The sequence below is a fragment of the Hordeum vulgare genome, chromosome 5H (genome assembly GCF_904849725.1).
Source record: "Hordeum vulgare subsp. vulgare chromosome 5H, MorexV3_pseudomolecules_assembly, whole genome shotgun sequence".
Taxonomy (NCBI): Eukaryota; Viridiplantae; Streptophyta; class Magnoliopsida; order Poales; family Poaceae; genus Hordeum; species Hordeum vulgare.
The window spans coordinates 521,433,318-521,505,406 of NC_058522.1; the positions used below are offsets into that span (position 1 = coordinate 521,433,318).

Genomic DNA, 72,089 nt, shown 5'->3' on the forward strand with positions numbered 1-72,089 from the left:
AGAAACTCAAATAAGATTCATAGATAATCTGATCATAAATCCACAATTCATCAGATCTCAACAAAAACACCACAAAAGAAGATTACATCGGATAGATCTCCATGAAGATCATGGAGAACTTTGTATTGAAGATCCAAGATAGAGAAGAAGCCATCTAGTTACTAGCTATGGACTCGTAGGTCTATGGTGAACTACTCACGCATCATCGGAGAGGTCATGGTGTTGATGGAGAAGCCCTCCATGTCCGAATCCCCCTCCGGCAGGGCACCAGGACGTGCCCCAGATGGGATCTTACGGAGACAGAAGCTTGCGGCGGCGGAAAAGCGATTGCGACGATCTCCTGATTTTTTCTGGAATTTATGGGAATATATAGGCGAAAGACCTAGGTCAGGGGACGTCCAGGGGCCCACAACCCTGGATGGCACGGCCCCCTAGCCGCGGGGTGGGGGCTTGTGGGGTCAAAATCTTTTCGGGGATTTTCTTCCGTTTGGATTCCGTTTCAAAATCTCCTCTGAAAGGGGTCAAAAACATGGAAAAAACAGGAACTGGCACGTGGCACTGAGTTAATAAGTTTGTCCCAAAAAATATATAAAAGGCATACAAAACATCCAAATTTGACAAGATAATAGCATGAACCCATCAAAAATTATAGATACGTTGGAGACGTATCACATCCTTGAAGAGAGTAGGCCAATAAAAATTGGATTGCAATACCTTGTGTGCAGTTCTATCTCCCGCATGGTGTCCTCCGTAAGCCTCGAAGTGACACTTCTGTAGGATCCGTCCCTGTTCATGCTCAGGTACACAACGTCTAATAACACCATCTACTCCTTTATAAAGGTGAGGTTCATCCCAAAAGTAATGTCTCAAATCATAAAAGAACTTTTTCTTTTGTTGGTATGTGAAACTAGGTGGTATATATTTAGCAACAATATAATTAGCATAATCAACATACCATGGTGTACTGCGTGAAGCATTGATGACATTCAATTGTTCATCAGGAAAGCTATCATCAATAGTTTGTGGGTCATCAAGAACATTCTCTAACCTAGACAAGTTATCTGCTACGGGGTTCTCAGCACCCTTCATATCAACAATATGCAAATCAAATTCTTGTAGCAAGAGAACCCATCTAATAAGTCTAGGTTTAGCATCTTTCTTTTCCATGAGATATTTAATAGCAGCATGATCGGTGTGAATAGTAACTTTGGAATCAACAATATAAGATCTGAACTTATCACATGCAAACACAACTGCTAAAAATTCTTTTTCAGTAGTAGCATAGTTTCTTTGGGCACTGTCTAGAGTTTTACTAGCATAATGAATAACATTTAATTTCTTATCAACTCTTTGTCCTAGAACAGCACCAACAACATAATCACTAGCATCACACATAATTTCAAAAGGTAGGTTCCAATCAGGTGGTTGAACAATAGGTGCAGTTATCAAGGCCTTCTTAAGTATTTCAAATGCTTCTTCACAATCATCATAAAAAACAAATGGAATATCTTTTTGCAAGAGATTGATGAGAGGCCTAGAAATATTTAATAAACCTTCTATAGTAACCAGCATGACCAAGGAAACTTCTTATACCTTTAATGTCTGTAGGGCATGGCATTTTCTCGATCGCATCAACTTTAGCCTTATCGACTTCAATACCTCTTTCAGAAATTTTATGTCCCGAGACAATGCCTGCATTAACCATAAAGTGGCACTTCTCCCAATTCAAGACAAGGTTAGTATCTTTACATCTCTACAAAACTCGATCAAGGTTGCTCAAGCAATCATCAAAAGAAGATCCATAAATGGAGAAATCATCCATGAAAACCTCAACAATATTTTCACAAAAGTCAGAGAATATAGCCATCATACATCTTTGAAAGGTAGCAGGTGCATTACATAAACCAAAAGGTGTACGTCTATAAGCAAAGGTACCGAAAGGGCAAGTAAAAGTGGTTTTCTCCTGATCAGATTGTGCAACAGGTATTTGGGAGAAACCAGAATAACCATCTAGAAAGCAAAAGTGTGTATGTTTAGACAATCTTTCTAGCATTTGATCAATAAAAGGTAAAGGGTAATGATCTTTATTAGTAGCTTTATTTAATTTCCTAAAATCAATTACCATCCTATAGCCAGTAACAATTCTTTGTGGGATCAATTCATGTTTATCATTAGGGACAACGGTAATACCTCCCTTCTTAGGGACACAATGCACCGGAGTTACCCAATCACTATGAGCAACAAGATAAATAATACCTACTTCAAGGAGCTTTAGTATTTCTTTTCTTACCACCTCTTTCGTCTTAGGATTTAATCTTCGTTGGTGATCGGCAACTGGTTTGGAACCAGGATCAGTTTTAATTTTATGCTGGCATAGAGTGGGACTAATGCCCTTAAGATCATCAAGAGTATATCCAATAGCAGCACGGTGCTTCCTCAGGGTTTTCAATAATTTCTTTTCTTCATGCTTTGAAAGGTTAGCACTAATAATAACAGGATATATCTCTTTTTCATCAAGATGAGCATACTTAAGAGTATCAGGTAATTGCTTGAGCTCAAACACAGGATCACCCTTTGGTGGAGGTGGATCTCCAAGTAATTCAACAGGAAAATTATTCTTAAGGATAGGACGTTGTTCAAAGATAACTCTATCGATCTCATTCCTTTCATCCATATGCATATCATTTTCATGTTCAAGCAAGTATTGCTCTAAAGGATCAGTAGGCGGCACAACAATAGAAGCAAGAGAAATAATTTCATCCTTACTAGACAATTCTTTTTCATGAGGTTGTCTACCAAACTTAGAAAAATTAAATTCATGTGACACACCTCCAAAGCCAACATTAACACTTTGTTTCTCACAATCAATTTGAGCATTAACAGTATTGAGGAAAGGTCTACCAAATATGATGGGACAAAAGCTATCTTGTGTGGTAGCAAGAACGAGAAAATCAGTAGGATACTTAGTTTTACCACACACGACTTCAACATATCTAACAATTCCCACAAGGCAGATAGTATCTCTATTAGCAAGTTTAATAGTAACATCAATAAATTCCATCTCGACAGGTGCAATCGCATCTTTAGTTTCATTATATAAAGATTGAGGTATTGCACTAACACTAGCACCGATCTCACATAAACCATGACAACAATGATCTCCTATCTTAACAGAAACAACAGGCATGCCAACAACATGTTTATGTTTGTCTCTAGCATGAGGTTTAGCAATTCTAGCAGCAGATTCACATAATTGAATAACATGCCCATCAACATTATCGGCCAAGAGATCTTTAATAATAGCAATACTAGGTTCAACTCTAATTTGCTCAGGGGGTGTAGGTGTTCTAATGTAGCCCTTACGTATCACAGTTGAAGCTTTAGCATGATCCTTTATTCTAACAGGGAAAGGTGGTTTCTCAATGTAAGCACTAGGAACAATAGAATCATTATAAGCAATAACTTTCTCTTCAACTGGATTGGGTTTTACTACATTAACTTTTATGGGAGGATGATATTTAAACCACTTCTCCTTAGGGAGATTAATATGAGCAGCAAATGATTCACATAAAGAAGCTACTATCTCAGAGTCAAGTCCATGTTTAGCGCTAAAATCACGAAAAGTATTTGTTTCAGCGAAGGATTTAACACAATCGAACTTAAGATTCATACCTGACTCCTTACCTTCATCAAACTCCCAATCTTCAGAGTTGCATTTAATTCTTTCCAATAAATCCCATTTGAAATCAATATCTCTCTTCATAAAAGAACCGATACAAGAAGTGTCAAGCATGGTGCGATTGTCATGAGAAAGCCGAGCATAAAAGTTCATAATAATAATTTCTCTAGGGAGCTCATGGTTGGGGCATGAATATAACATTGACTTAAGCCTCCCCGAAGTTTGAGCGATACTTTCTCTATCATGAGGCCAAAAATTATAGATATAATTCTGATCACGATGTACCAAATGCATAGGATAAAACTTTTGATGAAATTCCAATTTCAATCGGTTGTAGTTCCATGATCCAGTATCATCACATAGCCTATACCATGTCAATGCTTTATCCCTAAAAGATAAGGGAAACACCTTCTTCTTGACCTCATCCTCGGGAAAACCTGCAAGCTTAAATAAACCAAAAACTTCATCTACATAGATTAGATGCAAGTCGGGATGTGATGTTCCATCTCCTGTAAAAGGATTAGCCAACAGATTCTCTAGCATACCCGAAGGAATTTCATAATAAATATTTTCAGTACGTGCAGTAGGTTGAGGAGCAACTCTCTGTGCTTCCAGTCAAGGTGAAGATACCCCGAACAAGCCCCTCAAAGGATTAGTTTCCATAGTGACAAGTGACAAAAAAACTCAGCACACTATATAAATGTTTCCTTACCAAATTCCACTCACCAAAGGCGCTTCATTCCCCGGCAGTGGCGCCAAAAAAGAGTCTTGATGACCCCCAAGTATAGGGGATCTATCGTAGTCCTTTTGATAAGTAAGAGTGTCGAACCCAATGAGGAGCAGAAGGAAATGACAAGTGGTTTTCAGCAAGGTATTCTCTGCAAGCACTAAAATTATTGGTAACAGATAGTTGCGAGATAAGATAATTCGTAACGGGTAACAAGTAACAATAGTAACAAGGGTGCAGCAAGATGGCCCAATCCCTTTTGTAGCAAGGGACAAGCCTGGACGAACTCTTATATAAGGTAAAGCGCTCCCGAGGACACATGGGAATTTCTGTCAAGCTAGTTTTCATCATGTTCATATGATTCGCGTTCGCTACCTTGATAGTTTGATATGTGGGTGGACGGTGCTTGGGTGTTGTCCTTACTTGGACAAACATATCACTTCTGATTAACCCCTCTCGCAAGCATCCGCAACTACGAAAGAAGAATTAAGACAAAGTCTAACCATATCATTAAACTGGTGGATCCAAATCAGCCCCTTGCGAGGCAACGCATAAACTAGTGTTTAAGCTTCTGTCACTCTAGCAACCCATCATCTACTTATTACTTCCCAATGCCTTCCTCTAGGACCAAATAATGGTGAAGTGTCATGTAGTCGACGTTCACATAACACCACTACAGGAAAGACAACATACAACGCATCAAAATATCGAACGAATACCAAATTCACATGACTACTTATAGCAAGACTTATCCCATGTCCTTAGGAACAAACGTAACTACTCACAAAGCATAATTATGTTCATGATCAGAGAGGTATTAAATAGCATTAAGGATATGAACATTTGATCTTCCACCAAGTAATCCAACTAGCATCAACTACAAGGAGTAATTAACACTACTGGCAACCTTACAAGTACCAATCGGAGTCGCGAGACGGAGATTGGGTACAAGAGATGAACTAGGGTTTGGAGATGAGATGGTTCTTATGAAGATGTTTACGGAGATGAGTCCCCTCCGATGGGAGGAGTGTTGGTGATGACGATGGCGATGATTTCCCCCTCCGGGAGGGAAGTTTCCCCGGCAGGACGGCCCTGCCGGAGCTCTAGATTGGTTCTGCTCAAGTTCCGCCTCGTGGCGGCGGCGTTTCTTCCCGAAAGCTCTCTCTTGATTTTTTCTGGGACGAAACCCTCCTTATAGCAGAAGATGGGAGCCGGAGGGGTAACAGGGGGCCCACGAGCCCCCCAGGCGCGCCCAGGGGGGTGGGGCGCACCTGGCAGGCTCGTGACCTCCTGGTGGCTCCCCTCCAGTATTACTTCCGCCGAGTATTTTTGATATATTCCAAAATAATTCCTCGCTGATTTTCACGGCTTTTGGAGTTGTGCAGAATAGGTATCTCAAACTCGCTCCTTTTCCAGCCCAGAATTCCAGCTGTCGGCATTCTCCCTCTTCATGTAAACCTTATAAAATAAGAGAGAAAAGGCATAACTATTGTACCATAATGTGTAATAACAGCCCATAATGCGATAAATATCAATATAAAAGCATGATGCAAAATGGACGTATCACTTGGGGAGGAATTTCATCACCTACATCACAAATACCACTTTGCTCCACTTGGGATCCATTATTATCATCAAACTCCATGTTACACGTCCCCTCAATGAGTCCAGAGGACTTGTTGAGGACATGGTAGGCACGAGAGTTTGAAGCATAACCAACAAAATATGCCCTCTTGAGCTCTAGGTTCAAATTTGGACAAACGAGCGCCTTTCTTAAGAATGAAACACTTACAGCCAAACACCCGGAAGTACTTGAGGTTGGGCTTGTTGCCGGTAAGGATTTCATATGGAGTCTTGTGCAAACCTTTGCGAAGGTAGAGTCGATTGGATGCATGACATGCGGTGTTGATGTCTTCAGTCCAAAAGTTATACGGAGATTTAAACTCCACCATCATGGTTCTTGCCGCATCCACCAACGTCCAGTTCTTCCTTTCCGCCACATCATTTTTTTGAGGAGTGTAAGGAGCAGAGTATTGATGCTTGATTCCTTCATCACTTAGAAATTCATTTAGGGTGTAGTTCTTGAACTCGGTGCCATTATCACTTCTGATCATCAATATCTTTGCATTGTGTTGGCGTTAATCTTCATTAGCAAAGTCGATGATGGTTTGTTGAGTCTCACTCTTTCTCTTGAAAAAGTATACCCAGGTATATCTTGAGAAATCATCCACTATCACCAGGCAATACTTTCTTCCCCCAAGGCTATCATAGGATGGAGGACCGAACAGATCCATGTGGAGGAGCTCCAAGGTCCTTTTTGATTAGATGATAGCCGTGGGGCGGTGAGCTATCTCATGAATCTTTCCTTCAATACATGCACTACAAGCCTGATCTCTGGCAAAGCTCACATTTGTTAGTCCGAGAACATGATTCCCTTTGAGGAGACTTTGCAAAGATCTCATATTGACATGGGCTAGTCAACGATGCCAAAGCCATCCCACATCAACTTTAGCCACTAGCCAAGTCGCAGTCCGTGTGGGTTGCTCCAAAAATTCAACCACATAGAGACCATTCTCGACATGCCCAACAAAGGCTACTTTAAGAGTCTTGCTCCACAAAAGGGCCACTGAGTCAATACCAAAGAAATTACTAAAGCCCATAGGTGCAAGTTGATGAACGGTAAGTAAACTGTATGCAAGGGTCTCAACAAGCATAACCTTTTTAATGGTAAGTTCTGGAGAAATTACCACCTTGCCGAGACCCAATACCTTTGAAATCGCGTCATCACCAAAGGAGACTTGGGTGGAAATGGATGGGTCGGGATGAACGTCCACCACCAAGTCCTTGCTCCCAGTCATAAGATTTATTGCTCCACTATCAAGCAACCATGACACCCCGCGGAAGCAAACTCCTGCATAAGATCAATGCTTGGATTTAGGTACCCATTCTTTAATGGGTCCTATGTTAGTGAAAAGTGTCTTAGGAACCCAAATAGACCATGCAATGCACTCATCATAAGAGCCAACAAATATGGCAAAAAACATGTCCATCATTCGCACGGCACAACACATGGGGGGGGGGGTTAAAGTCGTCGGCTGTGTTGGGTAGAGGGGTGTTGCCCTTCATGACATTACCACCCTTAGCTTTGTTCTTTTTCTTCTCATGAGCATCCTTCCCAGATTTAACAAAGGTTTCCATAAGCTAGGGAGGTTGCTTGGTCTTCTTCTTCTTGTTCTTCTTCTTGGACTTGGGTGCAAACCCGACTCCTTCCTTTGCAACCACTTCCTTTTGACTGCTCGGAAGGTCATTAAGATTCTTTTCACCCTGGATGCATGTCACAAGGCCTTTCTCAAGCTGCTCTCTTAATTTGGAGTTCTCCTCCACAAGATGTGCATGCTCACAACATGGATTAGTAGCATGGACATTATCAATTAAAACAAACGGAGAGCAAGTGGCTATTTCCTTAGTGATTTTTACTTGGAGTTGAGCATGGGACTCTTTTAAAGAGACACGAGCACTTTTCAAGGCCTTGTGAGCCTTGTCAAGAGTTGCAAGCTATTCCTTGAGTCTAACATGACCAATCCCAAGTGCACTCTTTTCATATTGAAGCACACTAATAAGAACAAGAGCATGATCAAGATATTTCTTTGACTTATCAAGGTCATCGTTAGATGACTCCTCAAGAATTAAATGAAGTCCTTGCTCCTTTTCAAGAGCAATGGAAATATCTGCAATCTCATCGACATAGTCACGACTATGACCTTGTAGGGTAGATATGGTATCTTCATGAGATTCAATAATGTCATTGTCCTCAACGAGTTGTTCCAAGAGAGCAACAACATGCTTCTTAGATTTACCCTTGAGATTTCTCATGAATTTATCGAAGGATTTTTCCTCCTCCTCTACTTCTTCCTTTTCATCTCTTCTATCCATGGTAGCGGAAATGGTAGCTTTAATGTTGGAAGTTTGAGCGTTAGGTGTTACCTTATCAGATGCCATGTCCATCAGACACTTGGCAACACGGTTCTTGTTGGGGGCCTTGAATAGAGACACCTTGCTTGGTGAAGAAGATGCAAAGGCCACCGTGGTCATTCCCATTGTTTCACCCCTTGTCTCATCGTCATCATCCTCATGAGAGAGGTACTCTTCTTGAGCCACCAACCCCTTAGGGGGCATCTTCTTGGGGAAGTTGTTCTTGTTTGGGAAAGACTTGGTCTTGTCTTTGCGAATGAGCTTGCCACCATTGTCTTCCCTCTGCTCATAGGGAAAATCTGCCACAAAGTGACTCACATTGCCACAATTGTAGCAAGTTCTCACGCGTTGCTTTCCCTTAGACCCGCTTGAGTTTTTCTTGGAGAAGTTGGGCCTTGAGTTATTCTTGCCCCCAAACTGCCTTGATGCAAGAGCCATATGCTCATGGTAAGCATACTTGGTGTCTTCAGGACAAGATTCTTCTTCGTCTTCCTCATCTTCCTCTAAAGCATCCTTGGCCTTCAAAGAAAGGTTGGGAGAGTCCTTTATTGATTGTTGAAATCGGTGAAAGTGCATGCTATGCCCCTAATCGTCTTTTGGTGTTAATGACAACACATACATAGGAAACTAATCCTATTTGTTGAGTGTATCTCAGGATGGCAAGTACTTTAGTAGATTGAGAATTATGTGCCAAAGGTTGTCTGAGAAGATTGAGGATTTATATTTCGAGAAGGCTCGGGATTAAGAAAAGATGATGTAGACTAGTCATTTGAGTTTACTGATATTGAGTATAGGGATCCCGCACTATTAAGAGGGGATCACAGGTTTTGCGATGAACTTGCTCATACCACATCTTTACTGTCATACCCAATCCCACATATTCTCCACTCTGTTCTTATATCAATACAGGTCTATTGCCTCGGACATCCGGCTCCCTCCGGACGTCCGAGGGCCGGACGTCCGGCTGGCTTCGGAAATCCGCAGCCCTTCACTAGAAGTTTGTGAGACATATAACTCGGAAATCCGGCTCCCTCCGGACATCTGAGGGCCGGACGTCCGACCAGCCCTGGAAATCCGGAGCCCTGCACCAGTAGAAGTTGAGTTCTATAACTCGGATTTCCGGCTCCCTCCGGACGTCCGAGGGCCGGACGTCCGAACCCTTAGGAAATCCGGAACCTACCACCAGAAGAAGTTGAGTTCTATAACTCGGATTTCCCGCTCCCTCCGGACGTCCGAGGGCCGGACGTCCGTTCCTCTTCGGAAATCCGGAACCACCCACCAGTAGCAGTTGAGTCAAATAACCCGGAATTCCGGTCCTCTCCGGACGTCCGGTCACTGTTCAATACACAGTATTTTCAGTCATATCTACAGGCCTCGGACGACCGACCCCTGTCGGACGTCCGACCCCTTTCGGACGCCCGGACGTCCGGCAACTGTCGGACGTCCGGACCCTGTGTGACTTAAAGTGCCCCCAACGGCTGGATTTCACTCCCCACTATATATACTCTTCTCCCACCTCGGGAAAGGGTCTTCAACACAGCTAGAATACACCCAAGAACACCTTTCCTCTCACTCACTCTTGTCTACACCAAATCCTAGATCCCAAGAGCATTTGTGAGTTCCTTTGAGTGTTGTTCCAATCAAAAGATAGATCGTCTCCCTCTCCTCCTTCCCACCAAAGTGATTTGTGATTTGAGCAAGTTTTGAGCAATCCCCGTGATCTTGTTACTCTTGGAGCTTGGAGACTCCTAGGCGGTAGGAGTCTTCGGAGAGGAATCAATCCATTGTGATATCCCCCAGAAAGTTTGTGAAGGTTTGGAAGCCACCTCAAGGCTTACCACTAGTGGTTGAGAAACACCTTCGTGGAGTTATCTCAAAGGGAGAATAGGGTGAGCCTTCGTGGCGTTGGTGTGCCTTCGTGGTAACATCCGCCCCTCTAACGGTGACGTAGCTTCCCTCCAAGGAAGTGAACATCGAGATACATCCTTGTCTCTCTTGGAGTTTCGGTTATTCCTAACCCTAACTCTCTACTTGTGTTAATCCTTATTACGTACTTGTATTTGATTATCGTTTACCGCTTGTCTTACTTCACTCTAAATAGCTTACTCCCTGTCATAGCAATTATTAGGCTTACACTCATATTCCGCACTTTTGCCTAAAATTGCTAAGTAATTATTAAAATTTGGATCTATACCTATTCCCCCCCTCTAGGTCCATCTCGATCCTTTTCAATTGGTATCAGAGCCTCGTGCTCTATTCGTGTGGCTTAACCGCCCTAGAGCGAGATGGACGGGGAACCAGCTACGGTAGCTCCAGTGCAGAGGGACGGGACTTCCTCGGAAGTCAAGTCTTTCACCTCTGAGGACCTGAAACGGGCCCTTGGCAAGCAAAAAGAGGAGCATGATGCTTCTCTTGAGGCCATGGTCCAAATGAGACTAGCATCACTAACCACGGGGACAACCACGTCTCCGAGGGCCTCAGGGCCACATGTGCACGATACTTCATTTGGCCAACAACCTCCAGAAAGGAACCAAACCAGTGTTCCATGGCTTTATGCTAGATCTCAAATTGAGAAACCTAAGTACAATCCTGGAGGAAAACCTCCCTTGCTTGATGACAATTACGATTTTGCTTTGTGGAGAGTTGGTATGCAGGATCATCTTAGGTACGCCAATGATGAGATGTTGGACATCCTCGAGCATGGGTACAATCCTGTAGATCCAAGGTGCCTCACTCCCAGAGAAACTTATGACAAGCATCTCAATGACACTGCGATCATGTGCATAAGAAAAGGAATGAATGACAAGCAACGAAGACCTTACATTCACATCACAAGTGCCAAGGAACTGTGGGATAGCATTATAAGGACCAAGACCGGTACCTCCACTCTTCGGCTTGCTCAATATGAAATTGCCAAGGGGCAATTACAGAATTTCTGTATGGAAAAGGGTGAATCTCCCAAGCAACTACTAGAACAGCTCATGACTCTCGCCGCAGACATTGAGTCATGTGACTGAGACAAGACGCAAGATGGTTTCAATCTGACCAAGAGATTTCTTGTGGACAAGTTACTTCATGCTCTTGCTCCATATCACCATCAAATGGTATGGGACATGAGGCAGCACCATGGGTTCAAAGAAATGACTCAGGATGACATCATATCCACTTTCCAATTATTTGAAGAGTCAAAGGCAAATGCAACAAAGCACCTTGCCATGCATGGCACTTCAACATCAAAGATCAATCTTGCTTTGAAAGCCAAGAATGAATATGACGAAGAAGAAAGTGAAGAAGAAGAGGGTGATGATGACTGCGAAGATGGTGATGATGTTGACTCTGATGAAAGCCCATCTTTTGAGGACATTGCTCTCTTTGTAAAGAAGTTCAGTGCAGGAAAGTTCAAGGGAAGATTCCCAAAGAAGAAGGTAAGGAAATGCTATAATTGTGAGGAAACCAACCACTTCTCAAATGACTACCCTTATGAGAAGAGAGAAGACAAACCAAAGTTTCCAAAGACCTTTGTAAAGAATAAGTTGCCAAACCCTATGAACTCCAAGTTCAAGAGGACAGATGGAAGAGCAATGGTTGCACAAGAAGAATCAGATCCAGAAGATGTTCGTGGAGTTGCCGGGGTAGCTCAGGATACACAAAACACCTTGAGGCTAGTCAAAAAAAGTGGTGATGTTGTTCACTACAACTATATGAAGGACTACAAGGGCAACGCCCACAAGTGTTTGATGGCAAAGACTGCCATGGGAGATGAGGAAGACCAAAACTCCCATGATAAGGTCAAGGTAACTCCACGATTAAACTCTGTCAGTCTAGCTTCTACTCCATCTGATGAGTATCTTGATGCGGAAGATCACTATGAGGATAATGACTTAGATCATCCCATGTTTGCTAAAATAAACAAATTTATGTGCTCTCTTAAAGGAAAGAAGCTCACTATGTTTCGCATACTTATGGAAATGGTGAGTAAGCACACCAATACCATCAAGGAACTCGAAACCCTCGTCACTGAGGAGAAGGAAAGAAATGAAATCCTTGAGCAGAAAGTCCTGTATGAGGAAGCACAAAATGATGCACTATATTCAAATGTAGGTGAAAACCTTTATAAACATGCTAATGATCTTGCCTCCTTGAAAAAGGTTGAATCTGTGTGCAAAGAATTACTAAATGATAAAGACCGACTTGTGAACTCTCATGCTTCCCTTTCTAAGGATTGTGAGCGTCTATCCTTGTCTCTCAAAGACAAGGAAGAGAAACTCACTGTTCTTACAAAGAGCTTTGAGGCACTTAAGGTCACTTATCTTGACACTCTAGCTAAGGCCTACTCCTCACCTATTATTAATGTTGATACCTGCACTACTAATTCTAGTAGTGAACTGACATCTATCCTTGAGGAAAACTGTTCGCTAAAGGCACAGCTAGACAGAGGTCTCATGACATGTGCACAAGGACAAAAGACTCTCAATGAGATCTTAAGTCGACACAATGGAGGCTTCGCCAAAGAAGGGCTTGGGTTCAACCCAAGCACTGCCAAGAAAAGTCCATCTCCTTTCAAGTGTACCACTCCGCTTAAAGAAATATTTGTACGAGAGGCACACACGGAGAAAGGTAAGGTTGTGAGTGGATTGGCCACTAGGGGTTCGTCTACTCACAACAAGACAACCGAATTCATGCCTCCATCCTATGTACTACGCAAATCAAAGGAAGGAGAGGTCTATGCTAAATTCGTCGGTCCTTGTAATGCATTCGGATTCTATGCTATTTGGGTCCCTAAGACTCTTGTAACTAATGTGAAAGGCCCCATGACAAAATGGGTACCTCAAACCAAGTCTTAATTCGTTACAGGTTGTTTTCTCCGGAGGAGCCAAATGGGTGATCGATAGTGGATGCACCAATCATATGACCGGAGATAGTAACTTGCTCTATGACTTCATGCAAGCCATTCGACCATACATGAGCATTGTATTTGGTGGAGGGTCGAAAGGGCAGGTAATTGGGTTGGGCAAGGTGGCAATCACAAATGACATGTCTATTGCAAATGTCATGCTTGTCCAATCTCTTCAATATCATTTACTTTCAGTTCGCCAATTGGCTTCCGTCGGTTATGACACATTATTTCGACTAACGGATGTGAAAGTCTTTAAGAGAGACACTCTTGAAGTGGCCTTTGTTGGAGAGTTGGATGGCAACCTTTACACGGTTGACTTCTCGAAAGAGAGCACCTTCCATACAACTTGTCTAATGGCCAAGGCCGACATGGGATGGCTGTGGCATCGCCGGCTCGCCCATGTTGGCATGAAAAATCTTCAAAATATCTTAAACGGCAATCACATCCCTGGACTAACAAATGTATCTTTTAAGAAAGATCGTGTGTGTAGTTCATGCATAGCTGGGAAACAACATCAATCAAGACATCCACCCAAGAACATTGTATCCACTTCGAGGCCGTTAGAGCTCCTTCATGTGGATCTGTTTGGGCCTCCTTCATGGGCAAGTCTTGGAGGGAAAAAGTATGGCCTAGTCATTGTTGATGATTACTCAAGATATACATGGGTGTTCTTTCTCAAGTTCAAGGACGAGACGAAGATCACCTTCATTGACTTTGCCAAACAAGCCCAGCGGAAGTTTGACAAGGACATCAAGGCAGTAAGAAGTGATAATGGCTCTGAGTTCAAGAACTACACCCTAGAAGAATTTCTTAGTGATGAGGGAATTGAACATCAATACTCCGCACCTTACACCCCTCAACAAAATGGTGTGGCAGAGAGGAAGAACCGGACACTTGTGGAGATGGCAAGGTCCATGTTAGACGAATACAAGTCACCACATAGTTTTTGGGCTGAGGCCGTCAACACAGCATGTCATGCATCAAACCGGCTGTTCCTTCGATCAATATTGGAGAAGACTCCATATGAGCTCCTAACTGGGAACAAGCCCAATGTTAAGTATTTTCATGTGTTTGGATGCAAGTGTTTCATCCTCAACAAACGGGAACGGTTAGGAAAATTTCAATCCAAAACAACTGAAGGGATTTTTGTTGGCTATGGGTCAAACTCTCATGCCTACAGAGTCTACAACAAATCCACTGGATGTGTTATAGAAACCTGTGACGTGACGTTTGATGAATTTAACCGCTCCCATGGGGAGCAAGTTGATCTAAATGATGCAGGAGAAGAAGACTCCCCACAAGATATCTTAAACATGGGTGTAGGTGCACTTCTTCCCATGGAACAAAGACCCCATGATGATGATGAAGATGATGAGAGTATTTCTCGTCCTCAAGACAGTTCACTGCCCGTACCTCCACAAGATACTAGCACACACATCATACCAGTTGTTGAGGATCAAGTGGGAGAACATGTCTCTCACCCTGATCACACTCAAGAACAAGCTGATCTTCAAGAGGTAGACCAAAGTATGGATATGTTTGATGATGAACCTCAACAAGTGCAGCGCGAAAAGGAATATCTTCCTCCACACATAAATGATCCATATGTTGAGGACGTTGATGATGGAAACGAAGTTGAACCTCGTGAAACCTTGACCTCCATCATGCCACGTGTGGCCGGTCGTGTTGATATTGATCAAATCCTCACTGGCGTGTCGGAAGGTAGAGTGACTCGTAAACAATTAACAAACTTTTGTGCTCACATTTCGTTTGTCTCTAGTACTGTCCCACACAGGGTTCAGGATGCATTGTGTGACAATGACTGGCTTCTTGCTATGCAAGAGGAGCTAAACAGTTTTACACGCAACGAAGTATGGTCATTGGTAGAACGACCAACTGAGGAACATAATGTCATTGGAACTAAATGGATTTTCAAGAACAAGGAAGATGAAAATGGGACCGTCCTACGCAACAAGGCAAGGTTAGTAGCACAGGGGTACTCCCAAGTTGAAGGTTTGGACTTTGGTGAAACCTTCGCTCCCGTTGCTCGTCTTGAGTCCATTCGCATTTTATTGGCCTATGCTGCTTTCAATGGTTTTACTTTGCATCAAATGGATGTGAAAAGTGCTTTTCTTAACGGTCCTCTACAAGAAGAGGTATATGTATCAGAACCACCTGGGTTTGTTGACCCTCACCACAAAGACCATGTATATAAACTTCACAAGGCTCTGTATGGCCTCAAACAAGCACCCTGTGCTTGGTACGATCATCTTAAGAAGTTCCTACTCGATGATGGCTTTGTGGTGGGGGTGATCGATCCCACTCTTTTTACTAAGAGGGAAAATGGTGATTTGATCTTATGCCAAATCTATGTAGATGACATCATTTTTGGTTCTCCTAACATCCATTTATGCAAGAAGTTTGCGGCTTCCATGACCAAGACCTTTGAGATGTCACTCAACACGGACTTGAAGTTCTTTCTTGGTTTTCAAATACAACAATTTCAAGAAGGGGTTTTCTTGTCTCAAACTAAGTACCTCAAGGACATTCTTGAAAATTTTGATATGACAAATGATAAAGCAATGAAGACTCCCATGGCCACCGATGTAGTTCTAAATGAAGACACAAACGGTATTCATTTTGACCCATCTACTTACCGCTCCATGATTGGTTCGCTACTTTATCTTTGCGCATCTAGACCGGACATCATGTTAAGTGTAGGCATATGTGCTAGATTTCAAGCTTCCCCTAGGGAAAGCCATCACACGGCAGTTAAGCATATTCTTAGATACCTTGTTCACACCCCAAAGTTAGGCTTATGGTACCCTAAGGATGCAAAGTTTGATCTTATTGGGTATTCCGATGCGGATTGGGCCGGTGATAAAGTGGGACGGAAATCCACTTCCGGTGCATGTCAGTTTCTTGGACGCTTCTTGGTAAGTTGGTCCTCGAAAAAGCAGAACTGTGTTTCTCTCTCCACGGCCGAGGCCGAATATATTGCAGCCGCAAGCTATGCAACTCAACTGCTATGGATGAGACAAACACTAAAGGATTATGGTATCACGTATCGACACGTTCCTCTTCTCTGTGATAATGGAAGTGCCATAAAGATCTCCGAGAACCCCCTTGATCACCCTCGCACAAAACATATTGATATTAGGTATCATTTCTTGAGAGATCATGTGCAAAAGGGTGACATTGATATTACCCATGTGGGTACCGACATGCAGTTAGCCGACATTTTCACCAAGCCACTTAGCGTTGCTAGGTTTTGTCAACTTAGGCGTGAACTTGGTATCTTGGAGCTTGACAACATATCTTGAAACCTTGCACACATACACACACTCACATCATGTTTGTGTCTTGATGTGGGCATGTATTTAGGGGGAGTGAGTCTTAATTTTCTGTTTTTGAGCTTACAACGTACGCATAAATCAATTTCTGTCTCCACGTAGTACATGTAATGCTTGTAGGAAACTCTGTTCGTATTTTTTTATGTGCGAAACCATGCAAGTCATCATCATCAAAACACAAAACCAGAACCAGCCTCTGCCTCCTCCTCCTTCTCGGACGTCCGACATGTCTCGGACGTCCGGCAGCAAAACCCCTTCCGGTCGTCCGACCAGTGTCGGTCGTCCGAGGCCTCAATCACATCCGGACGTCCGACGCTTGTCGGACGTCCGACGCCTCGGGCCTATAAATAGCTGGGCGCGGGGCTGGGCTCTTGCCCTAACCCTCAGCGCCCCTTTCCTCCCTAGCGCCACCGCCGCCAGCTCGAGGAGCCCCCGCCTGCGCCGCCAGACCTCAGATCCGGCCGATCCCCTCCGCGGATCCTCCTCCTATTCCTTCGCGGGATCCATCTGCAGGTTGCTCCTCCCCTCCCTTCGTGTTTGTCTTGGCTCTCCCTCTCTCCCATGTATCTCCATGATTCTTTCCTCATTTGGGGATTTTTCATCCGCGTAGGTTTTTGTGCTCCATGAGCAAGACCAAGCACAGCGCTCGGAAGACCGTGGGTGGCTCCTCATCTCGCGCCCCTACCACGGGGTCGGACTCGGATGAGCCACGTCGTCCCTTCAAACGGACTACCCGGCGTTCTCCGGCCCGGCGTTCTCCGGCTCCACAACTCCCCTCGTCGTCTGATGGTGATGACCCCGACTTCGAGGAGGAGCTTGCCGCCGAGGACTTTGCTGACCAGCCCGCCGAGCGGAGGTCCAAGCCAAAGCCCGGGACTCGCAGGGCGTCCTACATGCCACCACCTCCTCCTGCCCAGCCCGCAGGTGAAGCTCGACGCATATCACTAGAACCTCCTGCTACTTTAGGTCGCGCAATCACGAACTTCACCACACTTGGCGCGGCTTCATACCTCACTTTCCGCCACGACATTGATCAATACGCTGTCGTACGTGACTCTACGGACTCACGTTTCCGCACACACGTCCAGGCGGACATTTTTACCACAGTCATAGTTCCTAAGGGGTTATCTATTCATCTCTATATTGATGTTGAGCATATTCGCATGCACCCGGCGAAATATCCGGGTGCCATTGAGCTTATTGAGGCATAGGGGCTTGCCGCCCTGTTTGCCTTTCATTGCGACTTTAATGCTGCTGGCATTCACCAGTTCTATGCCACATGCCACTTTGGTCCAAACCACACTGTCAGCTGGATCACCTCTGACGTTCGCTTCACAGCTTCTTATGATACATTTGTTGCCGCACTTGGTTTCCCCAATTCCGGTTTCAAAATACATAGGGATGATCCTAACCATGCTCCTAAGTCCATTGACGCGTGTGGGCATCTTCTCAAGCCACTAAGTGAGCTTGATGCGGATGAACGCATGAAGGACCTTAACCAGGTGTCCATCTGGCGGTCACCTTACTTCATCATTTTTCAGTGTCTCATCCGCACCATCTATCCCAAGATGGGTGATAAGGGTTCTTGCAGTGGCTATTGTATCGACATCATGTCTCACTTGTTCGAGCACCCCAAGGGCAAAATCAATGTGCCTCATTTTCTATGGCATGAGATTCGGCTTGCTAGCTTTCAGTACAAGCGAGCCTTTCCTCACGCCCCCTTCATCCAGGCTCTTATTAACCATGTTGCTGATTTCTCTGTGGCTGTCACTCACACTCATCGCAAGTGGGTCATTCCCACTCACATGGCGGATGACTATGCTCCCAAGAAAACCCCATCATCCTCCACATCCACTCGCCGCACTGCTGCACGGGCCGCCACCCCCTCCTCTAGCTCCGCTCCTCTCGGTCGCATTGCCAAATTCCTTGGCAAGGCATATTCTGCTTTGATGAAGGCCGTCTCTTTCCAATGTGGTCAAACCCATGATGTGGTTTCTCGCCTAGTCTCCTCCAAGAATGCCCTCAAGGCTCGTCTGAGAGCCTCGGGCGCTCTTGATGTGAGTGATGATGAGGCCCCTCCTGCTGCTCCTCCTACTGATTTTGGCTTCCCATCTGGTTCTGAGTGGTCTGATTTCCTTGACGAGGCTGGTGGCAGTGGCTTGCCTGATGATGCTGATGATGATGCTGATGAGCTCTGAGCATGTTTGATGCTGTTGATGTCTCCCTTTTTGGTACTTGGTGCCAAAGGGGGAGTAATGTATCGTAGTCTTTGGTCTTTGGAGATTTAATGTAATGGATAAACTCATGTATGGCTACTTATGAATGATTGTGATTTGCTATGGATTGCTATGATATCATCATAGACTATTATGTTTTGCTCCACTACTTCTATGATGATCTATTATCTTTACATGTTGATCCATTGGAGCTTCAATTTTTGTTATCATGCATATACTAAGGGGGAGCTCCGTACTAAATATCTCCTAGACTATAATGTATGTTAAATCCTTTTGAGACCTATGTATATGTTGTCATCAACTACCAAAAAGGGGGAGATTGAAAGTGCATGCTATGCCCCTAATCATCTTTTGGTGTTAATGACAACACATACATAGGAAACTAATCCTATTTGTTGAGTGTATCTCAGGATGGCAAGTACTTTAGTAGATTGAGAATTATGTGCCAAAGGTTGTCTGAGAAGATTGAGGATTTATATTTCGAGAAGGCTCGGGATTAAGAAAAGATGATGTAGACTAGTCCTTTGAGTTTACTGATATTGAGTATAGGGATCCCGCACTATTAAGAGGGGATCACAGGTTTTGCGATGAACTTGCTCATACCACATCTTTACTATCATACCCAATCCCACATATTCTCCACTCTATTCTTATATCAATACAGGTCTATTGCCTCGGACATCCGGCTCCCTCCGGACGTCCGAGGGCCGGACGTCCGGCTGGCTTCGGAAATCCGCAGCCCTTCACTAGAAGTTTGTGAGACATATAACTCGGAAATCCGGCTCCCTCCGGACATCTGAGGGCCGGACGTCCGACCAGCCCCGGAAATCCGGAGCCCTGCACCAGTAGAAGTTGAGTTCTATAACTCGGATTTCTGGCTCCCTCCGGACGTCCGAGGGCCGGACGTCCGAACCCTTCGGAAATCCAGAACCTACCACCAGAAGAAGTTGAGTTCTATAACTCGGATTTCCGGCTCCCTCCGGACGTCCGAGGGCCGGACGTCCGTTCCTCTCCGGAAATCCGGAACCACCCACCAGTAGCAGTTGAGTCAAATAACCCGGAATTCCGGTCCTCTCCGGACGTCCGGTCACTGTTCAATACACAATATTTTCAGTCATATCTACAGGCCTCGGACGACCGACCCGTGTCGGACGTCCGGACCCTGTGTGACTTAAAGTGCCCCCAACGGCTGGATTTCACTCCCCACTATATATACTCTTCTCCCACCTCGGGAAAGGGTGTTCAACACAGCTAGAATACACCCAAGAACACCTTTCCTCTCACTCACTCTTGTCTACACCAAATCCTAGATCCCAAGAGCATTTGTGAGTTCCTTTGAGTGTTGTTCCAATCAAAAGATAGATCGTCTCCCTCTCCTCCTTCCCACCAAAGTGATTTGTGATTTGAGCAAGTTTTGAGCAATCCCCGTGATCTTGTTACTCTTGGAGGTTGGAGACTCCTAGGCGGTAGGAGTCTTCGGAGAGGAATCAATCCATTGTGATATCCCCCGGAAAGTTTGTGAAGGTTTGGAAGCCACCTCAAGGCTTACCACTAGTGGTTGAGAAACGCCTTCATGGAGTTATCTCAAAGGGAGAATAGGGTGAGCCTTCGTGGCGTTGGTGTGCCTTCGTGGTAACATCCGCCCCTCTAACGGTGACGTAGCTTCCCTCCAAGGAAGTGAACATCGGGACACATCCTTGTCTCTCTTGGAGTTTCGGTTATTCCTAACCCTAACTCTCTACTTGTGTTAATCCTGATTACGTACTTGTATTTGATTATCGTTTACCGCTTGTCTTACTTCACTCTAAATAGCTTACTCCCTGTCATAGCAATTATTAGGCTTACACTCATATTCCGCACTTTTGCCTAAAATTGCTAAGTAATTATTAAAATTTGGATTTGTACCTATTCACCCCCCCCCCTCTAGGTCCATCTCGATCCTTTTCAATCGGGCTAGAGCATTGTCAGTGGTTTTGTTCAAAATATTCATGGCAATAAACTCATCCAACACACCACCTGTGGACAAGGAATGAAAGTCTGGCCTTTGACGGATGATGGATGACATGGACTTGTTGAAACGCATGATGGCCTTGAGAAACTTGCGCTTAATCCATGTGTCATCCACATCTTTGCTTCCATGATCTTGAAGAGCCACAACAAGAGTTGTGACTCTCCGATATAGCTCATGAGGGTCCTCATCCTCGATCATAGCAAATTCATCGGCCTCATTGAGAACCACTTCATAGTTGGACCGCTGAATACTAGAGATTCCCTTATACATAGAGATGATGTGCTCCAAACATTCTTTGTCACGAGTGAAGGGACGCAAGTGAGGAAGGTCTTCAATAGGTACAACTGCTTGAAGAATGAACAAGGCGGAGTGGTTGAGCTGATTGTCTGCCTCTTCTCTTGGCGTGAGATCTCTCAGATCATGTGGGTAGTATCCCTACACAATGATTCTCCAAAGTTGTGTTGAGCTGTGGTTCAACTGAGACTTGATACGAAAAACCCAGTTAGCAAAATCATTCTTAACAAGCTTTGGTGGAGGACCTAGATTACTAATATGCGGTGGGTGAACCGGTCATCCATAGACCAAGGGAGGAGGAACAGAGGTAAAGGAATTAGCCCCACTTGTTCCTTTAGGTGTTTTATCCTTTTCACTACTAGCATTTCCCTTTTCGGAATTGCCTCCCGAATCCGAAGATGTGGGATTCACCACCAACAATGGGTTGGTAGACGGCTTGTAATTATCAGGAAATCCTTAAGCATGTTTTTGACTTCGATAGTCATAGAGGATTTAAATGTGGACACGACCTCATTCAATTCCTCTCGGGTGACCGAGTTTGCAAGAGCTCCCTCGGGCACCTCATCAACATGTTCCACGTTGTCTACCATACTCTTTGGGTGGTAAAACCCTTAATAAAGAAACCTGGCTCTGATACCAATTGAAAGGATCGATATGGTTGACTAGAGGGGGGGGGTGAATAGACAACTAAGAAAATTAAGCTTTTCTTTAAACAAATTAGGTTTAGCAACAAATAGGTTGTCTAGATATGCAACTAGGTGAGCAACCTATATGATGCTAACAACAACAATAATAAGCAAAGAGTAAATACAAGTAAAGGTAAGAAATAACCATAAGTGGAACCGATGAAGATGAGGATGTGTTCCCAAAGTTCCTTCCCTTTGAAGGGAAGTACATCTTCGTTGGAGCGGCGTGGAGGCACAATGCTCCCCAAGATGCCACTAAGTCCACCATATTCTCCTCACGCCCTCACACAATGCGAGGTGTCGTGATTCCACTAAGTGATGCCCTTGAAGGTGGCAACCGGACCTGTACAACAAGGTTGGGGCTCTCTCCACAACTTAATTGGAGGCTCCCAACAAAACAACGGAGCTTCACCACAATGGAATGGGGCTCTGAGGTGACATGTTCCGTCTAGGGTGCTCAAACACCCAAGAGTAACAAAATCCTCACAAGAACTTGGGGAAATCAATTTTCCTTGGGTGGAAGTGTAGATCTAGGTCTCCTCCTTCAATCCCTAACAAGACAACAAGTTTGGGTGGCTAGGGAGATAGATCGGGTAAGAAAGCTTCAGTGCATCAATGGAGAAGAGAGAGAGGTAAGATATAAGGGGGGTGAAGAAGAAAAACCCCTTTATATAGGCCCCCAAGATTTCTAACCGTTACAACAAAATTGCACTGGGTGGTGCAACCGGTTGCTGGGCCGGTACAACCGGTGTTTCTATTTTAGTGGAACAACCGGTCAACCAGCGCCCTACAACCGGGCCAAAACAGGAAGTTGGCCTAGAGGTATCACCATCCATGGTTGCTGGACGTGGCTAAGTCCCAAGCGGTACAACCGCTTGGAACACCGGTAGTACCGGCTATAATTAATATGGCGGTACAACCGGACCACCAGCGCCCAACAACCGAAGTGAATCATAACCATGTCGGGTGGTGGACCGGTGCAGGGCTGGTACAACCGCTCAACAACTGAGCGGTACAACCTCCCATAGAACCGGTACAACCGGTGAGTAGAGAAAAACTGGGGTTCCTCTCTCTCAATGATGTGATAGAACACGATGGGGGCAACGGTGTTTAGAGAAGAATTGATTCACCCACAAACTTCCAATGTGGATTCCCTCTTAATAGTACAGGATCCCTACGACCAAAGAAAATAAACACGTAGGGAATTTGTCTTCGATCTTTTCCGTTTGGAGGGAATGCCTAACCGTCTTTTGTCTTAACAAATGATACCTGCATACTTGACACCCGGTTAGATAACATAGTGAGTTGTCATCATCACCAAAACACTTAAGCATGAGAATGCCCTTACACCATAGATATATCCACCATGATTTATGTGAACATACTTTTTTTGCGCTTTGCGCTTTAATTACAAGAATAATACATGTACACAAGCATCATAATCATTTACAAGGCACCTCCTTTACACACCTAAAATCCTACTCCGAGGCGAGTGCGGGCAAACCTATGTAATTAACTCAAAATTGGTGATATCCAAACAAAATCGTCCGAATCAACTATAAGGCCCCCCTTTACACACCAAACCCTACGCTGAAAACCCCAAATCATGCCAAAAAACCTAGCGAAATATCTACTCCAATGTGGGCAACCCTATCAAACCAACTCAAGATTATTGATGCCCAAACGAAATATTATAGATTAACAACCCTAGAATCCAAGACTTGAGGGGAAAGTGTGGGTCCTACTGTAGTTTGGGGGCGGTGCACTATCAAGCCGACAAACAGGGGCCATCTTCGGCATGCCTCGGTGCCCCTGACAAACAAGGGTTGACGAACCGTGTGCCTCAACCCTTTTGGGGCCTCTCTGACGCCGATGATCTGGTGCCAGCGATAGTCGCCTCCCTCTCCCTTGCGTTGCACCCTGATTCGGTGTGAACATAAATGAAAATGCAAGAGGGTTCGATCCATTTCCAAGGAAACATGGGTTTTTGTGCAAATACGAACCGTGAACGACCGCTTCATGCGAGCTGGCGCGGTCGAGTGGTCAACGCGCGTACGAGCTCAATACGCGAGACAGTTACCATATAATCATGTCTTGTCGTATTTAGTGACCATAATGAATGTATTCCTAAATACAATGATCAAAGTGAGCACACAACACGAATTTAGAGACTCCCCATGCATTTTACTCAAGCCAAATTAACCACAAGACTATGTAAATGCCACACGAGTAGCGGCCACCAAGACATCCTGTTTAATTCACGAGGTGAACCTTCTCAAAAAATACGAGGTGAACCAGATCGAATGATCGGATACGTGTGAAACACGAAGTCTAATGGCTCACAAAGAAGGAAGCGTGATGGAGCTGGAAAATAGTCTCTCTGTATTTAAATAATTGTAGTTAGGGAGAACTAGTCAGTAGGTAGTAGTTCAGTTTTATTGTCCTTGATGTACAAACAAAGGTGCAATACTTCTAGATGGTTTACTTTCTTGTAATAATATTTTGGTTTTACATTTCACGTCATATGAAAATTATTTGTGTGAAATGTGTCACATGTGCATCCTTTTAGGGAAGTAAAAAATCGATGACACATACATATACAACGTATACAACTTGTCTTTTTTGTTAACCATATTTCAGATTAAACAACGTTGAGGACATCTTTGCTTTTAAGAAAGGATGATAAGGACATGACTATCTTGGATACGATTCAAGACGAGTACTAAACAACCGGTGGTTTGATGTTTAAAAGGACAACGATATCCCTAGTCCATCAGGGTTCAAGTCTTAGACTTGACATCGGTATTTGCATTGTTTTTTGGATTATTTCAGGCTTCCGGTGATGTTCGTTCAGTGGGAGAAGGCATTCTCATCGACTGCGAGGTGTCGATGATGACTTCCTGAAATCTTAATATGATATGTCCCTTCAGTCACTGAAGGTGATCATAGAGATATGATATGCTTGCATGAGTGAGTGTATACTTTTGTATGTGATCGATTTTGATTGTATCGTGTTAAAAGAAAGAATGATCTTGCTAAAACACATCTAGATATGAGATAAGTATTGTACATCTAGGTTTTAGTATGATTGAGCTTACATGAAAATTCCTCAGGGTATTTTTTTCTTCTTTTATAATTAATTTATAGTTATTTAGATGTGTAATATTACGTCACATCTAGATGTGTCCTAAACACATTAAAAAAAGTACTCATACTCATCTAAGAGACACCCAAAAAAAAAGTTGGGAGAAACAGAGCCCTGGTAAAATCCCATCATCCGGGAGTCCGGAAGAAAAGTTTGCTCTTTGCTGGCCGTCCTTTCTTTTCTTCTCTGCCCTCTTTTCGTGCCCTCCTCCTGCCACCAAGCTCTCTCAATGCCAGCCGGCACCGAGCAGCCGCCAAGGTAATATCTCGTCGACGATTCTCAGAACTAATTTCTAATTCTCCTCCTCGGATTGGAACTGCTCGCGCGATCCCTCGCACCCACCCTTTCTCCCCCCAAATCCGTCCCGGCCCCGGGCCACCCCCGACTCTGTTTGGGCGCTTTTATTTATCTGCGCCCTTTGAACAGCATCTTCTTCCGATCAATCGTATTTGTGCTGATACAGTTCTTGGCTTCGGAATCGCCAGGGGAACGTCCGCATAGGCGCCCTGTAGTTCCTGGCCGCGACTAGCGGTGTCGCGAGCATTGGGGCCAAGAAGCGGGTGGTAAACCCTCCGTATGCTCTCTGTTCGACACCAAGTTTGGTGTGACATATGCGATTTTTATGCCCAGCTTAGCTGTTTTAGATCTAACTAAAAAAGCAAGCATCTTGTTGTTTTTCACTGCGATTGGGATGTGATTGCGGACGCATCGTGCTATCTGTCATGTATCTAGATGGTTCTGTGTGGAATATAGGTTGCATTGCATCATTACTGTGCTATTTCTTGGCCAATGCCAGTCTCTGAAGTTCTGTCCTTTGTAGCCATATTAGATCAGACTCTGCACAGAGACGGCTTTAAGTGATTTTATGTGTAACAAGTTTCACTGTCCAGCATTAATCTTTGTGTTTCAGCACTCCCTTTGGCATGTCAGTTTGATCAAATCTGAGATATGGGGTAAACTTTCTTGGTGATACTGATGCACTAGGCAAGACTATCACATCGCCACCGTGTATGTGATGCTAGGGTTTGGTCATAGTCCAGAGCGGTCGTTTAGGTGCCGAGTCACATTTCTACTTCTGATGATGAATGAGCCATATATGTTTGATATGCACCAATCTCTGCGCTGATAATTTGTTCAGTTTGACTAGCAGTCTAACAGATACTTAAGCTGTTAGGAACCAATGGCACTTTACCAGTACTTCAATAAAGTCTGGATGTGTTTCCTAAAACAGAGATGGTGGAGCAAATAGCTTTCTTAAATGCCCATCGTTATTGCTCTTATTAGTTATGACAAAGTACCTTCTTTTTTTAGAAGGCCCTTAGCACCAAGCAACCAACATGGCTACATTTTATGTTCTCTAGTGATATTTCTCGTAGTTTGCTTGAGCAATTAGGTGCTTGTTGTCGATGTAGCAATAGCCTTCTCATTATCAAACTCTCTTTCTTTTTTATAACGGAAGACCACTGGTCAAGCCTCCTGGACATTGTATCATATGGGACAACCGTATGAAACTGTGCTTACAACTTACGCTTATCGAAAGATGCATTGAATGACCGAAGTCACCGCATGTTCTTCTCACATTATTTCCAATGAAAAACTAATTTGAAGTTATCCTGTAAACCTAATTTGCAGCTTTGTTTCACCATATCTTAATGGCCATTATTTGGTTGGTACGAAAATACCATTGTGATCAAATGTGTATCACTAAGGAAATGATGGGCTGTATTTCATAATGAGCAAAATAGAACGTCTTTGATATAAAACATCAACTATTCTTTTAAGGACTATATAGTTGCCCAGATTTCAGATGGCACTTCATCACTTCCCCTATTGTTTGGTACATGAAAGTTGCCATGAACCTTAGTTTATTTCTTTATTATTAGCTGAAGAGGGTGGATGGCATATACTGTATTTTTTTCTTATTTATGTAAAATGTTTTCCGCACATGTTAGATTTCTGCCAAGATATCCTCATTTAGGAGATTTAAGAATTTTCAGTGTTGCAGTGGATATCGACCAAATGTTATCCAGCACTCGCCATCCTTCTTCTAGTTGTTTGTTCTGCAAGTACTGAAAATGGTCTGATGTAATGAATATAGGTCAGAAGGTACAACTTCGTGTTCGTATTATATCTGACAGAGGATATTGGGCCTAAGCATATGGGTGCTCGAAAGCAAAAGTGGACTTCAAGGGAAGAGGCTGCTCTTAGAGCTGGCATAGCAAAGCATGGAGTGGGAAGTTGGCGTGTGATATTGACAGATCAAGAATTTAGTTCCATCTTGAGCTGCCGGTCAAATGTTGATCTAAAGGTTAGAACTGTTTACACCTCACTGCAAGTCTGTTAAGGTCACTTCAGTAAGGGCCATCCAAAATTTCTCTTCTTGCAAACCATGTTTTGTTTGATTTTAAATTCCATATATCATCTTCAGTTATTGATGTGCATGCCTTTTGTCTACTAATTACTACTTAGGACAAGTGGCGCAACATGAACGTATTTTCCACTGAATCAGGCTCTATGAATAAGGGAAGGACTGCCACGAAGAAGAACCGAGCTACTCCTAAGAGGAACGATCACTCAATGGCAATCAGCACAGTTGCTTCTGATGTTGATGACGAAATTGTTGATGAACAGCCTATAGCATCAGTGTCAAGTGAAGTGTGGAATGTTTTAATTCCGAAGAAATCTCGGTCAAGGTAATCATACTTGTATAACATTGTATACCATATATATCTTGGCAGTTATTACTTGTCCCACAGTTATATCCAAGCAAAGACAAGTTATTATGGATGCTTCACTGTAGTTTAATGGTTTTCCTGCAGGCTAAACAATATCATATTGGAATCTGTAAAGAACTTGAATGAGCCTACAGGGTCACACAGAACTACGATTGCTAATTACATAGAGGTTTGCATCCTTAATTTATTTTTGTTTTCTATCTAGAACTAGAGGTATATATTTTGCAATCTCTGTAAACTTTCTTATTGTTGTCTTCTTGCTTATCTACTCTTTACATTTTTTTATGGAAGTGTTTATTTTTGTTTATGTTCATTCTTATGTACTTCTATTTAGTCAGCACATGCCAGCTTCTCGTGTATGGTTTCAGTCTTTCGACTAACAAAAAATATTTGGACACCACAAAGAGAGAAAAATGGTATCCATGGACTAATGGGAAATAAACGAAATCCTATGCAAACACAGTTCTTACCAAAAGTTAAAACTATATTTAGCCTGACTCTATCGTATCAAAATGAGCTCACATACAGAAACTAGTACAATCCCAAACAAGTCTGGTACCTCAAGATATCCTGTGATTTCTGTTGTGCAATCGACATTCTTTAGTCTCTACCATCTAATTGGCTGTCACAACCAATGTGTGGGTAACATGGTAGAACCGAGCAGTAAGCAGAACTGGACTGTTTCTGGTTTCCTGAACATAATCATTGCGAATTTCAAATTTGTTGTCATTCTTAAAAAAAGGATTTCAAAATGCAGGAATTCGAATCAGTTTTCTTGCCTTGGAAACTGGCTGAAAATCATGCCCTACCTGATTGCAGTTTTGTAACCCTAACCTCGGCTACTGATCCATCTTTTCTTTGATGAATTGTCGCGTCCTTTTCTTGTCCCTTGCTAAAAATAAAGCTATAGAGAGGACTGAGGAGAGACGTCACACAAATCTCATTCCTAGAGAGTGAGGAGGCTCAAACCCGGTCAACTAAGCATGATGTTCATAGTCTAGACACTATCCAGTAGAGCTCATCTTTCTTGTTCCTTGTTGACTAAACTGTTGCATTATTACTTCTTGTAGAGCTTTGATGTCATTTTGAAATGATGACCATGTTTGCAGTTTCTCCCTTTTGCTAATAGAAATCTTGTAGGAACATGTTGCACTTGCCCTTGTTTGCTTTCACCTTTCATGTGACAACTTTACTAACCTGGTTCCAAACAGGAGGAATATTTGCCACCTGGTGATTTTGATCACATATTGTCTGCAAACTTGAAGGACTTGACCACCAGTGGAGAACTGATAGAGGTAATGCCCTTTTAGTTCTCAACTTCATGTTTATCCTTTCTAGTCTAGAGGAAATAAAACTAATAACGCATTGATGTTTGAGGTGGAACTATTTGGTCACCCCTCATGGGTTAATTACTTATATACATACAGCCTACTTCATGAAAAACTTTTCGAAGGGTAATTTCATTCAACTGAATAGTTGGCATCGATGGCATATCTATTAAAGCAGAATCTGTGAATCGTTTCCAATATGTGCATGTTTCAGCACAAATGCATATGTGTACCAAAATATGCATACACTTATTTATGTGTGTACCATACTCTATCAGACTATAACAATGCCAAACATGTATGCCAGATAACAGCAATTAGTTTTGCATAATGATTTCTTATTCGGTTTCATGTGGAATCTCATTGGATTGGATTGCAAGTTTGTATTTTATTTTTACTAAAATGGTGTAAGTGTTTTTTGGTTGCTGGGATTATTGTTGTTCGTGACTTGATCTCTTGATGCTTATTCTTTACCCCTTTTGAATTTTGAGCCAACCAGCTGCTTGGTTCTGCAAATTCCATGGGCATATGTAGTGGCTCAAGCCATGAGGAATGGCCTGCTGTTATCCCAGCTTAGGATATTGTTATTCGTATGAAGAGTATATAAACTACATATGCCATTTTAGCATGCCACTATGAATATTGCAGGTAAATCGGAATTACAGGATTGCACCTGCACCTGGTTCAATGTACTCTGAGGGACGAAGCCCTGAAACACTGCTGCTAGAAGACATACAAGGAGAGCCCCAGATGACAGAGAGCGATGATATTGAAACCCTTACAAAATCTCGAGTTGATGCTGAATTGGCGCATATGATAACCATGACCGCCAAAGAGGCTGCATCCGCTGCTGCTCGCGCAGTTGCAGAGGCAGAGGCTCTCATGGCAGAAGCTGAAGCAGCCACAAGAGAAGCAGAGGCGGCAGAAGCAGATGCCCAAGCGGCACAAGCTTTTGCTGAAGCAGTAAGGAGCAGAAATGTTACTGAACTGGTAACAGCCCTACTCTGTTTGTTATCTACTCCTTCCGTTTCTAAATATTTTCTTTTTAAAGATTCAACTACGGACTACATACGAAGCAAAATGAATGAACATATACTATAAATTATGTCTATATACATCCGTATGTAGTCCTTAGTAAAATCTCTAAAAAGACAAATATTTAGAAACGGAGGAAGTAGTTACATGTCCTATAGTGCTTCTTTCACATGTTAGACCATATTTATAATTTCTCAGTAACCGGTTGGGTTATACCTGGTTAGTAAGAATACCAAATTGAGCAATTTTTCATAGAAATCATTGACTTGTGGAGTGAGATTACGACTTTTTCCAAAGTACTAGACAAAGCAATGGCTCTGAACCCATGTTTTTATTGTTATTTGCACTCACTTATGCATGATATTCCCTCCAGTCAAACCATATTATTTTGATCATAGTTATTGGCTAGTATATGTAGTTTGGATATATGAAAATGTTATGAGTGAAGACACCATAAAAAAAATGCTTACATCATTTTTTGAACGTGCAATAATAATATTAGTGGTTGAAGTGGTGCATTGTTAAATATGAGATACAAAAATCGGAATCCATGAAAAAATAAATATCTGAAACAGTATGTCCTCAAGTTAGCCAGAAAAACAAGCAATAACTTGACCGGTTTTTGACGAGTTTCCACTATTGATTAAATCGAATAGTGATTGGCTGTTTGTTTCTTGTTATATTTGTAAATAGTCTTCTGCTCGAACTGCCAAGGATTTATATCAGGCAGTTGTATTACCACAGAGAGAGAAAATGCTATAGCTGACGAAATCATGACCAGGGCCATAAAAGCATGAAGCAACTGGAATCCACTCATATATGCCTGTGCCTTTTGGCCTTGTTTTTATCTGTTTTGTCATGTGGTGTCCTGGACAGATATATCAGAACTAGTTAAAGGCATTAATTATCTCTTCGACATCAAAGCTCTGTGATGTGAAGGTGATAGCTGATAGGTGAATAGCAGGAGTATTTATTTTAAGCGCGTGCCTTCCGCATTTTTGAAAGATTATATTTACTGTCTGCTCCATGAGATTCTGACTCCCTTCTTCATTCATGTTGGTGCGCAGATGGCCCAGTCTTGATGCCGCTCCAGCCCAGGCCCAGCATTGCCGCAGAATGCAGATGATGCCGTACCTCAGACTTGAATTTTTTGGTTGGATTAACTGCAGCAGACGCCCTCCTTTTTCTTCTACTTCTTCAAAAAAACAGCAGCCGCGCTCCAGTTTCACCGGCCCTATGTTTCCTGGAGCAGCAATGCGGCAACAGCAGCGCCCCCCTCACCCGCCGATTTTGCGTACCGTTTGTAGCATCACCATTCACGCTGCATTTCTCTGTAAACGTCGAGACCCGTCGTGGCGCACGGCGGTGGTCCGACCCCCATCGTCATGGTCGATCACCATTCACCATTCACCATTCACGCGATGGTCGATCATGGCGTGGTGGTGGTGGAAAAAGGCCGATGGACCAGATGAGAAACCGTTTGACCTTTAGGTGGCGGAGTCGCACAGGCTGTATCAACCACCCCCATCGTCGTTTCTTCCCTTTCGGTTGGAGGCAACAGCAAGTAGTGGTAGTAGGGCAACACTTTTCTCGTGTGGTCTCGGACGGATAACAGTCAGATTGCAAGCAAATACGGTTCGCTGGCCGGGCGTGTGTGATGTGGATCTCCCTTTCTGGTGCCAAATGATGATAGTACTACGGTCCTGTGTTGTTACCGTGCACGTTGGTGCCGACCTGCTTGGTGTTCCCGGCTATGATGCGTAGTGTGGTGTAGGGGCTTGCTTGGAAGATGGAACAAAATTTGTCATGGCTGGAATTTGCGGCGTCGAAAGGAAAGAAAAATGGACGCCATGAACCACATCTGTCTTGTTTTGTGTGACAATTCGTAGGCATGTGGCGATAAGATTGGACTAGGAGTAGGAGTAACTTGGATAGTGCACCGCCGGCTAACGTAACGGACGACCATACAAAACCCCGATCGAGGAGTTGACAAGCAACGGCGTCATCTGCACGCATGTCTGCCCATTGCTATATAACCTGGAGAATAGCAATAGAAAACCATTGTTTGGGGATGGTTTAGTTCCCCCGATGTGCTCGCGAGTCGTGACGTACGGCCCAAACATGCGCCACGAGCGTGCGTCCTATCTCCTTCTTGCATTGCACTGGTTGGACTTCACTGATCACTATCTTTTTTTCTGGCTCCTATTACTCAAAGTTCGGTCTTACAATCTCGTCCAATAATTTTCAGGACCTCTTCTAGAGGAGAACCTAACCAAACCATGGTTCGGCACTGCAACCTATCAAAACTAGCCATGAAATGACTAGCGCCTACTACCATTCCGACGAGTGTGAGTAATATAAGAATTGCGTTCCTCCATACTATTAAGGGGAGTGATCTGCGCTGGTGCGCCGGCCCAAACTTTCGGCCGGCCGCGCGCGGGCCGCACGATCCATCAACCCCCGCGCGTCTGCATCGTTGGATCCGCATGCAACATTTTTCCTCCTATGCAGCAAAATTTAGATGCGATGCAGCAATTTTTTCAACGTTTGCAACAAAAAATAAAATTTATAGCAAAAAAACGAAGCTGATGGTACGTGATAGCAAAAGTCAAACAGCGGTTGTAACAAATATTTACGTGACGTGTATGCGATTTTTTTAGTGAACGGTTGCAGCAAAACATGATGCCGGTTGTAGCAAAAATTAACACGGTTGTAACAAAAGTAAAAAACATCAATTATAATGAAAAATCCGACGAACTGAAGTTGCAACCAAACGTATATGCAACTTTTATATTGGGACAAAATATAGTAAAAAGCAAAAATGAAGCTGGTTGCAACAAATTTAGACGAAAAATGTTGCATCCATTGACGAGCGAAGCGCGTGGGTGGGAAAAATGTTGCATGGACCCGCGCGCACGAAACGATTCCCTACTATTAATAGTCTTCCTAACGATGAAAGCATGCTTTGATTTGTTGTCCGTTCCTTCCTTGATCATCGAGATAGCCTCCAATACATCTTAAACCTCTTTGCTTTGTTTTTATATGATGGTAATATTGTGTTTATCATCCAACATATGAGGTCCTAACTGCACCCTGACGTTGGTCCGCTGACGTGTGGGACCGGGTCCAGATGTCAGTGGGCGCCACGGCACGTCAGGGGAGCCACGTCCAACGAGTTGTCCTTGTGCATCCGTGCTCGGCAAACAGCGGCGCCATCTGATTACCGATTACGTAAAAAAAAAAAAACAGCGGCGGCATCTGCACGTACAAGCAAGCACTCGGCAACCGCCACGCTAGCCCCAAAGCAAGCCACATGTTCGTTCTCTTTTTTTTTTCCCCGACCATCAAGGTGGCTTGGGTATTCTCCAGGCACGTACGTAGCACCGACTAGGCGACTACGTAAGGTTAAAGCCATGCACCACCGATCGAGAACAGCATTTGCCGGCAGCACAAGCTTCCATTTTCCCATCACAAATAGTTCTATTAGACATACTCCCTTCATTTTTTTTGTTTTTTAGGAATTTTAATATAGACTGCATACGAAATAAAATGATTTAATCTATATTTTAAAATATATTTATATATATTTGTACGTAGCCCGTATTAAAATCTGTTAAAGAGTACTAGTACGGTTTGGTCTGCGCCTCCCAAAGATTCTTTTGAAAAAGGAAGAAGAAAACACCAGGGAGGGATGTCCGGAAAACACAATCAAGTCAAGAGGACAAAGCGGTGGCTAATGCATGCGCTAAACAAACGTCGGCCGGGCTGTACTGGCCTGGCACACACACCTGACCCGCGCTCTCCCGTCCAGAGAATCTCTGTACACGCAGCCCAAGATTTCCAGAGCTTTTAATGCCCTCCTCACTAAATAATTAGTAACTCCCGGCGCCAACGACCCACGCACACTGCCACGAACGCGCACCCCGCTCCTCTCCCATATGCCGCACCCTGCTTCCTTTTTCTTTTTTTTTTCCCGAAAAAAGAAACGCATTCCTTTTCTTGAAAGCTCTGGAACATCTGCGCCATTACACTTTTCCCCTTTACCATCGAATAGACAGATTATTTCCCAGCATTTCCTTTCCGCTGCAATCGATGTAGCCAGCCGTGCGATTTTGCATGCCGCAATAGGAGTGTCTATATATATATCCCTTGCCGACCAAATAATAATTGATTGATTGACAGTACTAATAACGAGTAACCATTAGTTGACCTGCTGCCTTGTCTCCTTCCCTCTGTCGTCAGCCCGTTTGATGCCTATCAATTGACCCCGATTCCTCCTCCTCGTCTCCTTTTCTTCCTCCTTGCAACAATGTCGAGTTGGCAATGGATTGTCACCAGAAAGGAGATCTCTGCCGCTCTTTTACACCCAGTCATGGCGCTGTCCCCATGACCACTAGGCCCTCAAAAAAAGTAGCAGAAGGAAACAGCGCCAACTGCTCCCCCTTCCCCACACTCCACACTCCACACTCCATGTTCAAACCAGAAAAGCTTGATGGGTTTTTATTGAGAGCTCGTTAATTAGCACACCCACAAAAGCAGAGAGAGAGGGGGAGGGGGAGCAGGGGAGGGGGAGCACACAATAGAAACTGCCGTCTTCAAGGAGAGAGAGAGAGAGAGAGAGAGAGAGCCCACCCCCACCTCCTCCCCCAACTACTCGCCTGCTGGCCTTCCCTCCTCTCTCCCCCAACCCCCATTGTGATCCCCCCGGCGACCCGCCCGCCATTAACTGCTTCTGCAACCCCCGCTTGGTTTATTGGAGGAGTGGTTGGATCAGCAGCTCGCCAAAAGGGCCTCCAACCATCTACTCCCGCTGCTGACCCTGCGCCCTCTGCCCTGCCCGCCTTCCTTCTTTCTTTCTTTCTTTCTTTCGCGGGGAGCTGGTTCCGGCGGCGGCGGGAGAGAGAGGGAGAGGCGGACCAGGCCATGGCCTGATCTTCGGAGCGGTGGACTGGCGGCGGTTGGGGGTTCTTCTTCCGCGCTCGGGACCTGCTCGCGCAGCGTTTCTTGGAGGTGGCCGTGGCGTGGCGGGCTAGCCCTCGTCGTCGTCCGGGATGGCCGCGTCGGCGTCGGTCAAGCTGGGATCAAAGCCCGATGCCTTCAGAAGGCAGGGACAGGCGTGGTAACTTTCTCGACTGATTATCCAATTCTTCCCTGTCCGCCCTGTGTTCATCTCCCTTGTTAATTTAGGAGGCCTTGATTTTTCCCTGGCCCGGATAGAGAATTGGGCTAGCTGAAACCTGAAACAGCAGGAATGAATTCCTTGTAAATGCTGTTCTTTTGCTGCTAGCTGAAACCTGAAAGAAAGAATTGGGGGCGAAAGTAGGACAAGGGTTGTTGGTTGGCGTTCTTGGGGTTTCTGGGTCAAATTGGTGCGAATTTGGTGGAGCTCTGTGTGTAGGTATCATAATTCACAAGTCAACTTGTTTGGCTGGAATGCACGGATTCGACGCCCTCCTTGCGTGATGACATCTGTTGCAGTTTGTTTCCTTGTACATACTCCTATACAGGCCACTTTCATATTCACATATTTTCAATTGCAATTTGCAAAACGATAGGATTCGATTATCAGAGTTGGTTTACTTGCTCCTGCTTCTTTGTTATGGGTGATCAAGAAAGAAAATTCAGGATTGAAAACATTAGTTTCAAATGCTACGCTAGTTGCCAAAAAAAAGTTGAAAAGAAGGCATGAGCCGAAATTTGAAATATCGGTTTGTTACGGACACACTTGTTGACGAGGAATAGTTCTCACGAAATCAGGGGAAGACTTGCGGTATCGCCTGCTTTGGTGCCACATTGCACATGCTAGATACAGTTCCTCCATTGAAGCATGGTGGGGTGTTATTCACTTATTGTACCCACAAATATGCACAGTTGATTGCAGTTGACCGCTTCTGCAATCAGTTTGTGGGGGTAGCCTGCAGTTTTTCATGGATCCACATCACATTGGTTGGCAGCGGGATGCCATCGTTCCTCATTGATGGAGGACGACGTAACCAACTTGTAATTGTTTAGTAGAGAGCAGGTTTGGGTCTGTTTTAAATGGATAGCCTAAGCTTCCCATGTTTCATGAACTCAATCGCCTTTAGCGCCACCCTTTGTGACATCAAAGGGACATGGATATATATGTTCAAATTTGCTCTGTGAAGTTTCGTATTTATATACGTCTGATATAGTGATGTTGACTTTTCTTCTGCTTTTGAACCTTCTAGGTTCTGCACAACAGGACTGCCCAGCGATGTTACTGTTGAGGTTGGGAATATGTCCTTCCACCTTCATAAGGTAACATGCATTTCCTCTTAGTGTCTGTAAATTATTTCGCCTCTATGGTGCTAGAAACAGCTACTGTATGACGTGTTACTAGAATGCCTCGGAAGAAAGATACTTTTAAGTGTTTGGTATTAAAAATAATGCAGTTGAAACCATCAAGGTGGAGTAACAAACTTTAGTCATTCATGACATGCAAACATTGTCCATTCTAAGTCGGCAAGGAACTACCTGTAGATTTATAGGAATCGTATATGTTGTCCTTATTAAGAAGGATAAGTAAGTTATAATTGTATTGAAAGGATTTCTTAGCCACTCCTTTTTGTAGAATTAGTTTGTGGCAATATTTCATATTTAAAAATAATGCCCATGACATTTGTTAACTTTCTCACGTGATCATTCATGCATCTTTACTGTTTTTTCTTACCTTGTACTTGATTTAACACTATATGCTCGCTGTTTTTCGCCTTAATGTTGGTTATCTATCCTCTTTGCAGTTCCCTTTACTTTCCAAAAGTGCTGTTCTTGAACAGTTGATTGAGGAGAGTTCAGACCAAGAAGAGTGCATCATCAAACTAAATGATATCCCAGGGGGTGCAAAATCATTTGAGATGGTGGCAAGATTCTGCTATGGAGTGAAAATAGAACTTTCTTCTGCAAATGTTGTCCACCTGCGTTGTGCCTCTGAGCATCTTCAGATGACTGAAGAAATATCTGATGACAACTTGATTGCACAGACAGAAATGTTCCTTAACCAAGTGGTGCTTCGTAACTGGAAAGATTCTTTAAAAGCGCTAGAAACATGTGATGACCTCCTCCCTCATGCTGAAGATCTTCACATCGTGAAGAGATGCATCGAGTCATTAGCATCGAAAGCAACCACTGATCCAAACCTGTTTGGGTGGCCGATAAGGGAACATGGCATCATGCAAAGCCCTGGTGGCAGTGTGCTGTGGAATGGGATCAGCACCGGTGCCAGGCCCAGAAACTTCAGTTCAGACTGGTGGTATGATGATGTTTCGTCATTGAGTTTTCCCATGTACAAGAGATTGCTATCTGGTATGGAGTCTCGACGCATACGGCCTGAGATCATCGCTGGTTCTTTGGCATACTATGCGCGGAAGTATATCCCAGGACTCAGCAGGCGCAATAGCATGGGAGCAATGCCCCTGGCTGGTACTCTTTCAGATGTAGAACAGAGGAACTTGCTTGAGGAGATCGACAGACTATTGCCTCTTCAGAAGGGTTTGGTACCTACGAAACTCTTGCTCGGGCTGCTTCAAACATCCATGATTCTGAAGACCAGCTCCACTTGCATTGCCAACTTAGAGAAACGTGTTGGCATGCAGCTTGACCAGGCCAGTCTGGAAGATCTACTGCTGCCAAATTACTCTTACACCATGGAAACACTGTACAACGTCGAGTGCATGCACAGGATTGTTGAGCACTTTTTGGCAATGGACCAAGCCAACGGTGGTTGCTCCCCGTGCATCGATGATATGATGGCGTCCCCTTCTATGATACCAATCACTGCTGTTGCCAAGTTACTTGATGGCTATCTTGCAGAGGTTGCACCGGATGTCAATCTGAAACCTCCGAAATTCCAAGCTCTGGCATCTGCTTTGCCTGAGTATGCCCGGCCACTGGATGATGGCCTCTACCGTGCCATCGATGTGTACTTGAAGGTAAATCCTCTATCCTGCTTCCCTTTTTCAGTCTTTGTTTGGAACAACTAGTTAGTACTTTCCCTTAAGAAATGGGATATTTCACTTCTATCTGCATCTACATGACGCAGCTGCTTAATGCCATCATTTTGTGTTTGCTCACAGGCACATTCCTGGCTATCAGAAACCGAACGCGAGCAGCTATGCCGGCTCATGGACTGCCAGAAGCTGTCCCTGGAAGCGTGCACCCACGCCGCGCAGAACGAGAGGCTGCCGCTGCGCGTTGTCGTGCAAGTCCTCTTCTTCGAGCAGCTGCAGCTGAGGACCTCGATCGCGGGGTGCCTGCTCGTGTCGGACAACCTGGAAGGGTCCTCCAGGCCGCTACGGAGCGGCGGCATCGCGATGTCCGGCGAGGCCGGGGGGTGGACCGCGGCGGTGAGGGAGAACCAGGTGCTGAAGGTGGGCATGGACAACATGAGGATGCGGCTGGCGGAGCTGGAGAAGGAGTGCTCGGACATGCGGCAGGAGATCGAGAAGCTTGGTCGCGGCGGCAAGGGCGGCAGCGGCGGAGGAGGAGGGTGGGCGTCCCACGTCCCGAGGAGGTTCAGCCTGAAGATGAAGCCGCAGATGTGCAGCACCCAGGAGGGGTCGGTGAGCGAGCAGCAGAAGAGCATGAGCGCCAAGCTCGACAAGCTGCAGGCCAAGCTGTCCAAGCAGAAGCGCCAGCTCTCCGCCGACGCCTGAATGAAGCGCCGGACTCCTGTAATTTTAATCAACTTCCGTGTGCGTTAGTTTCTCCGTAGTCGTCGTTTATAGGGTTACATGTGCCAAGTGCAAGTGTTTTGGGTCCCTTGTGTGAACGTTTCTGGTGGTTTTCGGGCGTGTTGGTTGGCAGGAATGGAAATGTGTAGCGAGGTTTGATGGTCTCTGTGTACTGAAGTAGTGGTACAAGTGGTCGTAGGTTTCATACAGTAGTTGCGAGGACTCGAATAATACTATCTATGCACATATCTTTGGTTAACTGAACTTGTAGTAGATCATTTTTCTCTTTGGGTTTGATTGTTCAGCCAAAATGTTCGGGCACGCTACGCATGGTCAGTATCATTGCCACTGCTGATGATTTGTGTGGACTTGTACGCTGTAAAGAGTCCAGTTGATTCCTTTGACCTCTGAAGCTAAGCATCCTTGACCAGAAATCGCCATCTGACGTCAATGCAAAGGAAGATCAAGAACCTGTGACACTTCAAGCAAGAGAATTGTTGACCAAATCAACTGATTCTGTGGCCAGTACGGAGGCATCGAGTTGGCATTTGGTGATGCAGATTTGATACATCTTTTCCACATCATAAATCTCTAGGTTTCTCTAGAAAACAGAGGGAAATCTCTCTCTACTCTACTGGCGCAACACAAAGCGAGCTCAGCAGGCAGTGTGATATGGACAGAGACAGAGATGATCAAGATGGGAGGCTCATCTGGCTCATGATATTTTTCTTCGATTCATCCTTGGAGCTGTAGCACATTAATAATTGACGCAGTTTGAGTTCGTCTTGTTTTCGCGCCGCATGTTGTTTTTCCTGGGTGACAACGACATGAAAATGATCTTAAGGATGCTCCTCGTCACCAGCGTGGTGACAATCTGAACACATATTTTGCTGCATTTGGTTTTGCCCATCAATTGGCGGTACGTACACGCCTGGGCACTCGAGATTATATTTGTATAAATTTATTACACTCCTAGTACGTTTTTAATACATGAAAGGAACTTGTCATGGATTCGATTGGCCGTCATCTGCGAGAGACGACCAAAATAAGTTTGTCAGCTCGGTGCATCATTGCGTACTCCGAACCAAGTGTACACCAGCGTAATGGACATCAATGTTCACGGTCATTTCTACAGTTGGCAAATCCGGTCTCTATACGTCCATACGACCCCTTAAATCAACTGTCTTATACCTTAAATATCTGGACTTTTATGATGTGTTTGGTTGTCCGCATCCGTCCCAATCAGGTCCGCACGGAAAAAATTTGGTCCATTTGGTTGGATATGCGACCCAGTCAGGCCCGCAAGGAACAATCGAATCGTTAGTTTTCAGCAAGCCAGGCTGGGTGGAACTACTTCGAGAACACGTGATAGCCCCCCTTGCATGAGCGAATATAGAAGGGATGCAAGCTTTGTACATGGTTTCTTCTCCTATCTTCACTAAACTCCTCCCTAATCTCCTTTTCTTCGTCCCTTCTGATCTACACTACGGTTGTTTGATTCGAAATAAGGTCTATACAAGAAGTTGCACATCGATGTCATGGTTCCGTTCATGCGATCGATTCGTAGTTTCGTCAACCGTAGAGGCGGGGTTGTTAGATTGATCTCCTACCGTTCGAGTCCAACGGCTCGACGCCCCTGACTCGCGCCGTGATCGGGGGCGCCAACCCTCTTCTGGTTGGTGGCCCCCTATCGCCAGCGTTATAACACTACTAGGAAAAACCCTAGCAGTAGCGTGGGTAACTGCGCTACTGATACGACGCTACAACTAATGTTTATCAGTAGCGCGTCTTGACACGCGCTGCTGCTATCCCTACTTAGTAGTAGCGCTTTCTGTACCGACGCTACTGCTATGTGTATCAGTAACGTGTTTTGACACGCGTTACTGTTACTTTAGCAGCAACGTTTTCCTGTCCAGCGCTAAAGAGCGCTACTACTATATTTTCTCATATCTTTTTTTTGCTACGTATTTGCGATGTTTCTGTACAGGTTTCATACATTATTCTAATCATATCATAAACATGCAATATGCTCATCATATCATACACATAATAGTCTCATCATATCATCCAACACAAATCATGTTGTCACGTCGTAATCACGATATAACTATACAAGTTACATGACATGTCTCATCATACATAATGTAGTACTTCTTGAGGCATCGGTTTGTATCCCTGTCTCGCACTAGCGTGAACCTAAAGTAACTACTGGGTATCGCTCGGAAACCGGAACACCTGGGCCCGACACTCCGGCCACTCGTCGTATACTCCTGGCGTAGCACTCTTCACCATCGATGATCTATGCACCTGCATGTTGATGATATGCAACATATATAGTTGAGCAACAGAAAGAGACAAACTTGGCAAAAATAGAAGCGACATATCATAAGCATACAAAGTTCATCGTACCCAAAATTCCCTAACTAGAGTGATCTTCGCTAGTTGATGGGGACGGTGTAATTACATCACAAATAAAGTTTCGTCGTGCATAACACAAAGTTTCGTCATAGAGAAAGTATGGACTAAACGGACACATTTTCATATATCGTCAATCACTCCAACATGTCGCGCCATCCATGCAAGTCAGGGAGATAGTCCCCGAGCGCAGTGAAAGGCTTCAGGTCGAGACACTTAGCGGCTACGCGTGTTCGGACGTCTTCCCGCGACATTTGCCCTTCTTCGTAGAACATCCCTGTTTTTTCGAGGACCTCCTTCATGATGATTTGGGCAAGTTCACGCTGGATGTGATAGAACTCAGCTCGGAGTCGATGATCCGGGATATCTCCTAGGTTCTTTGCCCATTGCAGAATATGGGCATCGCCGGATCTAGGTGACATGCGAAGGTTCTGCTGATCCTGTGTGAACTCCTGCATGTGGTGGAGGACACAGAATCCATCGCTGATAGTACCACTCGGTTACTGGATGCAGCAGAAGTCGGTCTTATGGCCGAAGCAGGGCGCGCGGTTCCTTGTCATCCTGTGCGAGATCTCTCCACCCCGTACGCCGGTGTCAGTCTCAGCGCCGGTCTCGATGTCGGTCTGAGTCTCGGATGTGATAGGTGGGCCCTGCAACAACCGTTGCTCATCGAGAAGGTTCAAATAGGCGTCTGCCGCCGCGTAGACGTTGCAATCGCCAGAACCCCGTCCTTCACCATTGCTAGCCATGTTTCCTATGATTAAATCTAGTCAATTAATTCTAGACCTAATAAAATGAATAATGACATAAAAAGGCCAATGTTTTGCAGGAATGTTGATTCATTCCCGTTGCGGCAAATCCCGGGCACTCGATATTTCCTAGTTTGTAGCACAAGTCATGCCGAAATTCACGAAAAATTTCGGCATGACCTTTGCTACAAACTGGACAAATAGAGCACGTGAAATTTGCCGGAACGGAAATGAACCAACATTCCGGCAAAACATAGGCCACTCGGAATCATTCCCTGCAAACAACAAAAGGCCACTTGGGCACAACCGACCCACTTCAATGAAAAGATATAACATGACCACTTCAATGAAAAGATATAATCAACAATGATGGAATATGCAAATGAACATCAATGACATATATCATATAACATCAATTCTGTTTTTTGTTTATAGCTAAATGCCATAGCTACTGTTGTTTATTTTTAGCTAAATGCTTTTGTTTTTTGTTTAAAGTTAAAAGTCTAGGAAGGATCATCTTTAAAATAAAACTTGCCTAAATTCTTTTCCTTGAAAAATAGTGGTCTTTTCAAAAATCAAAAACCTTTGCAAAATGACCTCACTAAACACTTTTCTGCCTAGGACAGAATCCAAATTCTGTTCTAGCTATTCCTCTCTCTCTCTCTCTCTCACACACACACACACACACATTATTTTCTCTAACCCTTCTCTGCCTAGGACAGAACCCAATCAAATTGCAAAGGAACTCCATTTTCTCTAACCCTTCTGACCTCACCAAAATTTCCATAGTCCAAATAATTCAAATTTTATTTGAATGAAATTTGGACCAGATTCAGGTCCATAGTCCAAATAATTTTTGCTAGTTAACCTAGCTAGTTAACCTTGTTTACCTAGATAATTAACCTAATTAAACTAGTTAACCTAGCTAGTTCTTTGTCAAAGTCCTAACTAAATTTTTGCACTAACCTAGATAATTAACCTAATTAAACTAGTTAACCTAGCTAGTTCTCTGTCAAAGCCATAACTAAAATTTTGCACTAATCTAGATAATTAACCTAATTAAACTATTTAACCTAGCTAGTTCTCTGTCAAAGCACTAACCTAGATAATTAACCTAATGTTTGTGTTATGCATGAGAGAGAGAGGAGGGATGGGGCCTTACAGAGGATGGCTCCGGTGGTGGCGAGGGAGATAGTGGTGGCGAGGGAGGCAGTGGTGGCGAGGGAGGTAGGGGCGTCGAGGGTGGCTCCGGTGGAGGCGAGGGCAGCTCCAGTGGCGTTGGGGGCGGCTGTGTAGCACACGCCAAAGTGGTCGGTCCCGGCGTCAGCAAGCTCTCAGACCGCACTATCTCTAGTGTGTTCCTGGGATATGAACCAGGGACGAAGGGATATAGGGTCTACGACCCTACTGGCAAGAGGCTCTACATCACGCGGGACGTGCGGTTTGAAGAAGATCGCCACTGGGATTGGAGCACCGTGCATGCTGACGGCGCGTACACCAACAGCAGGGAGTTCACGGTGGTGTACAGCGACGCCATCGTGTCGGAGCCAACCACATACTCGGTGTCATCGGACTGGGCCACACCGAGCTCGCCGACCGAGTCTCCGCCCCCGAACACTCCAGCGCCTATCGACACTGGCATGGGGACGTTGGGAGCAGCGGGCTCACCAGAAATAGAGGGATCAAGCTCTCCCTTGACGGATATTTCGGAGGACCCTGAGGATGGCAGGGCAACACCGCCCGCCGGCGAGACGTTTGACAGCGAGGGGGTGTCTCTCCGCTACAAAACGGTGGAGCACCTCATCGATCATGCGCCGGCGTGTACTCTGGAGTACAGCGGGCTCTGTCTCTCTGCAGCAGGAGAGACGGCGTTAGTTCAGGATGCGTTGGATGAACCAACCTAGCGAAGCGCAATGGAGACGGAGATGGAATCCATTCATTGCAACAACACGTGGGAGTTGGCCACACTGCATGCCGGCCACCGGGCCATTGGATTGAAGTGGGTGTTCAAGGTCAAGCGCGATCCGGCCGAAAGGATTGTGAAGTACAAGGCTCGTCTGGTCGCAAAAGGATATGCACAGCGACAGGGAGTGGACTTCGATGAGGTTTTTGCTCCAATGGCTCATCTGGAAACGATGTGGCTACTCTTGGCTGTTGCAGCGCACCGGAGATGGGTGTGCACCACATGTATGTACGCTCAGCTTTTTTGAATGAGGATATGCAAGAAGAGGTATATGTTCACCAACCTGTCGGTTTCATCGACAAAAATAATGCACACTGCGTGTCAAACTCCGGAAGGCTGTGTATGGGCTTCGTCAAGCTCCTCGTGCATGGAATGCAAAGCTGGATGCAACACTCCGGTCCTTTGGTTTCGAGCGCTGCCAGCTCGATCATGCCATGTACATGTGATGAGACAACGGCAGGTTCCTGTTGGTTGGGTTGTACGTTGATGATCTGATCATCATGGGCATGGACAGAGACGATATCGATCACTTCAAGAAGCAGATGCAGGAATCTTTTCAGATGACTGATCTTGGCCTCCTCAGCTACTACCTGGGAATCGAGGTAAAACAGGAGGATGGTGCAATCACCGTGTGTCAGTCGAGCTATGCTTCCAAGATCTTGGATGATGCACAAATGGGAGATTGCAACGCCAGCAGTACACCCCTTGAGAATCGCCTGAAACCATTGTTCAAGAAATCGGTAACTGGTAGTTGCTCGGTCGGCTTGGGAGTAGAGATTAATCGGTGAATCGGCCTATTAACTGGATTAATCGGTCGACCATTAATCGATAGATTAAACAGAAACTTGCCAACTTATATCTAAATTTTTTATGTATCATACCATAATTCCATGCACCTAGCTATGTAATATACCAAAAATATTCTATTGTAGGCATATAAAAAATAGATAAGAGGTAAAATTAATAGTCGTTATACATCTAAGTATATAAAATCTCAAAATTCAAATTGAGCAATTAAACATTTAAACTTATCCATATACTTGCTAACATACATCACATAATATACTAGAGATAACAACCAAAACCAACAGTTTAATCCATCCATCTACAAAATTGTAATTCATAATCTACTAATATATGAATGCTGGATTCTCCAGTAAGGTATGGGGCGAAGATGGTAGTACATTGCCTGCAGGTGACGCCATTGAGGAAGAGATTGGGGAGCATCCCATGGGAGAGGATGGGATTGTCCAAGGGGGGTGGGGTCGAGGCAAGCGACCAGAATGGCGGAGCAACTAGATCTTTCAGGTGTAGTGTGGAGACTGGCACTGGTGAGAACACAACTAGCCACCAGCCAGGTTAGGAGGGGATAAAAGGAGCATGAGGCAGCGCGAGGAGGGCCAAACCCTAGGTATTTAGTAGAAAGAGGGTGTGGGAGGCATTATGTGCCAAAATTTTGGGTTTCGTTTGCCCACCAGTTAATAGGCCAGTAGTGATTAATCGGTCTCACAACTAATTAATCGGTATGACAACTCATTAATCGGCATGACAAGTTAACACGATGAATAGGCGTTATTCGATTCGGTCACCCTAAGAGTAGCGATTAACTCGCAAGTTAACTGGTTAATCGGACGAATTCTTGAACAATTGAAAGTGCATGCTATGCCCCTAATCGTCTTTTGGTGTTAATGACAACACATACATAGGAAACTAATCCTATTTGTTGAGTGTATCTCAGGACGTAAAGTACTTTAGTAGATTGAGATTTATGTGCCAAAGGTTGCCTCAAAAGATTGGTGATTTATATTTCGAGAAGGCTCGGGATTAAGAAGAGATGTTGTAGAGTAGTCTTTTGAGTTTACTGATATTGAGTATAGGGATCCCGCACTATTAAGAGGGGATCACAGGTTTTGCGATGAACTTGCTCATACCACATCTTTACTTTCATACCAAACACCACATACTCTCCTCTCTGTCTTCAATTCAAAACATGTCCATTGCCTCGGACATCCGGCTCCCTCCGGACGTCCGAGTGCCGGACATCCGGCTGGCTTCGGAAATCCGCAGCCCGTCACGAGTAGTTTGTGAGGTATATAACTCGGAAATCCGGCTCCCTCCGGACATCCGCGGGCCGGACGTCCGGCCAAGGTCCAGAAATCCAGAAGTCTACACCAGTAGAATTTGTGTTCTATATCTCGGAAATCCGGCTCCCTCCGGACGTCCGAGCGCCGAACGTCCGACTCACATCGGAAATCCGGAAGCCACCACCTGTCGTGGTTTTGTCACGGCAGATGTCCTCGTGAAAGGACTTAGTAGTGGAGCCATCGCACCTTGGTGGCGACTCAAAGGGGTTGAGCGGGAGAGACACGGCGATTTACCCAGGTTCGGCCCCTCGAGAGGAGGTAATAGCCTATGTCCTGCTCTTGTGTGTATTGATATGGATTCGATTACAAGGAAGGCGTAACTCGCCTAAACCTAGCACTCGATGATTTCTAACCTGCCTCTCCCCCTCCAGACTCGCCTTTATATATAGGTCGAAGCCCTAGGGTTTACAAGAGTCCCTTCCCCTTTACGAATCATGACCACCGCGGTCTCTAAGTCGCCGTCCTGCAAAACCCGGAGACCTTCCACAAATCATAACCATCCTGCGACTTTGAACCGCCCAGGCTGAGGCCCAACTAGCCCTAAAGGATAAATCGCCTTACACGTAACCCGGCCCATATTCGGCGGGTCACTTAATAAGCAATATCCCCAACATTAGGCCCCAAATTGACTTGAGTCTTCATGCCAATGCCTCTGTTTTAGGTGAAGGCGATTCACTCCTTTGTGTTCCTTCATACGCCAGAAATTTTAACTCGCCAATTGGTACTGGAAAAAGTTTTTGAGCCGCCAATGCATTTCCCGTCAGCACTTTCCTTAGCCCTCGATTTTCGAGAACTCCAACATAATCCCAACGGATCTTTTAGTGCATCATTATCCCGAAATTTTCGGACGTCATCATAGCGAATCTTTTCTTCCTCGTCGGTTCCCGCTCACGGCGCCTCGATTCCAGCGCCTGTCCTGATAAATAGGCGGAAGGGACAGGGCTGGCGCTGGCCACCTACCAGTCTCGTCAGTCCCCCCATTATCGCAGCAGAGAACCGCACCGCTTCCCGAGGGTTTCGCCGCCGGCTGCAAACTCTGCCCCCGTTCGAAAAACTCCAGTGCTGCCCGCAAGCCGTCGCCGTTCGAGGAACTCCGGCGCCGCTCGCAAGCCGTCGCCGCCCGAGGAGCTCCCGCGCCGCGCGCAAGCCGTCGCCGCCCGAGGAGCTCCGACGCCGCCCGCAAGCCGTTGCCGTTCGAAGAACTCCGGCGCCGTTCGAGGAGCTCCGGCGCCGCCCGCAAGTCGTCACCGTCGCCAGGCTCCGCCGCCGCCAAGGGTCCCTTCATTCTCCAACAGCCTCCATCATCGCTGATCTTCTTCGACCAAGATCTTCAGGTTAGGCTACCGTTTCCCCTTCTTTAAGGGTAGATTTATTTCTTGTTCATGCTGCCGCCATTGCCATAGCTCCGAAGCCCTATGCTCGTCACCACCTTAACTGTCGAACTGATTAGTCCAAGCGCCATTAGGTCACCCAGTGCTTCGAATAATCCTATCCATCTGTGCCCTTGCGAATTTTCTATATAGACTAGTTTTTTCAAACATGAGGTACCACCCTGATCACACATCGTTCATGTTTTAGCCACGTCCGTAAGCTTTTATATCTGTTGAACATATCCATTCCTCTTTCACTGTTTGTAAAAAGCTGTTTGGAAACCTCGTCCTTCCCTTAGTGTTTCGGAAAGAATAAATTTTACCACCCACAGTAGCGTCGCTTCTGAGAATAGCCCTGCTCCGATAAGTCGCCACATCAGCCCAACCCGGCCTCCCAGTCCGGCGGGTTAAGCAGGAGCTAGTCCCGACTCACATAGTAAATGTTCGAGACATGTAACACCAGTTTCTTGCCTATTTGTAGCATGGGTGCCGTTTTCAAGAGCGATTGGCTTCCCACCAAAGTCGATGATGCTGTTTTGGCGAATTACGTGAAAGCGGGCTGCTTGGATCCTCAAGACGTCATTGGATGGCGCACCGAGTTAGGAGAAGACCTCCCCAACCCCAAGGAGGGGGAGATAGTAGTTTTTGTGGAACACTTAGAACGGGGTTTTAAGCCGCCCGGATCCAAATTCCTTAGAGACGCCCTGAATTTTATGAACGTCCGACTCCAAGATTTGGGACCCAATTCCATAAGCAACCTAAGTCAATTCCAAGTCCTTTGCGAAGCTTATTTGCGGATCGAGCCTTCCGTCCCTCTGTTTTGGTACTTTTTCCACTTGAATCGCCAGACGGAATTCCACAATGGCCCCAGTTTGGAACTCGGCGGGGTCAACGTCCAGCGTCGCAGGGACAGTCCGTTCCCTTCACTCACTATGCCTAGCCATCCCAAAGGCTGGGGTGAATCTTGGTTTTACTGCAAAGAAACATCTCCTGCCGGCGAGAACAAACTTCAGGGCTACAGGCCAAGCCGCCTTCCGGTCAACTTCAAGCTCCCTGACAAGCTCACCGAGGAAGAAGAGTCGGAATTCGTCCCAATTCTGTCCGAACTGAGATCCTTGACTAACAACGGTCTCACCGGGGTTGACCTGATCCGCTGCTGGGTCGAATGGCGGATCCTTCCTCTGAGCCGCCGAGAAGGCTTGATGTGCGAATTTGACGGTATTCTGGATCATCCCCAATGCTACTTTCACACAGCATTAACAGAAAAAGACATCGTCGCCATCATCAAGAAGCTGACCGGCGAGCCTACAGCAAAGTGCGGCCAAATCGCCCTTAAGCCCTTCTGCAAGATTAACCCGGCGCCCAAGGTAACCAAGGCTAACTCGCCCTCAATTTTTATTCCATCTGTTTTATTGCCATCATGACTTTATGCCATATATCTTTCCAGAAAGGCTACAAGTTCTGGTCTAGGAGACCTAAGAAACAAGCCATAAAGAGTGCTAAGCCGCCTTCCAAGAAAAACAAGGGCAAAAGTAAATCGGCTGTGGCCGAGCCATCTGAAGTCGACGAATCTCAAGCTGGAGACGCACTCTCAGAGGTACCAATCCGTCCTCATCTTCACTCGCCACCTATCGCCTTTTAACTTTTATTTATCTCTCGCTCCTCTTATAATAGAACGAAGATAACGAAAGCCAAGAAGACTCTGTCGAGGTAATTTCCGTCTCCTCCGATTCATCTCCTTCTCCACCTAAGCCGGCCCGGCGAATATGTGGGAAAGTTCCTCTCTCACATCCAAATGCCCATTTGGACCCAAATTTCTTACTGAAGAAAACGCAGCACGCCTCGAAACGGAAAACGCGAAGTCATTCTGGCGACCTAACACCTGGCTTGCCAACAACGAACAAAAGAAAACCAAGCGAGGTACCTCCTTTTTTTTATTTGAGCAACCATTGTTCGTGCTGCTTTGGATCACAGTCATAACCCGCCTGTATTATCGATGTACAAATTATGCAGGATTCTCCCCCTACTTCTGGTGACTCAGTGATGTCGACCCTTCCACCAATGATCCGAGTCCCGGGGTAAGTTCCTTGTCCTGATCCTTGAGAATAGCACTCTTTTTAATTTTTTTAAACACACCTATATCTTTCATTAGGGCGCAAGCCAAAAAGAGGAAGACCAGTGGATCAATCCCTGACGCCACTTCTGAGCTTCCAAGGAAAGCTACTCCGACTCAAGAAGATCCGAGTCAAAACGAGCCAACAATTCAAGCAAACCCTCCTGAATCGCCCAAAGGATCAACGGATGTCCCTAGATCACCGGTCGTAATGGCGACAACTGATGACCCAGATGCTGTGGTCATTACTGGTTTTGGTTTCTCCAAGCTGGCAGTGACAATCCTCTCCAAACATATAGCATCCCCTTCTCCATCAATTCCCGAGTCTGGGCCTTCCAAGGCAAAACTTTCTGACTATGCAGGTCTGGAGTTTAAAGAACTCTGTTCTGGCTTCGCAAGTCGCCTGGAAGCGAGTTACGAGATGGAAAAGAATCTGCTGAAGATGTTAAATAACAAGCATGAGGTAAAATTTATACTCTATATTATCCCCAGTAACCCCCAAGGGCCGGGTCATCAGTAAAATGATGAGCCGGGTCTTTTAAAAGCTTCGCGACCAGTAACCCCCCAAGGGCCGGGTCATCAGTAAAATGATGAGCCGGGTCTTGATTTCTGTATAATTTCCCTTGAGAAATTATACATTAGCCCCCAAGTGTCAGGGGTATTGCCTTGCAATAATTCTGAGACTTGTCTTTGTTTTAAATTTTGAACAGGAAAGCCTTGCCCAGACCGAACTGGCCCTGGGCGACTTAAGAAAAAACTTGGCTGACCAACAAGATGCCCGAACTCAGTCGGAAGACAAATATAAGTTGGCTCTGGTTGAACTGGAAAAGCTCAAAGCCGAGTTAGAAAGAACTCAGGCTGACCACAGCGCGGTTTTGACGAGAGCCGAAAAAGCAGAAGCAAAGCTGGCAACTGTGCAGCAGGAGCTATCCGGCTTAAAGCGCCATATTTCCAACATGACACAAGCCATCTTTGGTAAGCTTTACCTAACTCTCCAATCTTATCCTCTTCCTTGGGCAAATTCCTTAATGTTTAACTTACCGGTTTATTTAATCACAAGCTCGAGAGTCGCCAATCTGCAAGACGACATCGTGTTGATGCTGAAGGCGATCTATACACTGACGGAACAATTGTACACAGGCAGTGTGCTGACCGTCAAAGCTGTGATAGGTGCAAAGGAGCCCATAACTTCCATCAAGAAGGTGCTTGGATATTTATCCACACTGCCGCCCCAGATCGGCGAGTTAACCCGATCAGCCGCCCGGAAGGGTGTCCTGACGGCTCTGAGTCGCTGCCGGGCGTATGCTCCAGAAATTAATTTGGAAGAAGTAGCTGCCGGCTTCACTCAGCTTAAAGATGACGGCTCGGAGTTCGTGGAAGAAGACTACCAGAAGGTTGTCAAGGATTCTCGACTGGTCGCGACTCAACTCGCCGCCAGCCTTGACTTGACAAAATATCAGGCGGCTTACGATGATAAGAATAAGAAAATCAACCCGCCAACCTTCGTGGTGACCAACCTTATCCCTCGGCGACCCAAGAATCCCTTCGACTGGGAAACAGACCTGGCATCAATCTTGACCGATGAAGACGATTTTGCTTCTTTGTCCAGATGCAATTGGGTCTTGGGCGATTTACAAATCGAAGCTGGTCAGAGCTCACGCCAGGACTTAGCGGAATAGATTTTCCTTGAATTTGGCCCAAGAGCCATGTAATAGTCAATACTATCTTTTGATGACATCTTCTGCAAAAACCCTTATACCGCTTTTGATGCGGTTTTAAAATATTTTGTTAATCCTTAGCAGAATCGCCTGTAATGCTCAATCCGCCAAGGATGAAAACCTTGAACACATTATCTGTGCAAATAAAAGAACTACAAATAGTTTCAACAAATAAACAGTGAGGATAAAAACCTCCAAGGTCAAATCATAACACGAGTAATTTTGTCGGCTCATACGGTCGCGACAGGAGGAGGCGAGTCAGAAAGCTCGTGCACCCACCCTTAATGCAGGTTTTGTCGGCTCATACGGTCGCGACAGGGGGAGGCGAGTCAGAAAGCTCGTGCACCCACCCTTAATGCAGGTTTCGTCGGCTCATACGGTCGCGACAGGGGGAGGCGAGTCAGAAAGCTCGTGCACCCACCCTTAATGCAGGTTTCGTCGGCTCATACGGTCGCGACAGGGGGAGGCGAGTCAGAAAGCTCGTGCACCCACCCTTAATGCAGGTTTTGTCGGCTCATACGGTCGCGACAGGGGGAGGCGAGTCAAAAAGCTCGTGCACCCACCCTTAATGCAGGTTTCGTCGGCTCATACGGTCGCGACAGGGGGAGGCGAGTCAAAAAGCTCGTGCACCCACCCTTAATGCAGGTTTTGTCGGCTCATACGGTCGCGACAGGGGGAGGCGAGTCAGAAAGCTCGTGCACCCACCCTTAATGCAGGTTTTGTTGGCTCATACGGTCGCGACAGGGGGAGGCGAGTCAGAAAGCTCATGCACCCACCCTTAATGCAGGTTTCGTCGGCTCATACGGTCGCGACAGGGGGAGGCGAGTCAGAAAGCTCGTGCACCCACCCTTAATGCATGTTCTGTCGGCTCATAAGGTCGCAACAGGATGTCATGAAATTGCTCTCTCTTTTTCTTAAAGAAGAAGCCCCCGAGTCAGGGAAACATTATATTATTCCATAATGAAAACTGAAAAACTTACAAAGCATGGAGTTTTAAGAACTCAAGTGTAGTAAGGCCGCAAATGGGCAATATTCCAAGGGTGAGTTGACTCAGCCCCCGTAGTCGGTCGATCAGGCCGAAGATCCGTTAAGTAGTAAGAACCATTGCAGAGGTTCTTGCTGACAACGAAAGGTCCCTCCCAAGGGGGCGAAAGCTTGTGCATGCCTGCCCGATCTTGTATCAGTCGAAGCACCAAATCGCCTTCCTGGAAGGTCCGACTCTTCACCCGTCGACTATGATAACGCCGCAGATCTTGCTGATAGATCGCCGAACGAGCCGCTGCTAAGTCACGTGCCTCTTCCAAGGCATCCAAAGAGTCCTGACGCGCCAGCTCGTTGTCTCGCTCCACATATGCGGCGACTCTAAGAGAATCATGCCTTATGTCGGTAGGGAGGACGGCTTCTGCACCATAGACCAAGAAGAAAGGGGTGAACCCCGTGGACCGATTCGGGGTGGTCCGGATGCTCCATAATACCGAAGATAACTCCTCCACCCAACATCCTGGAGTTCTTTCCAGGGGAATTATGAGTCGAGGTTTGATCCCTCGCAAAACTTCCTGATTCGCCCGCTCGGCCTGCCCGTTTGACTGCGGGTGAGCAACTTCAGAGATATCAAGCCGGATATGTTCACGGCGACAGAAATCCAGCATCGCTCCTTGGGACAAGTTAGTACCATTGTCCGTGATGATACTGTGTGGATATCCAAAACGGAAAATCAGCTTCTTCAGAAATTTTACCGCAGTCTCCGCATCGCAAGTCCCAACAGGCTCCGCCTCAATCCATTTAGTGAATTTATCAACCGCCACCAATAAGTGAGTTTTCTTGTTGGAGGACATCTTAAAGGGACCGACCATGTCCAGCCCCCAGACCGCGAAAGGCCAAGTAATGGGGATCATCCTCAATTCTTGAGCCGGCACATGAGCCTGTCTCCCATATCGTTGGCACCCCTCACACCGCCGTACTATACCTTCTGCATCTGCGTGAGCCGTCAACCAGAAGAAACCGTGTCGAAAGGCTTTTGATACCAAAGAACGTGACCCGGCGTGATGTCCGCAGTCTTCAGAATGGATGTCATTTAGGATTATGCATCCTTCCTCGGAGGAAACGCACCGCTGAAAGACCCCTGAAGCACTTCGTTTATATAGCTCGCCATTAATGATGACCATGGACTTACTACGCCGAACAATCTGGCGAGCCAAAACTTCGTCAGTGGGTAACTCGCCACGAGCAAGATAAGCTAGATAAGGAAGAGCCCAATCCGGAGCGACATGGAGAGCCGCCACAAGCTGAGACTCGGGATCTGGTATCGCCAATTCCTCCTCCGTGGGTACAGTTACGGACGGTTTATGCAGGATATCCAAGAAGACATTAGGGGGGACCGGTTTTCTCTGTGAGCCGAGTCGCGAGAGGGCATCAGCTGCTTCGTTGAGTCGCCGATCAACATGATCAACCTGGTACCCACGAAAATAACCCGCCACGTCAGATACGGCTCGCCTGTAAGCCGCCATCATAGGATCTCGAGAGTCCCAGGTGCCCGAAACCTGTTGCGCCACCAAATCTGAGTCCCCAAAACATCTGACTCGAGTTAGGTTCATCTCTTTTGCTAGTCGCAAACCGTGAAGCAGAGCTTCATACTGTGCTGCATTATTTGTACAAGGGAACATGAGCCGGAGGACGTAGCAGAACTTATCTCCTTGAGGGGATATCAACACCACACCCGCCCCCGAGCCCTCCAACTGCCTGGATCCATCAAAATAAATAGTCCAATAGGTAAGGTCAGGCCGATCTTCCGGAGCCTGAAGCTCCATCCAATCATTGACGAAATCAACTAGTGCTTGGGACTTGATGGCCGTGCGGGGGGTATACTGTATGTGATGTGACCCAAGTTCTATTGCCCATTTGGCGATTCGCCCTGTTGCCTCGCGGTTTTGGATGACGTCGCCGAGGGGCGCGGAACTGACCACGGTGATCGGGTGTTCTTGGAAATAATGTTTAAGCTTTTGACTCGCCATGAACACCCCATAGACCAATTTCTACCAATGTGGGTATCGCTGTTTGGAAAGAGTTAACACCTCACTGATAAAGTACACCGGGCGTTGTACCGGGTATTCCTTTCCTTCCTCCTTTCTTTCGACGACCACAGCCACGCTGACCACTTTGGAATTCGCGGCGATATACAGGAGCATAGGCTCCTTTTCAGTCGGGGCCGCCAGGACCGGCGGGTTAACCAATTGATGTTTCAAGGCCTGAAATGCCTCGTCGGCCTCCTCTGTCCACACGAATCGGTCGGACTTTCTCAACAATTGATAAAGAGGAATCGCCTTTTCTCCGAGGCGGCTCACAAAACGACTGAGAGCCGCAATACGACCCGCCAATCGCTGAACCTGGTTAACATTCGTCGGCTTGCCGAGGGAAGTAACCGCTTCAATTTTGTCCGGGTTAGCCTCGATGCCGCGCTCCGATACCAAGAAACCCAGTAGTTTTCCCGCAGGTATGCCGAAAACGCACTTGGTAGGATTTAGCTTCATCTGATATACCCGTAAATCATCAAAGGTTTCCTTAAGGTCTTCCAGAAGTGTCTCCTCCCGGCGGGTCTTGATCACAATGTCGTCAACATAGGCATGGACGTTGCGGCCAATTTGACTATGAAGACAATTCTGGATGCAGCGTTGGTAAGTCGCTCCTGCGCTCTTGAGCCCGAACGGCATGGACACATAGCAAAAGGCCCCGAAGGGGGTTATGAAAGCAATCTTCTCCTGATCTTCCACGGCCATTTTGATCTGATGATAACCTGAATAAGCGTCCAAAAAGCACAATCGTTCGCATCCCGCCACCGAGTCAATGATTTGGTCGATGCGGGGAAGAGCGAAAGGATCCTTGGGACAAGCTCTGTTGAGGTCCGTATAGTCAATACACATACGGAACGTTCCATTCTTCTTGAGTACTAACACCGGGTTAGCTAGCCATTTGGGGTGAAAGACTTCCACGATGAACCCGGCGGCTAAAAGACGAGCGACTTCCTCTCCAATCGCCTTCCGTCGCTCCTCGTTAAACCTGCGAAGGTATTGTTGGACAGGTTTGCATTTTGGGTCAATATTAAGATGGTGCTCAGCAAATTCTCTCGGTACACCCAGCATGTCAGAGGGCTTCCATGCGAAGATGTCCCGATTCTCAGGGATGAATTCGATGAGCGCGCTTTCCTATTTGGGGTCCAGACCCGTTCCAATGGTAAACTGCTTGGATGAATCGCCAGGGACGAAGTCGACTGTCTTTGTGTCATCCTTTGGTTTGAATTTGAGGGGTGACTCGGAATCTGTAGTCGGTTTCTTGAGTGGTGACATGTCTGCCGGGTCAATATTGGCCCGGTGGTTTTTGAGCTCCTCCGCCGCGCAGGCGACTTCCGCATAGGCCGCGTCTCCTTCCTCACACTCCTTTGCGATTCTTCTATCTCCGTCGACCGTGATGGGCCCTTTAGGACCAGGCATTTTGAGCTTGAGGTAGACGTAGCACGGCGGGCCATGAAGCGAGCGTAAGCCGGTCGCCCGAACAGCGCATGGTACGGGCTTTTTAGTTTGACCACCTCGAAGACCAGCGACTCCGACCTGTAATTCTGCGCAGTTCCAAACGCTACTGAGAGCCTGACCCGGCCTATCGGATAAGCCGATTTACCCGGGACGATGCCGTGAAAGACCGTGGTTGAAGGCATCAAGTCTTTCTCTAATAGATTCATCCTCCGGAAGGTGTCGAAGTATAGGATATTAATGCTGCTGCCGCCATCCATTAGTACTTTCGATAGAGTGTAACCCGTCACTTGGGGAGCCACGACCAATGCCAGGTCGCCCGGGTTATCTATTCTCGGCGGGTGATCCTCTCTGCTCCATGTTATGGTCTGTTCGGACCAGTGGAGATATCTGGGAACTGTCGGCTCAATTACGTTGTACGCCCGGTGATTTACCTTTTTATCACGTCTGCAAGCATTAGTGGTGAAAACATGATATTGCCCATTACTTAGCTGTTTAGGATTGTTGCGGAAGCCCCCATGGTCATCCTGGTCCTGCGGAGCCCCCTGTGGGGGCGGCTGCTCGAAAACTCCCGGCGGGTTGTACCGCCGTTGGTGGTGCACCGGGTACTGGCCGCCGCCTGGCTGCGGCCCCCCCTGAGCCTCTTGTTCGGGAAAACCGCCGAAGGGGTTGTGCCTTTGGTTGGGCGCGGCGAGTTGGTCTTGGCGACGGTTCGGATCTTCGCTCTGGCTCTTCTTGATTGCCTCGGCCCGAAATTCTCGCATCACGAAGCAGTTCTCCCAGGAGTGGCCCGTCGGGCCATCGGCCGTGGCGTGGTGCGGGCAAGGGCCTTTGAGCAGCTCTTCGTAGTTACGCGGTCTTTTCCCACTGAAGCCTCGATTCTTATTTTTGCCGTCATTGGCGTTGGTGTTGGCAACCAGATCCGAGGGCTCCTCATGCGGCCTATGCTTGTCGTTGGTCCCCTGGTTATGACGGTTGCGGCCTTGGAGGCGGGTATGCTTATTCGTTGAATCGCCCTTCTTGGGCGAGTTACCCTTACCATCCTCGCCGGGATCCTTGGTATCATCGGCTTCGGCGTACCTAGTGAGGGTATCCATCAGCTCGCCCATATCCTGAACTTTCCGTTTGAGTCGCCCCAGTTTCTGGACCAGCGGTTCGTAGTGGCAGTTGTGCTCGAGGATAAGCACAGCTTGCGCTGCCGTGATGCCATCCGATGAATGGATAATTTCCACGACTCGCCACGACCAATGATGCGCCGACTCATCCGGGCGTTGCACGCAGTGTTGCAAGTCGACGATTGTCATCGGCCGTTTACAGGTTCCCCGGAAGTTTTTGATGAAACGCTCCTTCAACTCGGCCCAGGACTGGATAGAATTGGGGGGTAAATTTTTCAACCAAGTGCGTGCCGATCCCTCGAGCATCATGGTGAAATATCTGGCGCAAACCGCCTCGTTTACGTCGAGCATGTCCATGGCGATCTCATAGCCCTCGATCCAAGATGTTGGTTCGAGATCTGGTGTGTAATTAGGCACCTTTCTCGGTCCTTTGAAATCCTTGGGCATTCTCTCGTTTCGAAGGGCCAGGGACAAGCAGGGCACCCCAACTCGCCCTCCGGTCCCCGCGGGATGAGTCTGAGCCTCTTGAATGTTGGGTGGACCTTTGCCCGGCGGGTCCCGCTCGGGCGGGTTGTCCTGCGGGAGGTGTCGCGGGGCGCTGTTTACGGCTGGCTGATCCTCCGGCCAACCCCTGGTATAACTCGCCTGGGGGGTGGAGTGCAATCGCTCGGGGCTGTGCGAGAACTGCGCGTTTTGGACCACCGCCGTTTTCAACATCTCGATGGCGTTCCTTGCTTCGATCTCAGCTGGGGTGTTGCCGTGGATCGGGAGAGACTCCAGATGGCGAGTTGCGGCAAGCACGTTATCCACCGGGTTAGAGAAGTGGCCTCGAGGGGTACGGAAACGAGGAATTTGACCCTCAGTCGTCTGAATCGGCGGGTTAGAAGGGCGGCCAAGCCCTCCTGCTAGGGCGGCTCCCATCCCGTGTGTTTGGGGAGTGTCGAACATGCGAGTTGGATTAAGATCATGGGGCAGGCGTCCCTGGTGCCTCCGCTGATGGACGGCGTCGGATGCGCGCTGCTGTCTTTCAAGCCGCCAATTGTCGGTGTTCAACCGCATCCTTTCGGCCGTAATCTGGGCTTGTCGAGTTTCCATCCTGGCGGACTCCGTCTCAGCATCCTGATGGGCCTTTGCCACCGCCTCCCTCAGCTTTGCTAACTCCGCATTTATCTCTTCTTGGTTCTCAGGCGTGAGGGGGGTTGACATTAGTCTTGTGATTTCCGCCGCTAAATCCACCAGGACTGCTGACGCACTTCTGGACGTCCCGCCGGTTCCATCGCCTCCGGCGGGATTCTGTGCGGGTTGAGTCACCCCGGCCATGTAGATGGCGATCTGGCAGTGGGTTCGATCGAGGATTTCCGGATCCATGGCCAATGACAAGCCCCCGAGACCGTCTCCGTGGAGGGACTCGATGGAATCGGAATCGCCCATGGATGACTCGTCATCAGAGTTGATGGGGGTAACCTCCTGAGCCGCCGCGTGCTCTGGCTCCTCCGACCCCTGCGTGAAGCCCACAAAGACCGGGTGGGTCAGATTCCGGGTTACGACTGGATGAACGTACCTGGCCGGCTTGACGATGTCGGAGGAGATGTACGGCTCAGGAACAGATGACCCGATCATGCCGATGAAGACGTTGATCTTGCCGAAGGGGACCCTGTAGCCTGATTCGAGAGAATTTGCTTCAGGTCCCCATCGCCGGTTGTCGATGTAGGCTATGCCGCGTCGGCTCCAAGTCATGAGCGCCGCCGCATAACTCCCAGACCCTGGTAGGGCTCCCTTTGAGAACTCAACTCCACCGTGCGCAGGCCCCACGGTGGGCGCCAACTGTCGTGGTTTTGTCACGGCAGATGTCCTCGTGAAAGGACTTAGTACTGGAGCCATCGCACCTTGGTGGCGACTCAAAGGGGTTGAGCGGGAGAGACACGGCGATTTACCCAGGTTCGGCCCCTCGAGAGGAGGTAATAGCCTACGTCCTGCTCTTGTGTGTATTGATATGGATTCGATTACAAGGAAGGCGTAACTCGCCTAAACCTAGCACTCAATGATTTCTAACCTGCCTCTCCCCCTCCAGACTCGCCTTTATATATAGGTTGAAGCCCTAGGGTTTACAAGAGTCCCTTCCCCTTTACGAATCATGACCACCGCGGTCTCTAAGTCGCCGTCCTGCAAAACCCGGAGACCTTCCACAAATCATAACCATCCTGCGACTTTGAACCGCCCAGGCTGAGGCCCAACTAGCCCTAAAGGATAAATCGCCTTACACGTAACCCGGCCCATATTCGGTGGGTCACTTAATAAGCAATATCCCCAACACCACCAGTAGAAATTGAACTGCATAACACGGATTTCCGGTCCACTCCAGACGTCCGGACGCTGATAAATTCAAATAGGTTCTGTCGTATCTACAGGCCTCGGATGACCGACCCCTGTCGGACGTCCGGTCGCTGATAAATCCAAAAGAATTCCAGTCGTGCCTACAGGCCTCGGACGACCGACCACTGTCGGACGTCCGGCCCTTCGCGGACGCCCGGACTTTCGGCAAGTGTCGGACGTCCGGACCCTGTGTGACTTAATGCACCTCCAACGGCTGGATTTCACTCCACACTATATATACTCTTCTCCCACCTCGTGAAAGGGTGTTCAACACAGCTAGAATACACCCAAGAACACCCACTGGTGGAAAAAGGGCCTTTGGTCGCGGTTCGCAACTGCCATTAGTCGCGGTTGCGCAACCGCGACCAAATAGGCGCGACTAAAGGCCCCCCCTTTAGTCGCGGTTGCTTAAGAACCGCAACTAAAGGCCCGTCCACGTGGGCGCCAGGCGGCCGTCGGGGCGGAGGACCTTTAGTCGCGGTTCTTCTGGCCAACCGCGACTAAAGGCCACAGGGTTTAGCCCCCCCCCCTAAACCTGTTTTCTGTTTAATTTGTATTGTTTTATTTCTTTTGTGCTTTATTTTAATTTTGAAGGAGTTTCACATATTCTACGGTACTACATACATGCATATGAATGTACAATTTCAAACAAATTTGAAATTAGAACCAAAAAGAATTCAAGAGGAATATACAATATATATTCAATATCATCGGATGATCATATACAATTTTGAACAAGTTTCCATACATAATTTAATGCATATGAAGTTCTACGTCCTCGTAATGGTGTTCTCCTTTACGATGGAGGACTTCCCTCCTGAACCATCCAGCTAGTTCCTCTTGAAGTGGTCGGAAGCGAGCTTCTGGACTAAGCATCACCCGGAGGTTATTCCGCTGAGCATTGGTATCACTCGGAACCCGCTCAGAGGTGTATCTCCGGATCATCTCACGGACATAGTATCCACATAGATTGGTCCCCGCTGGCTGAATATCCCCACCATTCTTAGCCTTTGACCTTTTGAATTCTAGCTCTTTTTTGAATTCACCAACCTTTGTATCTACGAACCGTCTCCAAACCCTACGAGGCAAAGAAAATTAAATGAACAAGAGAGTTATTAGTTACTTGATATTAGGAAATGAACGAAATAGGCCGATCGATATAGAGCGCAAATGAATGAAAATAATTACTTCTGCAGCATTCTTCTCATGCCGCCCCAAAGCTTTGGATCCATATTCAGAGAGTCGTGGACGAGACATTCTGAGGTGTCAACTTTAATTACTAGCAGAATCCAGTGGAACCTGCGGACACGATACATGCACAGTACGTCATGCATAACTCATCGATTAGCCGGCCACATATCATGCATGGAGTAAACAAAAGAGAATGTGCTCAAGACAGAAACACTCACCCAAAATGGTAAGGAAATAGAATATCACTTTTGAGTTCCTGCTTTGTAAGAAACTGCCACAGGTCTGCCTCCATGTCGGCGGGGTGATGCTCCAACACATATCCATTAACGATGTGTGGGTCAATGAACCCAACATCATGGATGTTCCTTACTCTGCATTCCTTAATCTTCATTCTGCATGTATAATAGCGGACACAACAATATAGTTACGACATATATATAGTGCAGGCAATATGAACGAGATGGGGTATAAATAAATCACTTACAGAACGTAGCAACTGATGATAGATTTGTCGAGCTCGCGCAGATTGAAAAGCTGGAACAATTCACTCAGATGAATTTGTACATAGTAATGTTTGTAGTGATGCTCATATCTAACTTCCGCATAAATATAATCTTTGGCGTTTTTATTTTTTATGTAACCCTTGTACCATTTCAGCAGACCTTTCATTTGTGGAGGTAGATCCTCTTCCTGCGCAGGCTCGACGAGAGGCCCATTCTTCACATATGTAATTACTACCTCCTTCACTGGTGCCTCATCAAGGCCTAACATTTCACGAAGAGTAATACCTAAGTTGGCCGCTTGTTCTCTGGCACTCGTTACAGTCAATCCATGTGCTGCCGCAGCTGCTATGATATCGGGGTCATCCGGACCGGCGGCTTTCACTATAAGCGGGGCAATCGATTGTTTACTTTGTTCCCCGAGCTGGGCAACTCGTTTCCCGCTTTTTTTACTTTCTAATTCCGTTTTCTCGGCCTCCTCCAAGGCTTTGTTCTCCTGGTTCTCCGCCCGCTCTTTCTTCTCCTTCAACATGAGTGCCTGCCTACGAAGTTCACGTGCATAGTCGTCAGGCAGATTCTTCGCGGCTTGGGACGGTGTGCTCAAAAATGACTTAGCCCACTTCTTTTGCTCATCAGAAAATACTGGCTTGGGCTCGGGCTCTCTTTTCTTCTTGCAGTCTGCCTTCCATTTCTCATGATCAGCAGCCGCCCTCGCGGCAGTTTCCTCGGCACTACGTTCCCAAGGCCTTGTGGGGAGAGGCTTCAGTGATGGCTCCGGTACCTTTGTGGTCTTAGGTACATAAGGGTCCGGGTTAATAATCCAGGACTGCTTCTGCTTCTTTGCCGGAGGTGGATTGGGGGGTGGCGTCTGATCACCCGCCGGACGAGGACTGGGGGGCGGCGTCTGATCACCCGCCAGACGTTGTGGACTGGGGGGCGTCGGCTGACGTGACGGAGGTGTAGGTGAACCGTCACCACCACCACCACCACCACCACCGCCACCGCCACCACCACCACCACCGTAGGGGGGTGGACTTGTTGTCCTTGGCGCCTCGCCTGGAAACTTGATAAACTTCTTTTGCCATAGAATGAAATGGCGCTTGACATCTCCAAGTCTTTTCTCCCCTTCAGGTGTAGCAATGTCAATCTCCAGGTCCTCAAACCCTTGGACTATGTCCTCCACCGTGACACGAGCATAGCCATCTTGAATGGGGTTGTTGTGGTGGAGTGCTCCAGGTAAACATGGTAAAGCACTGCCGATGGCTACCTTCATGGACATGTTCCCGATAGGATAATACAGATGACATTCTTTCATCTCCTTTATATCGTCCACGGGGTAGCGAGGAGGCTCCGGTGCAGTAATTTCGACCACCAGAGGCTCCGGTGCAGTAATTTCGATCGTCGGTGCATCTGCACCAGCTGGTGGGGCCTCCGTGGAAGCCACGCTGCTTCTCCGCTGCTGGCTTCCGAGATCCGCTGGATGATCTTCATGCTGCGCCCGAACATCTCTTTCGGCTAATAGTACACTCACAGTTTTCTTCATCACATCCATTTCCGATGCCAACCGCGCCACAACATCTGCTTCCCGATCCATCTTTCTCTTACGGCTTCTGTAACCGTACGGGTCATCGTTCTGGGGGAACCCTATTTTCCACGGAATGTTCCCCATGCCTCGTACACGTCCTCCGTGTTCAGGATTCCCGAGGGCTTTTGTCAGCGCGTCGTTCTCTCTGTTGAACTTGATCTTCCCCTCTTGAGCATCCCTCATTGCGTCAATAAGGGCTTGGGTGGGTTTAATTAATTTGCCCCGGTAAACACACTCCCCTGTCTCCGGGTTCAGCGTTCCCCCATGCCCGTACCACCAGCTTTTGGCCCTTTGGTCCCATCCCTCCGTACCTGGACGGATTCCTCGCGCCCTCAGCTCGTTCTCCATCTTCTCCAACCTAGGCACCCAAATGCGATACCCTCCTGGCCCCATAATATGATTGTACTCCTTCTTAGCCGCATTTTCCTTATTTCTTTTCGATATTTGAATGAACTGCTCCGATTTCTTTTGCTTCACAAATTCTGGCCAATCATGTTTCAGTTTCTCATATTGTCCTTTGAAATCCGGAGTCTTGTTCTGCTTGACAAAGTCATGGGCTAGATTTTGCTTGAATTTCCGGAATGCGTCGGCCATCTTATGAAGGGCGAACTGTTTGACTAGCCTCCTCCTCTCCTTGTTTTCCTCAATCTTGTTACCCTCCTCATCGAATTTGTTGTATTCCGGAGGTAGAACGAAATGTTCCATAAGCTTCTTGAAGCAATCTTTTTTTGTTCTCTTATCGACAAAAGTGAAACCAGCATTTCGTGCCTTCTTTGGCTCATTCCACTCCTGGACGGTGATCGAGACGTTGTCTCTAACAACGGCTCCGCATTGGCTGACAAACTTGGTGGCGTTCTTGCGGGGCTCCAGCGGCCTGCCGGTTGCACTGTCGACAACCTCGATGGTGCATGTTTCTCCTTGTTTCATCGTCTTGGTTGCGCCACGCTTTGACGACGTACTCGATTGTTTCGACGATCCGGCCGAGGGCTAAAATAAGAAAGAGAGTCGCGCGCGTTAGTACACTCTTCATAAGTTAGTTTGTATCACCAGAGGCTCAATGTATATATATACCTCGGCGCCGGAGGTGGTTGCTACTTCCATTTGAAGATCGTCGTTTATCGACGTTTGTTCGGCATCATCTTGCTGACGGCGCCCTTCATCTTCACCGTCAAGGTTCAGATAAGAAGAGATATCATCTTCTTGATCTTGTCCGGTCGGCACATATAGAATATCGCCGTTTATGATGCCGAACATATGTGCTTCACCGTCCGGATCATAGTTGTCCATAATCGGGTCAGCTCTATCGTCCGCCATTATGTCAGTCCTGAAAACATGTAGTAAAAACAAATTAATTAAGTGAAGAAGGGGTGCGGTGGCGGTGGCGGTGGCGAAAGGGCGGTGGCAAAAGGAGGGGGCGAGGAAGGGGTGGGAGAGGGTGTCCGGATCGTGAAGTTTGTATGCTTGCAATCTATAGAGGTTGTGCTTTTGATATTTTGTTCGAGGGGTTGTTGTGGACTGTTCAAGGGACATCAAGAACAACCTACACCAACTCTTCTTCCTCTGCATCTCGAAGTTGGTAAAGATCCGATCTAACCTTATATGCATCTTCATAGTGATCCAGGACCTTGATCGTAGGGCTATTTTTCTAACCATCCAACCACAGGTTGGTTAACTTGCAACATAGATCTTGGGGATTTGAACCTAATGAGGTTTCCTAAACTATATATTCATTGTAAATGGGGCCTTTAGTGTTCTACAAAGTTATTGACAAAGTTATTTGAACCTAATGAGGTTTCCTAAGCTTATGAAATTTTTATAGACAAAGTTCTACAAAGTTCTACAAAGTTCTACAAATTTTTATAAACAAAGTTCTACAAAGTTTTATAGACAAAGTTCTACAAAGTTATTTGACAAAGTTATTGACAAAGTTATTTGAACCTAATGAGGTTTCCTAAGCCTATGAAATTTTTATAGACAAAGTTCTACAAAGTTCTACAAATTTTTATAGACAAAGTTCTACAAAGTTTTATAGACAAAGTTCTACAAAGTTATTTGACAAAGTTATTGACAAAGTTATTTGAACCTAATGAGGTTTCCTAAGCTTATGAAATTTTTAACTAAGCTTTCTCATGGTTAGTGTGGGGATTAGTGTGGGGATAGAGACGGCCGGTGGCGAGGGCGAGGGGCGACGGCGGGCGACGGCGGGCGGCGTACGTGGGCAAGGGCGACGGCGGGCGGCGTCGAGGGCAAGGGCGACGGCGGGCGGCGAGGGCGATGGCGGGCGACGGCGGGCGGCGTCGAGGGCGAGGGCGACGGCGGGCGGCGAGGGCGGCGTCGAGGGCGAGGGCGACGGCGGGCGGCGAGGGCGGCGTCGAGGGCGAGGATCGGAGAAGACGAGAATCGGAGAAGACGGCGGCAGGCCTTGTATTTATAACCCCCCCTTTAGTCGCGGTTGGGGAGGCGACCCGCGACTAAAGGTTACCTTTAGTCGCGGGTCGCCTCCCCAACCGCGACTAAAGGGTTTTTGGCGGGTTTTTGCGTTCCCGCGCCCCCCCCCCCTTTAGTCGCGGTTGGGGAGGCGACCCGCGACTAAAGGTAACCTTTAGTCGCGGTTGGATAAACCAACCGCGACTAAAGGGTTTTTTCGTTCCGGCGCGCAACGACCTTTAGTCGCGGTTGGTCTGGCCAACCGCGACTAAAGGTATTTTTCAAAATACTTTTCGTTTTCAATATCTTAAAAATACAAATAATATATCAAAAAATTCAGAAAAATAAAACTAATTCAATTCAATATGTTAAAAACACAAAAATTATATCAAAAAAATAAGAAAAATAAAACTAATTCAATTCAAAATGTTAAAAATACAAATAATATATCAAAAAATTCAGAAAAATAACACTAATTCAATTCAAACGTCCTTATCCCACCGACGTAAACCACATTTAGTCCCGGTTGCACCAACCAGCCGGGACTAAAGGTTAGATGACCAGCTCTGGATTCCTCTTCTTCCCGCCACTTTCTTCCCGCCTCTTTCTTCCCGCCTCCTGTCTTCCCGCTCCCATTTTTCCCGCCATTTCTCACTACATATATGTAGCCCGGTTTTTTCGTTCCGGCGCGCAACGACCTTTAGTCGCGGTTGGTCTGGCCAACCGCGACTAAAGGTATTTTTCAAAATACTTTTCGTTTTCAATATCTTAAAAATACAAATAATATATCAAAAAATTCAGAAAAATAAAACTAATTCAATTCAATATGTTAAAAACACAAAAATTATATCAAAAAATTAAGAAAAATAAAACTAATTCAATTCAAAATGTTAAAAATACAAATAATATATCAAAAAATTCAGAAAAATAACACTAATTCAATTCAAACGTCCTTATCCCACCGACAGTTTTCTTAGATGACACAAAACCACATTTAGTCCCGGTTGCACCAACCAGCCGGGACTAAAGGTTAGATGACCAGCTCTGGATTCCTCTTCTTCCCGCCATTTCTTCCCTGTCTTCCCGCCTCTTTCTTCCCGCCACTTTCTTCCCAACTCCTGTCTTCCCGCTCCCATTTTTCCCGCCATTTCTCACTACATATATGTAGCCCGGTTTTTTCGTTCCGGCGCGCAACGACCTTTAGTCGCGGTTGGTCTGGCCAACCGCGACTAAAGGTATTTTTCAAAATACTTTTCGTTTTCAATATCTTAAAAATACAAATAATATATCAAAAAATTCAGAAAAATAAAACTAATTCAATTCAATATGTTAAAAACACAAAAATTATATCAAAAAATTAAGAAAAATAAAACTAATTCAATTCAAAATGTTAAAAATACAAATAATATATCAAAAAATTCAGAAAAATAACACTAATTCAATTCAAACGTCCTTATCCCACCGACAGTTTTCTTAGATGACACAAAACCACATTTAGTCCCGGTTGCACCAACCAGCCGGGACTAAAGGTTAGATGACCAGCTCTGGATTCCTCTTCTTCCCGCCACTTGCTTCCCGCCTCTTTCTTCCCGCCACTATCTTCCCGCCTCCTGTCTTCCCGCTCCCATTTTTCCCGTCATTTCTCACTACATATATGTAGCCCGGTTTTTTCGTTCCGGCGCGCAACGACCTTTAGTCGCGGTTGGTCTGGCCAACCGCGACTAAAGGTATTTTTCAAAATACTTTTCGTTTTCAATATCTTAAAAATACAAATAATATATCAAAAAATTCAGAAAAATAAAACTAATTCAATTCAATATGTTAAAAACACAAAAATTATATCAAAAAATTAAGAAAAATAAAACTAATTCAATTCAAAATGTTAAAAATACAAATAATATATCAAAAAATTCAGAAAAATAACACTAATTCAATTCAAACGTCCTTATCCCACCGACAGTTTTCTTAGATGACACAAAACCACATTTAGTCCCGGTTGCACCAACCAGCCGGGACTAAAGGTTAGATGACCAGCTCTGGATTCCTCTTCTTCCCGCCATTTCTTCCCTGTCTTCCCGCCTCTTTCTTCCCGCCACTTTCTTCCCGCCTCCTGTCTTCCCGCTCCCATTTTTCCCGCCATTTCTCACTACATATATGTAGCCCGGTTTTTTCGTTCCGGCGCGCAACGACCTTTAGTCGCGGTTGGTCTGGCCAACCGCGACTAAAGGTATTTTTCAAAATACTTTTCGTATTCAATATCTTAAAAATACAAATAATATATCAAAAAATTCAGAAAAATAAAACTAATTCAATTCAATATGTTAAAAACACAAAAATTATATCAAAAAATTAAGAAAAATAAAACTAATTCAATTCAAAATGTTAAAAATACAAATAATATATCAAAAAATTCAGAAAAATAACACTAATTCAATTGAAACGTCCTTATCCCACCGACAGTTTTCTTAGATGACACAAAACCACATTTAGTCCCGGTTGCACCAACCAGCCGGGACTAAAGGTTAGATGACCAGCTCTGGATTCCTCTTCTTCCCGCCATTTCTTCCCTGTCTTCCCGCCTCTTTCTTCCCGCCACTTTCTTCCCGCCTCCTGTCTTCCCGCTCCCATTTTTCCCGCCATTTCTCACTACATATATGTAGCCCGGTTTTTTCGTTCCGGCGCGCAACGACCTTTAGTCGCGGTTGGTCTGGCCAACCGCGACTAAAGGTATTTTTCAAAATACTTTTCGTTTTCAATATCTTAAAAATACAAATAATATATCAAAAAATTCAGAAAAATAAATCTAATTCAATTCAATATGTTAAAAACACAAAAATTATATCAAAAAATTAAGAAAAATAAAACTAATTCAATTCAAAATGTTAAAAATACAAATAATATATCAAAAAATTCAGAAAAATAACACTAATTCAATTCAAACGTCCTTATCCCACCGACAGTTTTCTTAGATGACACAAAACCACATTTAGTCCCGGTTGCACCAACCAGCCGGGACTAAAGGTTAGATGACCAGCTCTGGATTCCTCTTCTTCCCGCCATTTCTTCCCTGTCTTCCCGCCTCTTTCTTCCCGCCACTTTCTTCCCGCCTCCTGTCTTCCCGCTCCCATTTTTCCCGCCATTTCTCACTACATATATGTAGCCCGGTTTTTTCGTTCCGGCGCGCAACGACCTTTAGTCGCGGTTGGTCTGGCCAACCGCGACTAAAGGTATTTTTCAAAATACTTTTCGTTTTCAATATCTTAAAAATACAAATAATATATCAAAAAATTCAGAAAAATAAAACTAATTCAATTCAATATGTTAAAAACACAAAAATTATATCAAAAAATTAAGAAAAATAAAACTAATTCAATTCAAAATGTTAAAAATACAAATAATATATCAAAAAATTCAGAAAAATAACACTAATTCAATTCAAACGTCCTTATCCCACCGACAGTTTTCTTAGATGACACAAAACCACATTTAGTCCCGGTTGCACCAACCAGCCGGGACTAAAGGTTAGATGACCAGCTCTGGATTCCTCTTCTTCCCGCCATTTCTTCCCTGTCTTCCCGCCTCTTTCTTCCCGCCACTTTCTTCCCGCCTCCTGTCTTCCCGCTCCCATTTTTCCCGCCATTTCTCACTACATATATGTAGCCCGGTTTTTTCGTTCCGGCGCGCAACGACCTTTAGTCGCGGTTGGTCTGGCCAACCGCGACTAAAGGTATTTTTCAAAATACTTTTCGTTTTCAATATCTTAAAAATACAAATAATATATCAAAAAATTCAGAAAAATAAAACTAATTCAATTCAATATGTTAAAAACACAAAAATTATATCAAAAAATTAAGAAAAATAAAACTAATTCAATTCAAAATGTTAAAAATACAAATAATATATCAAAAAATTCAGAAAAATAACACTAATTCAATTCAAACGTCCTTATCCCACCGACAGTTTTCTTAGATGACACAAAACCACATTTAGTCCCGGTTACACCAACCAGCCTGGACTAAAGGTTAAATGACCAACTCTGGATTCCTCTTCTTCCCGCCATTTCTTCCCTTTCTTTCCGCCTCTTTCTTCCCGCTACTTTCTTCCCGCCTCCTGTCTTCCCGCTCCCATTTTTCCCGCCATTTCTCACTACATATATGTAGCCCGGTTTTTTCGTTCCGGCGCGCAACGACCTTTAGTCGCGGTTGGTCTGGCCAACCGCGACTAAAGGTATTTTTCAAAATACTTTTCGTTTTCAATATCTTAAAAATACAAATAATATATCAGAAAATTCAGAAAAATAAAACTAATTCAATTCAATATGTTAAAAACACAAAAATTATATCAAAAAATTAAGAAAAATAAAACTAATTCAATTCAAAATGTTAAAAATACAAATAATATATCAAAAAATTCAGAAAAATAACACTAATTCAATTCAAACGTCCTTATCCCACCGACAGTTTTCTTAGATGACACAAAACCACATTTAGTCCCGGTTGCACCAACCAGCCGGGACTAAAGGTTAGATGACCAGCTCTGGATTCCTCTTCTTCCCGCCATTTCTTCCCTGTCTTCCCGCCACTTTCTTCCCGCCTCCTGTCTTCCCGCTCCCATTTTTCCCGCCATTTCTCACTACATATATGTAGCCCGGTTTTTTCGTTCCGGCGCGCAACGACCTTTAGTCGCGGTTGGCCTGGCCAACCGCGACTAAAGGTATTTTTCAAAATACTTTTCGTTTTCAATATCTTAAAAATACAAATAATATATCAAAAAATTCAGAAAAATAAAACTAATTCAATTCAATATGTTAAAAACACAAAAATTATATCAAGAAATTAAGAAAAATAAAACTAATTCAATTCAAAATGTTAAAAATACAAATAATATATCAAAAAATTCAGAAAAATAACACTAATTCAATTCAAACGTCCTTATCCCACCGACAGTTTTCTTAGATGACACAAAACCACATTTAGTCCCGGTTGCACCAACCAGCCGGGACTAAAGGTTAGATGACCAGCTCTGGATTCCTCTTTTTCCCGCCATTTCTTCCCTGTCTTCCCGCCACTTTCTTCCCGCCTCCTGTCTTCCCGCTCCCATTTTTCCCGCCATTTCTCACTACATATATGTAGCCCGATTTTTTCGTTCCGGCGCGCAACGACCTTTAGTCGCGGTTGGCCTGGCCAACCGCGACTAAAGGTATTTTTCAAAATACTTTTCGTTTTCAATATCTTAAAAATACAAATAATATATCAAAAAATTCAGAAAAATAAAACTAATTCAATTCAATATGTTAAAAACACAAAAATTATATCAAAAAATTAAGAAAAATAACACTAATTCAATTCAAAATGTTAAAAATACAAATAATATATCAAAAAATTCAGAAAAATAACACTAATTCAATTCAAACGTCCTTATCCCACCGACAGTTTTCTTAGATGACACAAAACCACATTTAGTCCCGGTTGCACCAACCAGCCGGGACTAAAGGTTAGATGACCAGCTCTGGATTCCTCTTCTTCCCGCCATTTCTTCCCTGTCTTCCCGCCTCTTTCTTCCCGTCACTTTCTTCCCGCCTCCTGTCTTCCCGCTCCCATTTTTCCCGCCATTTCTCACTACATATATGTAGCCCGGTTTTTTCGTTCCGGCGCGCAACGACCTTTAGTCGCGGTTGGTCTGGCCAACCGCGACTAAAGGTATTTTTCAAAATACTTTTCGTTTTCAATATCTTAAAAATACAAATAATATATCAAAAAATTCAGAAAAATAAAACTAATTCAATTCAATATGTTAAAAACACAAAAATTATATCAAAAAATTCAGAAAAATAACACTAATTCAATTCAAACGTCCTTATCCCACCGACAGTTTTCTTAGATGACACAAAACCACATTTAGTCCCGGTTGCACCAACCAGCCGGGACTAAAGATTAGATGACCAGCTCTGGATTCCTCTTCTTCCCGCCATTTCTTCCCTTTCTTCCCGTCTCTTTCTTCCCGCCACTTTCTTCCCGCCTCCTGTCTTCCCGCTCCCATTTTTCCCGCCATTTCTCACTACATATATGTAGCCCGGTTTTTTCGTTCCGGCGCGCAACGACCTTTAGTCGCGGTTGGTCTGGCCAACCGCGACTAAAGGTATTTTTCAAAATACTTTTCGTTTTCAATATCTTAAAAATACAAATAATATATCAAAAAATTCAGAAAAATAAAACTAATTCAATTCAATATGTTAAAAACACAAATAATATATCAAAAAATTCAGAAAAATAAAACTAATTCAATTCAAAATGTTAAAAACACAAAAATTATATCAAAAAATTCAGAAAAATAACACTAATTCAATTCAAACGTCCTTATCCCACCGACAGTTTTCTTAGATGACACAAAACCACATTTAGTCCCGGTTGCACCAACCAGCCGGGACTAAAGGTTAGATGACCAGCTCTGGATTCCTCTTCTTCCCGCCATTTCTTCCCTGTCTTCCCGTCTCTTTCTTCCCGCCACTTTCTTCCCGCCTCCTGTCTTCCCGCTCCCATTTTTCCCGCCAATTCTCACTACATATATGTAGCCCGGTTTTTTCGTTCCGGCGCGCAACGACCTTTAGTCGCGGTTGGTCTGGCCAACCGCGACTAAAGGTATTTTTCAAAATACTTTTCGTTTTCAATATCTTAAAAATACAAATAATATATCAAAAAATTCAGAAAAATAAAACTAATTCAATTCAATATGTTAAAAACACAAAAATTATATCAAGAAATTAAGAAAAATAAAACTAATTCAATTCAAAATGTTAAAAATACAAATAATATATCAAAAAATTCAGAAAAATAACACTAATTCATTTCAAACGTCCTTATCCCACCGACAGTTTTCTTAGATGACACAAAACCACATTTAGTCCCGGTTGCACCAACCAGCCGGGACTAAAGGTTAGATGACCAGCTCTGGATTCCTCTTTTTCCCGCCATTTCTTCCCTGTCTTCCCGCCACTTTCTTCCCGCCTCCTGTCTTCCCGCTCCCATTTTTCCCGCCATTTCTCACTACATATATGTAGCCCGGTTTTTTCGTTCCGGCGCGCAACGACCTTTAGTCGCGGTTGGTCTGGCCAACCGCG

At 45.5% G+C, this 72,089-nt stretch overlaps 2 protein-coding genes across 2 annotated transcripts; both read left to right on the forward strand.

Annotated features, from left to right (window-relative positions):
* Window positions 1–25,173: 25,173 nt before the first annotated feature.
* LOC123398226 (single myb histone 5-like) lies at window positions 25,174–31,957 on the forward strand. Its single transcript, XM_045092722.1, has 7 exons — window positions 25,174–25,259; window positions 27,100–27,309; window positions 27,471–27,694; window positions 27,821–27,905; window positions 28,948–29,031; window positions 29,713–30,054; window positions 31,167–31,957. The coding sequence occupies exons 2-7, from the start codon at window positions 27,160–27,162 to the stop codon at window positions 31,179–31,181; spliced, it is 900 nt and encodes a 299-aa protein (XP_044948657.1). The 5' UTR covers window positions 25,174–25,259; window positions 27,100–27,159; the 3' UTR covers window positions 31,182–31,957.
* Window positions 31,958–34,314: 2,357 nt separating this feature from the next.
* LOC123452117 (BTB/POZ domain-containing protein At1g30440) lies at window positions 34,315–39,048 on the forward strand. The gene is made up of 4 exons (XM_045128701.1): window positions 34,315–35,218; window positions 36,309–36,378; window positions 36,861–38,048; window positions 38,193–39,048. Exons 1-4 carry the CDS (start codon window positions 35,151–35,153, stop codon window positions 38,769–38,771), a joined length of 1,905 nt encoding a protein of 634 aa, XP_044984636.1. The 5' UTR covers window positions 34,315–35,150; the 3' UTR covers window positions 38,772–39,048.
* The last annotated feature ends 33,041 nt before the right edge of the window (window positions 39,049–72,089 follow it).

What these genes read in the sequence shown, in the direction of transcription:
- LOC123398226 (XM_045092722.1), top strand. Translation starts at nt 27,160, where the DNA reads ATGGGTGCTCGAAAGCAAAAGTGGACTTCAAGGGAAGAGGCTGCTCTT. An exon ending in CGATTGCTAATTACATAGAG is followed by an intron (nt 27,906 to 28,947) that starts GTTTGCATCCTT and finishes GGTTCCAAACAG; the next exon opens with GAGGAATATTTGCCACCTGG. An exon ending in CCAGTGGAGAACTGATAGAG is followed by an intron (nt 29,032 to 29,712) that starts GTAATGCCCTTT and finishes TGAATATTGCAG; the next exon opens with GTAAATCGGAATTACAGGAT.
- LOC123452117 (XM_045128701.1), top strand. Translation starts at nt 35,151, where the DNA reads ATGGCCGCGTCGGCGTCGGTCAAGCTGGGATCAAAGCCCGATGCCTTC. An exon ending in TGTCCTTCCACCTTCATAAG is followed by an intron (nt 36,379 to 36,860) that starts GTAACATGCATT and finishes TCCTCTTTGCAG; the next exon opens with TTCCCTTTACTTTCCAAAAG. An exon ending in CCATCGATGTGTACTTGAAG is followed by an intron (nt 38,049 to 38,192) that starts GTAAATCCTCTA and finishes GTTTGCTCACAG; the next exon opens with GCACATTCCTGGCTATCAGA.